This window comes from Castanea sativa, chromosome 3, assembly GCF_040712315.1.
Source record: "Castanea sativa cultivar Marrone di Chiusa Pesio chromosome 3, ASM4071231v1".
Classification (NCBI taxonomy): domain Eukaryota; kingdom Viridiplantae; phylum Streptophyta; class Magnoliopsida; order Fagales; family Fagaceae; genus Castanea; species Castanea sativa.
In genome coordinates, this window is record NC_134015.1 from 53,228,699 (window position 1) to 53,300,300 (window position 71,602).

Below are 71,602 nucleotides of genomic sequence, written 5' to 3' on the forward strand. Positions count from 1 at the left end.
TTGAAGTTGTGGGGCAGGAAGGATCGAGGAGGCCTTTTCAGCTACTCCTATCCACCCATGGATCCAAAAGTGCCTACAAAGTTAGCCCTAGATCTAACTATGGGTAACATTGCCGATGTTTGTGTTTGGGCATCTGTAGATGGGGTGATGAAATCTCTAAAGAGATGTGACTACGCCAGCAGTGCGGAGCCTGGGTTCGGCTAAAAAAGGGTGTATATGTCATGCAATCCTTAATGAAGGGGAAAGACTTTTTCCAAACACAATATATATATATATATATATATATATATATATATATGTGTGTGTGTGTGTGTGTGTGTGTGTGTGTGTGTGTGTGTGTGTGTGTGTGTGTGTGTATATATATGAAAGCAGATAAAGTGTAGCAAAAATTAAATTTTGCTACCCTATGTTTGCATATGAAGGAAAGCAGTAAAGCATGTGAGGAAAGTGGTAAAGCCCCATGTGAAAATACCTCAAAGTCACCCTTCTTCTACTTCTTTTTTTTCCATTTTTTTTTTTTGGAAAAGGATTTTGAAAAAAATATTTTTTGCTCTTTTGAAAAACTCTACTAGGACATAACATAAGCCCTTTTTTCAAAAGGAAAGCCCCAGAGGCCAATGCTAATTTCTGTGTTTTTGGAAGCCAATGTCCAAAGATTATGGTTTTATCAAAAGCTCTAAAGGCTAAACTCTCATCGTTCCCCAGTGGAGTCGCCAGTCTGTCGACGCCTGGGCCTCGAGACGGATAACTGCCGTTGGGCCTTCGTTCGACCACCTGCCGTAGCAATGCTTCCGCGTGCACAAGGCCCGTTGGAGGACCCTCTCGAATGATTGGCATGGTTCGCGCGGAGCTTCAAGTGCGCTCTCTCTCTCTCTCTCTCTCTCTCTCGGTGGAGGAGGGTAGGTGTCTACCTTTGGTAGTGTGGCAAGAATCTTGGCCAAATTTTAAGGGATTACCAAAGGTGAGTGAAGTCGCCACCAATTATTGGGCTTTTCTAAGGTGTGATTAGTCACCTATTTTTAGTTGATTTTATTACCAATCTTAGGCTAAGAAAAACGTCATTTTTCCTAATCTAATATGGATGGCAAAAAATCTTGATTTTTGAGTCCGGAAGTTTGGTTACATGTGGGGAAGGTGTTGGGCACCCCACAATGCCTATCCAAGGATAGTCATTTGTTTTGATAAAACCTTAATTTTTGGAGATTGACAGTAAAAACATGATTTTGGCATTGGCTTTTGAGGCTTTGCATGCATGGGGGCGTTGAGGTTTGGCTTTTGAACGGGTATGGTCCTAATCTATACTTTCCTCAGGCATTTGGGCAAAGTACCAGATTTCCACAGGAAAAATCCGGTGACGTGTCACCTTAATTTCGCGGCGAAAATTAGGCATCACTTTGCCTTAGGTGACATGGACTGTGACAATCACACCGGAAGGGAGGAGCACACACACACACACACACACACACACACACACACACACACACATCGTGCACAATGCTAGCACACAGAGTGGGAAAGTAAATGCCTACATCCCTAGAGCATGGCCCAAAATATCGGTGCAGGAAAGTAAAGAAGAGTTGCCATACTCTAGAGATAAGGACGATGGTATATGGCATGATATACCTAATACAACCCATCTAAGAGAGAAAGGAGGGAGGGAGGAAGGAAGTTAAAAGAGTATATAATCCAAAAGGGAGAGGCTAGAGCCCTAAAACTACTAAACATGGTCGCTTGGCCCATCTCTACATGCTTGCATCCGCACCCTTTTTGCTTGCACCTGGGAGATCATGCCCTAACTCCATGTGTCCTCACTCCATGTGTGTACATGCAAAGGCAAAGACAAGAAACCAGTAGGCAAGCAATAGAAAGAAAAGATGCAAAAAGCATATGAAAGAGGCATAACGCAGATAAGCATGATAGGCATGGCAAGCAACAAAACAAGAAAGCAAGCACGCTAAAAGGCAAACAAACAAGGAAGTGCGCAAACAAGCAAACAAGAAGGAAGGCAAACAATCAAGAAAACAAACAAAAGGTGGTGTCCACGAGGGACAAATGTAGGTTTGGATTGAATGTCCATAACTTCATCGTGTTGAAGCATGGATGACACACTAGCAAGCAATACTCATGCATGGACATGTAAGCAAGCGTGTAAAGATGCATAGAAAGTTAACAGGTGGGGCAAACAAGCATGGCAAGCATATCATCACACAAAGTGCGAAGAGGAAAGGTATGCATGAAGCAACCCGGCATCCAGAGGCGCATCCTAAGTGATTAAACCTGAACTAGGCCTCGAAGGCGTTAGATGTAACCACACAACCGCAAACACGCTAAGGGCGTCAAGCGTGGCAAAGTCTAGAACTAGAGAGGCTAACATGGAAGATATAGCATAGGAATAAGTAAGCATAGATATGCAAATGGGGTGATCCAAACCCTTTGATATGGGCCAAGGTGTACGGATGAGGACCAAGACCATAGGGTTAAGATCGGATCCGAACCAATAGGCCAAAAACACAAGAAAGAGTGACAAAAGCGACAAAAGAGTTACAATAACACATGGCATGACAAGCATATCCTAGGCCTAGGCACACAAACGTGGCATGGAGTGCACAAGCACATGAAAAATGGCATAAATCATGTAGAGAACATAGATCTAAGCATGTAGGCATGTGAGAACATAGGTCAAGACAAGTAGGAATAGAAACATGCATGTAATCATGTAGATCCTAGCACATAAACATGGAAGAACATGAATCCAAGCACATAAGCATGTGAAGACAAGGATCAAACCATGTAGCATGGAAACACACACATAAACACATAGATCCAAACAAGGCATAGCCAAATATACCATACAAGCATGTGAGCATGTAACCTTAACATCAACATAGAACGAAAAGGAGAACCAAAACATGGGAAAACATGGCATGAAGCATAAACATGTAGATCGAGACAAATAACATATAAACAAGCATGGAAGAACATGGATCTAAGCTAAGAACATGCTAGGAGCAAGATAAAGCAAGAAACATGCTAAGGAAAGCAATAAATCATGTTATTAAGGCAAAAAGGGCAAGATAAATGCTATGAAAAGATTTAAAGGGTTAGGGGTGTGGATAGTAGCTAAAAAGCTACATCCACACCCCTAAACCCCAAATCCAAAGTGTAGAGGCAAGGAGAAGAAGATTGGGCTTAAGAACAATACATTGTGTTTTTGGTGAAGAAGGAAGAATCAAAAGGCTTTGATGTGTTTTTTTTGTTTGGAAGAGAAGAAAAAAAGTGCAAACAACGACCAAGAAAAGAACAAAACTCAGAAAATCTCTTATCTTTTGGTCTGGGGGGTGCCGAGGGCTATTTATGTCCCTGAGTGCGCTTTTCGAGGTGGTGGCCCTTGTAGGGCCACCAATTGCCCTTCAGGGGCCACCACCTTGAAAGTCCCTATAATCAGATTAATCTTGACACCCTTGGAAAGATCTTGACTTCTTGATTCTGAAAAGGTATGGAACTTGAAAATCCAACGGTCAAATAAAAAGTTATGGCTCTGAGAAGTTAGCGGTGCATCGATCGGTGCATTATCTCAGTTTTTATGATATCTTGGCCGCTCTAACTCTGATTTTGACCCGTGAATAGTCATTGGAATGAAAATTTAATTATCTTCAAAATGGTGTCCGTTTCAACTTGTTCTGACGGCCGGATCGAAATTAGGGTTTCTAGGCCCACTAGGGGTGTTTGGTCATTTCGGCTGGAAAAGGCACTTTGGGTGCTCCAGTGTTCGAACGGGTTGCACCACGTCATTCTGGATGTTCTCATGGCTCCATGGAAAGAAAATAATATTTTTGGATTTTTAGGGGTCCGGCACGCAAATTAAAGGCAGACGAAATACGATATCAACATTTTGGAAATACATGTTTGGGTGTTATAGACATGTGTCAGAAGTGTTATTGTTGTTTAAACAACAGTGACAAACAACCCCTAAGTGGTTGGTTGCTTTTGTACGTTACTTTTCATGAGAATAGATTTGAATTTCAATTTGAATAATGGTTTGAAATAAATATTTTCTTTACTAATATGTTAGCATGCTTGCCTTGATAAAGTGTGAGTATGATAGAGACCAAAGGTAATAAAATTCAAACAAATTTGAATAATTAGAAAAAGACTAATCCAATAATTGGGTGTCTAATTAATGACAAATTCTTAGGTACTCTCAAAGTATAGAGATTGTTGCTCCCTCTTCTCACATTCATAGTGAAATCCACTAATTAAATTCATACTAGGGTCTATCACGAATGTGAAAGGAGGGAGCATAATTTTTCCATACTTTGAGAATACTTAAGGGTGTGTTTAGTTGGAGTGAAATTAGGGAGGATGGAAAATAGGGTGAGGAAAATAGGGTAGAAAATGTTGTTTTCCACTGTTTGGTTAAGGAATGAAAATAGGAGAGACAGAAAATAGGGGAGAAAGTTTTCCCACCTGGGCCCACTTTTTTAATTCTCCCAAATTAGGAGGAAAATGAGGAGGACAAAATGATGAGAAATCAATTTTACACAAATACCCTCTCACCTACCTCTTACATATTATGTAACAAGGGTATAATAGTCAATTTATATAAATTAAATTTTCCATCCTTCCATTTTTCTCTCCAACCAAACAAAAGAGTTTTCCACCCTTCCATTTTTCTACCCCTCCAACCAAACACACAAGAGGGAAAAACCAAATATTTTCTATCCTCCCACAATTTTTCATCCTCCCACTTTTCCACTCCTCCAACCAAACAGACCCTAAGAATTTTCCATAACTATGACCCCGAATCAAGGAATTTGGTTTGGAACATAAAATGGGCATTGTAAAACCAAGAATCCACTCCTTTAACTTTTACAAAATCTTGTGAAATTTTCAGAGTACTCACAGTGCCAACACCACTGGGGACTAATGGATAGACTTCAAATATGTATATGCCATTTAAAAAAAAAATTGTTATTTCTGTTCACTTCACATGCAGACACCTATGAATGCACATACACAACAATTTGCCTATAAATACCTCACTGAAAAACCCCAAAGGGTTCACTAAATGGTTTTTGAGGCCTCATGATATCTATGAGATCCTAGGTTTGAAATCTCTTGCCAACATCTTGAGGTCACCTTCAAAAGATTCCTCTTCGTAACAAGCTGGTGTGTGTGGAATGGAGGTACTGCATACACCCAATAGGATAGTTGAAAATTCGAAGAGATTTAGATACTCTCATTTGTTAAAAAAAAAATACCTCGCTAAATATCAATTGAGGCATTGGGCTCCAACTTAGGGTGGCATTAGTTATGGTTGTTATCACTTATCAATGACCTGATCAATTTCCTATGATGGGCTTTCAATGCCATTTGCCTTTGGGCTTATGAGCTATTAACGAGTCCACCAACCAACTTGGGTCCATACTAAGCCTTGTTGGAATGGTCTAAGGGCCACCCTAACTAATGGACAACCCATTTCAACCAATAAGGAACCATAGTAAACTCACCCCTATGTAGTAAAGCTCACAACAAAAAACAAAGTTTTAGTCCCAAAAAAGAAAACAAAAATAGTCCCAAAATTTAGGGGTTAGTTATGGATCCATGACATATATTTAAAGTCAGCTATATGTATTCTTTTCTCCATTTTACTCTATCTAACTTCTAAAGTCATACTCTCTAGTTTCCATTACACCCATAATTTGACATATCATTATTTTCTATTACTTCTACTAATATTATTTTTTATCTTTCTTTATATTTTTGTACTCTTAACTTGGATAAACTCATTATTTCTTACTAGTGTATTTGTCACTCTCCTCTAAACATAATTGAACCATCTTAAGTCGCTCTTATTTTCATCAACAAGGGCTAATCCCTATCTTAGGCAAATTTCCTTATATCAAATCCTATTATTTCTAGTATTTCACTTTATCCATCTTAACAACCTCATTTAAGCTACACTGATTTCATGATATGTTGCTTCTTAACAACCTAACATTTAGTTCCATAATGTATAGTCGGTAGTATAACAGTCTTATAAAATTTTTCCGTAATTTAATAGGTATTTTACAGTCGCATAGCACTCCTGATGCACTTTTCCACTTTATTCACCTTATTCTTATCTTATGATTCACGTACTCTGTAATTTCCCCTTCGTTATGAAATATTGACCAAAGATATCAAAAGTTATCACTCTTTCATATCTCTTGACCATTACTTATCGCCCTTTTGTGTGAACTTGAATTGATCATATATTTTAGGTTGGCCCAATTGTTTGTATACATTGTTTAAAATAATAGAAAAAAGAAAAAGAAAAAAACATTCCCATGAAAACTTTAAGTTAAAAAAAAAAATCACTTTTTCTCATGGTTTATTTGTTATCTCAAGTCTAGAAATTTCTAGGGGCGTTAGACACACTGTCCTTTTTATGGTTTTTTTTTGTGTGTTCATTCTTGTTTGGGCACTTGGCCCATCCTTTCTTCGAGTCTAGAGGCACTTGTCCAATCATTTTTTTAGTGTCTAGAGGCACTTGGCCCAACTTAATTTGCTCTAGGTGCACTAGGTCCACTTATGTTAGTCTCGTGGACCTTAGGTTCATAGTCACCCATTCCTTTATAGTTTAGGTCTGTTAGGACATATGTGTTTCACCTGTTTATAACATATGTCATTCTTTTATGTAATTGACTAATCATTTGACAAAACGTACTTTACTTGTAATTGGGTAGAATTAGAATGTGTTTAATGCTTCAAGAAACTGAGTTTCAAGATTAAGTGTTGAAGTCATCAAGTGTGTCCAAGAATCAATTTGAATAGTGCAAGTTCATTAAAGCTCGACAGCTAGCATGTGTTGAGGTTCAAAGAGCTGTTCCAGCCTCATGGCTCGATAGCTGCTCGACAGCATCTCGATACCTCTATCTGTTGAGGTTTAAGAAAAATAGATTCTGAGTTCTGTTTTGATTCCAATCCGTGGATGTGTTTTTGGGCCTTCTTTTCTCCTAACCCTAGACATATAAAAGGATTTTTTTAAGGGCCGTCAAAGTGTAGCAAGTTGCACAAGCATTGAGAAACTCTTGTTCATGCAAATTGTGACGTGAGACAAAGTTCTTGCCCTAGTTCATATCCCTTATGAAGAAGTTGATGTGTCTTTGCACTGTAGGCTTTTGTAATCAAGCATCTTCTTGATCTTCATTGTGTGGATGAATTGAAGAACTCTGCAGCCAACAATCTTCTCTAGTTTGTGATTGAAGTCGCGTACTGGGATCCGCGTAATTGGTTAGTCAAGTACTTGGGAGTCATGCATTGAAAGGAGAAATTGTCACTACAGAACAAGTCCAATTGGGTATTGGGGTAAGGGTTCAATTGTAGGTTGGTAAGGTATTTGTGATTCCTTTACTTGTAACCGCTTGTTGTGATAATAGTGGAATTTCGGAAGTGGTGACCATAAAATCACCCGGTGGAGTTTTTGCCATGTAGGTTTTCCCTATTCATAAACAAATCACCGTGTTATTTAATTTCCGCTACATACTTTAGTTTATTGGTGATTTATTTGTGCTATCACGCGTTTGCATGCTAATTTGATTAATTAATAAACTTGGCTAATTAATCAACTTAATCCATCACAAGGGGGTCAATACATTTTTAGCCTATCAAGTGGTATCAAAGTAGGCATACTCTGATTAGGGTTTAATCTTTGTTGTGTGATCTATTGACCCCTGTTGTCATGGAAACTCTTGATTGTTTTGATTTGCATGATCTTGTGTTGAATGATAATGATGATATTCAAGATACCTATTGCAAGCTTTATAATTTTTGTATGAAATCTCTTGAATGTTCTACAAAATTAAAAGCTAAATTTAAAAAGGTCAAGCTTGAAAAAGATGATTTGATTGCAAAATTGGATGAAGCCAATAATTTGAATGAGAATTTTAAAAATCAAATTTCATCTCAGGTGGACAAAATTAAGAGTTTGGAAGAGCAACTAGTTGAATTTAAAAACTGAAGCTGAAAAATTAACTAGTGCCAAACTTATTGTTGAGCCTAACTCAAAAGATTTTTTTTTTTATTTTATATTCCCCCATTTAAAAAGAATAATGAAGAGTTGAAGGCTAATATTGCTAGAATAGACAGAGGTAATCAATCTGATGTTAACGCTGAAGTTTTTAAACCTATGTCTAAAACTCCTCCTAGGTTGAATAAAAATTCTGAATTTATTACCACTTGTCATCATTGTCATATTGTTGGTCATATTAGGCTAAAATGTCTTAAGTTGAGGTCTCTGTCAACCTCTAAGGTTAAACCTGCTTCTAGGAAAACGAGTAGCTCTAACACTGCTCATGTTTGTCACCATTGTGGTGCTTCCGGTCACACTCATCGTAATTGTTTCAAGTTGTTTCCTCATAAGCGAGTGTCCAATAGGTCTCATCCTTTTTCTAAAGGCTTTGTACCTATTCTTGGTGAGTTATTAAAAGTCTTGAGCTTTTTAACTCAATTTCAGAAGAATTCTAAGTCTTCTATGTCATTTAGTAGTCATACTAGGACATGTGCATTTTCATCTTCACGGCCAAAGACTCATGCTGCGTGGGTGAGGAAGGATCCTAAGACTTAATTTTCTTTTAAGTTTGTCCTCTGCTTTAATTCTTTCTATTTAAAGTAGGACTCTCTTTGCTTGATTTCTTATCTTCTTTTGAAATCATGCTTTCATGCATCTGTATTTTTTTCCTTTCTTACTTTCATGCATATGCATCTTTCTTTTATGCATTGCTTTTCTTTTTTTAACATATTTTTATTTGTTTGTTTTCAGTTTTGCTTTATTTTGTTTTCAAAATTTTAAAAAAAAATGAAAAATTGAAAAATACAAAAACGGTGTGTGTATATGTACATCGGTTCTTGTGAACCTTAAAATGGCCTTTGAAACAGAGTTTTCTAAACTTTGTATCTCTTGTAACTGAGATGAGCATCTCTATGCACAACTAAGTAAGTGAGTTTTGTGACTCTTTGTATGCGATGAGTAAGGTTAAGTGATTTCTTGAACTTAACACTCGTATCACTCTTTTTAACGGGTAGGACTAGAAAATCCTAAGAGAAAGACATAAATAACCATCTCATCACTGTTACCCACCAATTATGATATGACATATGTATGCTTCAGCATAGCAAAAGTGCAATGTCAATGACATCTGTATGCTTTGGCATAGCAAAAGGGCAATGTCAAAAGCTTAACATAATTGGATATTTCTTTTCTCTCTTTTATATACCCATGCATGATTTGCTTAATAAAAAAAAAATATGCAAAGAAAATAAAAGCAAAAAGATCAAAAATGCTTTAAATATGATTGCAAGCGTGTTTTCTAGGAGATGTGAGAGTTATAGGATGTACCTCAAAGGTGATAGTCCCCATCAAACAGTTATGATTGTATGTGAGTTAAAATGATTTTCTCATATCTTAAATCGTCATATCTTAAATCGTCATATCTTAGAGACACTTATGCAATCTTGCGATGTTTTCACACACAACACGCAATATTCTTTACTATTTTTGATACATGTGCAGGTACAATGTGATTTGGCCATCACAAGGTTTACATGTGTTGATGTATGCTCACTAAACTGTCTTGACTTATTTTTGAAATATAAATCGATTAGACTTGTTTAGTGTGTGAGTGTGTATTTTGAGATCCCTGTGCTTAAAATTGTTGTTGAGAGATGATTTTGAGAGTCTAATATGTTGATTGGATCATTGGTTGAGTTGCATGCGTGATTGCATTCATGTTTGTGTTTTTCCCTTCTCGAAAAATTGTTTTGAAAAGTTGGCTCGACACCTCCTCGATAGTTGTATCTATCGGTGTTGTATTTCTTGACACCTACCTCGACAGATGTCTCAACACCTCTCGATACCTGTATCTATCGGGATTTACTGAACCTCTATTTAAAGGTTCTGTGCGATCCGTTTCTCATTTCTCTCAATCTCTCTCTCGATAGATTTGGCTTTTCATCTTCCAAACCTCTCTCTCTCACTCCAAATCATTATCTCAAGGTTTCTTCAAGCTTCTTCAAGTTTTTCTTCACTTGGTAAGCTTCTTTTCCCTCATTCTCATGCATTTCATGTTTTAAGACCTAGGTTTTGGGGTTTTTGAAAAATTTTGGAGTTTTTCAAAATTGATAAGTTTTTGTTGAAATTTTTGGGATGGGTTTTGTAGATTTGATCTTAAAAACTCCATGCATTGCATCACATTAGCATTCTATCTGTCTTCTCATGCATTTAGATGTGTGCAATATGTTTGTGTGCTGGTAGGATTGGATTGGGCTGAGCCCATGATGTTTTTCATATTGCATGTCCCATGTTCATGCATTCCCCATGCATACGTTCTCTTTTCAATATACTTGTTATATTTGAATTGTTTTTGGGACTTTTTTGAGTATTTCTTTCTCCCCCCTCTCTGTCTGTTTACGTTAGTAGTGTCTATGGCACCAAACGTAAGTCTATTCCAACCCAGAACCCTCTTCATTCTAAGGCCTCCTCATCTTTTGATCCTACTCTTCTTTCTGTTTGGTTCCGTGATGAGAAAGCCCATCAGGACTTCTCGGAGAACTTCTCTAAAACGAGGTGTTCATTTGGAACGCCAATTGTTCTAGCGGACTTCGCCGACACCGATCTTCCCGATGTCTTTCACAAACGGGAATAGGAGTCACTGTGTGACGTCGTGGTCACTTATCCTTCCGTGCTGATCTAGAAGTTCTACTCCAACATGCATGGATTTGATTCTCCAGTACCTCTCTTTCACACTTACGTTCGAGGTACGCGCATTATTGTCACACCGGAGTTGGTATCCAATTTGCTCTAGGTGCCGAGGGTTACACATCCTGACTACCCCGGTTGTGAGCGTCTACGGATTGTATCCAAAGACGAGATGATTTCTGCTTTTTGTGAGCGCCCTTCTAATTAGGGTGAGCACCAGTTTACGTCATGTCAACCTTTTGCTAAAGGTCCTCGTTTCTTAAACATGGTGATGACTTTTGTGTTGTATCCTCTCTCTCTCACTACAACTCTATCACAGAGCCTCGTGCTCGTTTTCTGTTGTCTCTTTTTGAGGATCTCACCATTGACTTTCTTTCACATTTTATCTTTTCTATTATAGATGTGTATAAGGATACGGCTACCCGTGATAAGCTCATCTTTCCTTCCGCTATCACGAGGATTTTACGCCATTTTTCCATTCCTTTTCCTGTCTCCGACCCTTTTCATGTCATGGTTGCCATAGACGCCGCTACTGTAAAACGTAGTGAGGCGCAATTTAGGTTGCGACAGACAGGTTCAGCAGCTCCTTCCTCCCGTTCTGCTCCATCTAGATCTGCTCGGGTCTCATCCGCTCCCTCCTCTTCGACGAGCGATGTGTCACTAGGAGACATCATGGCGCAATTTCAGCGCATAGATGCTTGCCTAGATACACTATCTACAGAGTTGTATCAGGTGAATGTTCATGTTGGTCGCATTACTCGGCGACAGGCGATCATGGGTGGTTTTGCTCCTGAGGTTTCTCCTCCACCACCTCCTGTGGCTTCTGTGTTTGAGGATGATGATGGTAATGATGATGATGCTTCGAATGATGATGATGGAGATGCTAGCTCTACCGATAAGATGTCTACTTGACACTCTACTCTTTGTCACTCGTGACAAAAAGGGGGAGTAGTGTTAGGTTATGAGAATAGTCATACTTAGGGGGAGAGCTTGTATAGGGACATTTTTGATAGGGGGAGTGTTGAGGGATGTAGTAAGGATTACTTGTATCTTTTTCTTTTCTCTATTTTAAATACATTTTCTTCTTGTACCTAGGTCTTGTGACCATTATTACATATATTGTGCTTATCTTTGTTATATATTTGATGATGTATGTTTCTTTCATCTATTTCTACATGTGTTGTTTCTTTTCTCTTTTTATACACATGATTCTCTATTTGTATGCAATTTATTATTTCTATTTCACACTAAGATGCCTTGATGAGTTTTGTTTAAAGTGTTTCAGAAATACAAGTTGTCAAAGTCTACTTGTCATAAACTCTCTTCTTGCAAAGTTTTTCAAGAGTTTGTGTTAGGATAGATTTTATTGTATTCAACAAGTGAGTATGAGTTGAGTGATTTATGACTTCTCTCATATGTTTATTTGTTTGTTGTGGTTTTGTCACGGATTGTCAAAGGGGGAGATTGTTAGGACATATGTGTTTCACCTGTTTAGAACATATGTCATTCTTTTATGTAATTGACTAATCCTTTGACAAAACGCATTTTACTTGTAATTGGGTAGAATTAGGATGTGTTTAATGCTTCAAGAAATTGAGTTTCAAGATTAAGTGTTGAAATCATCAAGTCTGTCCAAGAATCAAGTTGAATAATGCAAGTTCATTAAAGCTCGATAGCTAGCTTGATCACAGCTAGCATGTGTCAAGGTTTAAAGAGTTGTTCCAGCCCCATGGCTCGACAGCTGCTCAACAGCATCTCGATACCTCTATCTGTCGAGGTTTAAGAAAAACAAATTCTAAGTTCTATTTTGATTCCAATCCGTGGATGTGTCTTTGGGCCTTCTTTTCTCCTAACCCTAGACATATAAAAGGATTTTTTTTAAGGACCTTCAAAGTGTGGCAAGTTGCACAAGCATTGAGAGATCCTTGTTCATGCAAATTGTGACTTGAGACAAAGTTCTTGCCCTAGTTCATATCTCTTGTGAAGAAGTTGCTGTATCTTTGCACCGTAAGCTTTTGTAACCAAGCATCTTCTTGATCTTCATCGTGTGAATGAATTGAAGAACTTTGCAGCTAACAATCTTCTCTAGTTTGTGATTGAAGTCACGTACTGGGATCCGTGCAATTGGTTAGTCACGTACTTGGGAGCCGTGCATTGAAAGGAGAAATTGTCACTGCAAAACAAGTCCAATTGGGTATTGGGGTAAGGGTTCAACTGTAGGTTGGTAAGGTACTTAGGATTCCTTTACTTGTAACCGCTTGTTGTGATAATAGTGGAATTTCGGAAATGGTGACCTTAAAATCACCCGGTGGGGTTTTTGCCATGTAGGTTTTTCCCATTCATAAACAAATCACCGTGTCATTTAATTTCCACTGCATACTTTAGTTTATTAGTGATTTGTTTGTGCTATCACGCATTTGCATGCTAATTTAATTAATTCATAAACTTGGCTAATTAATCAACTTAATCCATCACAAGGGGTCAATACGTTTTAGGCCTATCAAGGTCCACTCTCTTTTCCAAGGAGAATTAATGCCATTCATGCCATTCACTTGTGTACGTCTTGTGGGCTTGAAAAACTTGTTGTTGCTTCATCTTTCTCCACCTCGGTGATGATGAGCTGGTTGTCTACGAGTTAAAATAGGCTAGGCCTTAGTTTCATTGAATACGAAGCCGCTCGTTGGACTCATTCAAGTTCAAGGAATTGTGTTTTACTGCCACTTTTAATTAATCAACCCATTAATTTAGTTGGGTTTTAAAGCTTCATGGATATTTGTGTGCTTCTTCTATTAGCCCATTTTATGTAACAATAAGTTTAATAAATTTAGATACACAAAAAATTTCACAAAAATAATTTACAACTAAGAAGATGGGAAGCTGTTAATAACGGGCTCAAATAAAAAAAACTAAAAAAATTGTCAACTCAAGTAAGAGGATGTGTTATGGCTATGAGTTATAATCATGGTTCCTTTCAAAAGAAAAAAGAGAGCTTCAAGGATCTAAGATTGGATCAGGGTTCAAACTAGAGTTCAGAATAACATTACAATTAATTTATAATAACATTAAATATAAATAAATATTACAAATTTGTAAATAAAGAAAAAAGATAATTTTGATTACAAAAATCTAGAAAAATTAAATAAAATGTTTTCAACCACATTCACACGACTTATATAAAAAAGTTACAAAATATAATAAAGCAATAATGTATATGATTTTAATTATATTTTTTTGAACAATTTTGTTTTTCCTTTTAGAGATGGCTAATTATAACAAAATGAAATAATGGAAAATTATAAGTATATTAGTTATGATTAACGGTAATGAAATTTATGCATTTTATTGGTATATGCCACATATTTAATCCTTTTAAATTCAATTTGAATAAATTAGTTTTCCATATATGAGCATCAAGAAACTTTATAATTTGTTCCCAGTTTATGCTTAGATTTTCAAGTTGTGGACCATAGAGTCTAGCCCGCATTAGATTTGCGAGTTGTTTAGCCTAACTTGGGTTTTGATTATTTATTAGCCCATTAATTTCATGGTGCTATTGTAGACGCTCGATTTTGTACCCATAATTTAATCACGGAAGATGATTATAGTGATCATTCATATACCCAAAATATAGAGTTGAATTACATGCATTAATTCATTTATTGCATATCATAAAAATGATATTGAAGTTATAACGGTTGCGGCGGTATGTCTGATTTCCAAATCGGACAGTGAAATTAAAGATATCACATGATCAAGTTTGCACAGTCTGCATGCATTTTGTTTGGGTGAAACCAACCATGCATGATTAATTTAAATTAATTCTGATGGGCTAGACAATTAAAATTAATTGAATAATTTGTGATTGGTTGTTAGTTAGTGTCAAAAATAGACTTGCTTGCATGGGAATAAAGTAGATAATCAGATAACAAATAAGTTGTGGATAATCAAGACTTTTTGGAATATTTATCTACAAGATAATTATCACTTTAAAGACCTGAATATCCAGAAAAGAGGATTAATTTTTAGAATACGGATTAAGAACGCATCTAAGTGCAATTCCCAGCTAAAAAAACCTCAAAAAAGGAATCCAAATTAGACTAAAATTCAAATATGGGTTCGGCACTCAAGAGGATCATTCGGCACTTCTCAAGTGCCAATTAGCACAAACTCAAGGCTCAGCCCGAGGACTCTTGGATTGAGATAAGACCTATCTTTTTCAATTTTTTAGAGATAAGGACATGTCTCAATTTGTATCTGGTCATTCAACTAATTTTTCGAAGCATTCTAACCTCTATAAATAGGGGACGCCTCTCAAAATTCAGCACACTTTCTGACCCCCCCCCCCCCCCCCCCTTTTCTGGCTCTTCTCTTCTTTTCAAATCCCCTTATGTTAAAGACATTTTGGAGACTTTTGCTTTAGGAACTTCTTTTTTGTAAGTAAAGTATTTTAGGCTTCAAAGAGTTGAATACATTTCTTTGAATCCTAAAATATTCTTACACTAGAAGAGCACGCTCATGCAAGAGGTATCTTTTTTTTTCTTTTTTTTCTCTGTTCTTCTCCATTAATTTTTGGTTGATGATGCATGAATATGTTTAACATGTTTTACTATTTCTTATTCTTGATATATAATGACCATGTTTTGCTTGAATTTTTTGTTAACATGTTCAAATGATTGTTTATTGTGATTTCTTTCTTAAATCTCAAAATCTGCTGACTATCAAAGATTTCTTTAAATTCAAAAACTGATCTGAATTTTTCAGATCAGACTCTTTTTTTTTTTTTTCTAATTCAAAAACAGATCTAAATTTTTCAGATCTGATTTTTTCTAATTCAAAAAACTGATCTGAATGTTTCAAATTGGATTTTTTTAACACAAATTTGACCTGTATCTTCATTAAATACAGATCTAATTTTTTTCTAATGTGCAAAACTTCTGTATTTTCATTAAATACAGATATGATTTTTTTTAACTCCAAAACTGATCTGTATTTTCATTAAATATAAATAAGCATTTTTAGAAAAAGTTTTTCTTTGTTACAAAATGGCAGATTTTGAAATTTAAAAGAAAGGATTAGAAAGTTAGGTTGATTTTTTTTATGTGATGCATGTGTATAGTAAATTTATCTCATGAATGTGAATTCTCTTTCAAAAGTATTTTTTATTTGTTTCCAACATCAAATCTTATTTTTTTATAAACCAATTTTTTTTTATAACTTTTCAAAACAGATTTGATTCTTTTTAACAATTTTTTTTTATTACAAAAAACAGATCTGATTTTTACAAATCAAATCTTATTTTTTTAACTTTACACAAAATAGATTTGAATTTTTTTGATAAAATCTTTCTTTTTACCCCGTATAAAAATAGATTTGATTTTTTTAACAAACCAAGTCTTATTTTTTGTCCTCAAAACAGATCTGAATTTTCTTTGAAAAAAAGGACACTTCCATAAGGTAAATTTATGTGAATTAATTTTGGTCAAGTGTCTGTCATGTATGTTCAACATATCATTCAATATCATGCAAAAAATGGTATATTGGTCATTAGAATCTAGAAGACCAGACTCTGTTTGGGCGAAATGGGTGCCTAACACCTTCCCATTCCGTAACCTAGCCCCCAAGCTTAGGATTTTTGGATAGGCAAATTAGTATTTTGTCTTTCTTTAATTTTGGGTAGATTGTAACTAGGACCAAAAGTTTTGTATTCTTTTGCATAGATTATAACTAGGACCCAAAGCTTTGTAAGGTTTGATTTACCGAAGTTGTACTTGTCTTTATTTAATCAATGACAGTCGAAATATTATGATCATGTAATTTGTATTTTTTTTTGTATAAAAAAATAAGTGGCGACTCCACACTACTTACCCAAAAAAAGAAGTGCTCTTCAAAGCACCCAAATCTCTTTTTTGAGAGCGCCTGAGTTTTACGGCCTCTCATAGCTATAACTTCAAAAGTGAGCTTTGCCGTTTGAGGAAATTATTAGAATCGGCCTGCACTTGTTCAACGCATATGGATTTGGATTGGGTGCAATTCACCCTTCCATAGTCCTTACACACAAATATTTTTACCATTTTTACATTATTTTACTCTTCATTCATTTTTTTATTCAATGGTTGAGATTAAAAGCTGCTTTTTTCAACTCTCAATTTCAACCCCTTAATAGCTATTATCATGCAAGTATTGTATTTGATATCAATCCTGCAAATGGAGATGTTTTGCCATAGAACAGGCAAGAACAAACTATACTTGGATAGAGAAATTGTTGAAAGTCAACTCAGAAGAATTTTGTAGTATAGAAAAATGCTAATAAAATCATTAGAGCCAAAGATAAAATCGTGTGAAATTTGGTGATTTGAAGGGAATCATTACGAACATCAAAACTTATTGCCTATGGTCATGACTTACACTCTTTTTAGGAATCATTTGGTATGTTTCTTTTTCTTTTTATTTTCTCAATTTATTTTTCCTTTTATATTGCTATAAAGGGCTTGGCGGTTGGCTGGATACACATGCTATAATTTCATCGTATATCCAAAAGGGCAAAGCCATATATCGGAAATGACAAAGTTTGGTGAGCCTAGAGATCCAACCATTAGTAGTAAGTTCATGTGTCTTACACATAACAAATCAACGAAGCATGTGCGTTACACATAACAAGATATATCTCATCTTCTTATTGATGGTTGGAGCCAAACATTTTCCTATTCGAAAAAGATTTTAAACTTTAAATTCAATAAAGAGCTAGTGTCTAAAACCATTGTTTACATCCTTCAATACCAACATGCTATATCATCACATCATAGATTAATGAAAAAGGCCTACCACTGTACCACACAATCATTCTTCAATAATACCAAGAGTATGAATGATCATTAATTCATTCCAAGTTCACAAAACTTTCTGCTCGATATGTTGCCTCTTTCTTTAAATAAACAAGCAACTTGGAAGAAATTCCGAAGTTTCCTAGCATCAAACTTGAACAGTGAACTAAATAATGCAATTTACATTATTTGCATTGCATCAATTCTACCAAGTTTAATTTTGAGAACGCAAGATATTGAATTCCCAAATGTTCTTCCGATTACATTAATAAAAAACAAGACTTTATTCAAAAACATGCCTCCAAGCAAGAATATAAGTAACTTAATATTTCTTAGTTTCAACGACCAATTAGATTGGATAGCGAGCAAAAAACCTATCAACCATAGCAAGGGTTTCCTTGTGCTTGTACTCTGGCGCCGTGTGACCTGCACCCTATGTTTATTATAGGACATGGATTAATTGTTATTTCATTTTAATCTTTCAAACATTATAAACATAAAAAGATCAAATTAAAATGTTTTGTGTTTTCAATTTATATATTTTTAATTTGTTACCTTTACAGTTACGTAAGTCAAGCGGTACTTATCATTCATGAACTTCACTTGGTATCTGCAACGAACATAACAATGTGAGATAAAATTTGAGAAAAACCTTGGCTCCTATCCATGATATGGCAATTGAAATGCTCATTTATTTGTAATTTTAGTCATATAGTTTTTCTTATTAAGTCATGCGACTTGTTTAATCAATACATATGGATAATCTTATAAATCGTAATTTAATCAGTTAAAAAAAGATAATTCTAAACCAATTTGGAACCTAAAATTTTTGTCACTAATATTCTAGAAGTAATGCAAATCCTAAAAGTGCTCACCCAGCAATTTGACCATCAAGGTACCATGGACGCCATTCATCAAAAACGTCCACACCAAGAGCTTTTATCCATGCATATGTAGCAACCCATGGAACAGAAATGTCATGATCCCCACTGCAAATGAGAAAAATTTCAGGACAATTGTTACTCCGAAGTCCGGGAAAATCAATGAAGGAAAACAATTTGTTTTTAATAGGACAGAAATCCACCTGTATATTAGAGCCCGGAGACCGGTCTCAGTGAGATTTTTTTGATATGCTACACTACTTGTGACATCTTCTGTGTAAGTCGACAAAGCTTTGGGGCACCTTACCCATGAATCTACGGTTCCCTGACAAGTTTCATTAAATCATCATTAGTATTTTTTTTTTTTCATTTATTCATTCAAGGTGAAGTCTTTCTTACAATGCATAATTTAATAATTATGTGGTTAAATGATTAAATTTACATCTCCTAAAAAGCTAAACTTTTGGGAGAATCTTTAATTTAATACATACCTCTCGAACATGAAGAGCTTTTCGGACTGTATCATCATTCAACCACTTGTAAGCAAGCACATATGTAAAGCCCTATAGAAAACGAGTCAATCAAATTCATAAATTCATGTACATTTGAAGAATATACATCAATGATGTAGCAAAACCTCCACAACCACATTTATGAGAGAGGTAAGTTTACCCGACACTGAAGTTCAGGAAGTTTAGTTTCTGAGAGGAGGTAGTTCATGGTTTTTAACTCCTGAACTCTCAAATCCCATTCAACCTCCTTTGGTTTTCCGGATGCAAAAGCACATTGAGGTTCCAAAATTTGTTCTAGGTTTATTTGTAGAAGGCACTGCAAATTCAAATGGAATTTCATTCTCAATTCCCTTAAAAGTCAAGAGACACAATTCATTAGCGAGATCATGAAAAGTAGTTATATTTAATTTACCTCTTTGATTGCTTGAAGAGTTGTCACACATAATGTATTGTTAATACTATAATTGATATAATCCTCGTGGCAATTATATTTGGCCGCCTAAAAAAGAAAAATCATTCAAAGTTAGCCACACAAAAAAAAAAAAAAAGAGTGTATGGATGGTGACTAAAAATGGATGACACCAAGCAAAGCAAACACATGAGTAAGTTACCATAATTCGCAAGCTTATAGTAACTAAGGCCCCTGTTTGCAAGTAAACTATTTTCCAAAAATGTTTTGTCTCATGTTTTGTTAGTTTTGAGTAGCAGTAAAACTTCAAATCAAAATCATTTTTTGTTGGTTAGGAAAAACACACTCTTAATTTAATGTTGAACACATTTTTTACGAAAGAACCTAAACAATTTTTTACTTCAAGATAACAGAACCCTCCCTCTCTCTTCCCCAAAATGACATACACACACTTACATACATTCGTATATGTGACAATGTATATATTTATGAATTTATGCATGTGTTGATGTGAGTGTACAAATTGCTTTTCAGGCTTACAAACTTATCATGTGTATTAGAAGCATACAAGTGATCCTGAGTTTGAGATTATTGATAGGGTTTCATGAGGAGAGGTCATCAAAATGAAGGCAAATACAAATTATTATCATTTTTTTGTACCTCATAGAGTTCATCTGATATAAGGTTCACCCTGTGCACATAAGGGATCCTAAAATTGACATCAGTATAAGAATCTGTCAATGGATTCCCGAGCAAGTATCCCTGTTACAATTCAAAGGAACCATCTATGTCAGTGATTGCCCAAAAACACAAATTGATTAATGATTGAAAAAAATGTAAATTTCCAAATCTAAGATCCTTTCTCTTCATCTTCTTATTAAAAGAGTAATACTAGTGATGCTCTATGTTCAAGAGAAATGATATGTTTATAATATTTTTACAACAAATCTTAAGTGGCAAGTTGTTACTGGTTATTATTGTTGAGGCAAAAAAGTAACTTAGTGTTAGGTTCAAATTTGAACCAATAACAACTAACCACCTATGATTTGTTGTAAAAATGTTATGGACGTAGCACCTCTCATATGTTTAATACATAAAACTTTCAAATATCAGCAAAGAGTAATTTAGAAATTCAAAATTTATTACCACATCAATTTGTAAGCATCTATATTTTATATATTACTAAAAACTAAAACGTAGCATTTAATGTTGCTATGCTCACTTTAAGCCACGTTAGAAACCATGTCATTATCATTTTTTTTTTCCAAATTTTTATACAATTTTTAAACATTTAAAGTGAATTAAAAACTCTATTATATTACAATCAAAATATCATATTTAATTTATCTTATTATTAACTATTCTTATTTATTATTAAATTTTCAATTCCATTTTAACTTTTCATATCCTCACTACTCTCTACCTTAACTTTCTTCAACCTTTCTCATTCCATTTTAACTTTTCATTTCCCCACTACTCTCAATATTACTATTATTCTATCTTTTTATCTTCCTTTATTTTTTACTCTTCTTATTATTATCCTCATACTATAAAATTGTCATTCCCTCTCTAATTCGATGCATAATTTCTATTTTTCCACACACAAAGCCTCTCTCTCTCTCTCTCTCTCTCTCTCTCTCTCTCTCTCTCTCTCTATATATATATATATAGATTTTTTTTTTCTTCAGTTTTTGGTATATATATTTTTTATTTTAGTGTAACGGGTTGACCATCAAAACATTTTGATACAATATTGAAAGCTCCACCAAATGCATCGCAGAAATCAATTTTAGTCAATTTGCTAAAAGTGGAATTGACTGGTAATCCAATTTGATACAATTTAGTTTTGTGTTTTATGTTTTTTTTTTTTTATTCTCATTGGTTTTTAAATGTTATATTATTGCATTATAAAGATAGTATATAAAAATATAATATTATTTTTTTACATAGTATAACTAAAATAATATGGTGTTTATTGCTATACACTTCATTTTTACTATTTTTCTTCTTATCTTATTTTATTCAACATTTAACTTTAGCAACATCCTCCATATCATAATTATTTATATTTTGTCTCATTTTTTTAACTAAAAATATAATATTTTTTTTAAATTCAATAAATAAAAATTGCTCTTATAAAGTCTTCCCATGAAATGTTACAATGCATCAATGGAAAAATGGAATACAAAACAAATATCAATTTAGAAACACTCAATTAAAAAAATAGAATACAAATTTTTCTTATAACATAGTCCCATAAAACGTTACAATGCATCAATAGAAAAAGAGAATACAAAACGCATGCTATTTTAGAAACACTAAATTTACAATAACAACAACAATAATAATAATAATAATCTATTTATCTATATATTACTAAAAGCCAAAGCGTAGCATTTAATATTGTTACACTCACGTTAAGCCACGTTAGCAACCATGTCATTATCATTTTTTTTCCAATTTTTAAACATTTAAAGTGAATTAAAAACTCTATTATATTACAATCAAAATATCATATTTAATTTATCTTATTATTAACTACTCTTATTTATTATTGAATTTTCAATTCCCTTTTAACTTTTCATATCCCCACTACTCTTTCTACCTTAACTTTCTTCAACCTTTCTCATTCCATTTTAACTTTTCATTTCCCCACTGCTCTCAATATTACTATTATTCTATCTTTTTATTTTCCTTTATTTTTTACTCTTCTTATTCTTATCTTCATACTATAAAATTGTCATTCCCTCTCTAATTTCATGCATAATTTCTATTTTTCCACACACAAAAGCCTCTCTCTCTCTCTCTCTCTCTCTCTCTCTCTCTCTCTCTCTCTCTCTCTCTCTCTCTCTCTCTATATATATATATATATTTATTTTTTTTTATTTTTTTTTATTTTAGTGTAACAGGTTGACCATAAAAACATTTTGATACAGTATTGAAAGCTACACCAAATGCATCGCAAAAATCAATTTTAGACTACTAGAAGTCAGTCAATTTGCTAAAATTGGAATTGACTGGTAATCCAACTTGACACGATTTAGTTTTGTGTTTTATGTTGTTATTTTTTTTTTTCTCATTGGTTTTTAAATGTTATATTATTGCATTATAAAGATAGTATATAAAAATATAATATTATTTTTTTACATAGTATAACTAAAATAATATGGTGTTTATTGTTATATATTTCATTTTTACTATTTTTCTTCTTATCTTATTTTATTCAACATTTAACTTTAGCAACATCCTCCATATCATAATTATTTATATTCTGTCTCATTTTAAAATAAAAAAAATTAAACATATAATATTTTTTTAAATTCAATAAATAAAAATTGTTCTTATAAAGTCTTCCCATGAAATGTTACAATGCATCAATGGAAAAATGAAATACAAAACAAATATCAATTTAGAAACACTCAATTAAAAAGAATAGAATACAAATTTTTCTTATAACATAGTCCCATAAAAGGTTACAATGCATCAATAGAAAAAGAGAATCCAAAACACATGCTATTTTAGAAACACTAAATTTACAATAATAATAATAATAATAATAATAATAATAATATCAACCGTCGCTACTCTATAAATCACACACAACACTATATTTAATTACATAAACTGTAGAGTTAGGCCCTTTTAGATATACACTACCATATTCAACTTATAAATTACAACCCAAATCAATCATACAATTGCACAATTAAAGCCTGAACATGTAACATGAATTACCTTCTGAATTATTGCTTGGAATTTTCACAATTATTGAAAGAAAATCGCCAAATTTAATTTTTATAAAACATCAAGACAAGGTGAATTTTAATTTTTTTTTTTTTTAACTTCCATAGAAAAAAATATTACCCACATTATTTCAACCCTTATGGAAAAGAAGGTTTACATGTAGCATGGAAAATGTGTTTAATTGATTTAGAGATGTAAAAATTAGTCAATCGACTATGGTAGAATTAAGGTTTTAAATTTTAAATAAAACAATTCTAGAATAATAAAAAATTATCTTGTAATAAATATGATTATGAAATGCATTACTTTTCATTAAATTAGTTCAAATTACAAAATAATAATAATAATGAGACCACCTTAAAAAATAATCACGCACAACGCGCACGCGCGGGTCCGCGACTAGTTTTATAATAAAATTGATAACAGTTTTAACAATTTTCCTTATGAAAATTAATGGAGTTACATAATTAAGTCACGTACTTGAAGTTGCATCCTTGGCCTGAGTCCGGCTTCCAAACCTATTTTTCATAGTATAAACTAAACATTAGCTTGTATCCATTGTTTACCAAATTTTTGGTAATTGATAAACAGAGAAAGATTCCAATTAAATTTGTTCTAATACCTTCAAGTACATGTTTGACGAGCATAGGAACAATGAGACCAGAATAGGCATCACCACCAATGTAGAGTTGATTTCCAAGAAATTGTGGGTGATCAAGCAACCACTGTCACAATTACATTGCAAGATAAATTAGTATTTTGTTTAAACACTTGACAAAAAAAATACACATTTAAAGAGATAAATTGGTTACCTTCCTCAAAAAAGTATAGCTTTGTTGTGCTGATTTTGTGTCTGAGGTGTAATAACCTTCTGAGGTTGTTGCATATGAAAATCCAGCTCCAACTGGTGCATCAATAAATATAATATTGGCCACCTGAATAAATTAATTATAATAATGAGTTTCCAATAGAAAATATTAGCAAAAAAATTGAAGAAAAATTTTGATTAAAGAGCAAAGCAGGGGTTAGTGATATATGAAATTATGCACCTGAGTCCATGCGTATGGGTTCACTGTGACTGCTGGTAAAGTCCCATTGAAAGATGCATAATCAAATGTCAATGGACCTGCACCCACAACTTCAAAATCATTCACCGTCTATAAAATAACTAGCAACATACAATTACTATTGAAAGAACTTTTACCCTTTTTTTAAAAAATAAAAATAAAATAAAATGTAGGCGAAACCCTTATAAGAACAAGAGCCTTGCGATTCAATTCAATTGCATTGTCTGCTCTAAAAGAACCTGAGTACGATCCTACTCCCCCATTGTTGTGGAAAAAAAAAATGTCGTAGTTTTCCCCTAGCTTGCATCAATCTCAAAAGAGATAATTTCATTTTATAAACTCAAATCCTAACCTATCCATGCCCTCCCACCAAACTAGAGTAAAAAAAAACATTAAGGCCATTTGTTGTTTAAAATTTTGCCAGAGCTGAAAAAACAAACCAATTTCATAGGCAAGTGCTGAGAACCCAGAACAAGCAGGGCCTCCAGTTAGCCAGAAGATAAGGGGATCGTTGGCTGGGCTCCTCTCAGACTCAATGAAGTAGTAGAATAGTTGCACTTCATCTGTGTCTCCTACTCCAATGTATCTAATTACACCAACCCAAAATTTTGTAGATGTTAATTATCTCAGAATGAAGCCACATATAAATTGTGTATACTAATAAATTTGCTTACCCAGTTTCAAGTTTGAAAGGAAGCTTGCCAGGATATCCTGGTACATATTCAATGACTGATTGAGAAGAGGCAATGGAAGAGAAAACCAGTAAGAGAAGTATACTCAAGCACATTTTAACAATTCTAGTGCTTGAATTAAACATAAGTGTTTGCTTTGTACACATGTTATTGATGGAACTGTGTCCAATATGCCAAGCTAAAGTTCTTGTAAAGCAAAGCTCAACATCTACTTGTAAAAATGGATATATGATTTGGTCACCAAATAGGCTTTTATACCAATGGATTCGTGAATCAAGCTCTCAACTAGGCACGTGCAATGATTAATTGATGTATGAGAATTAGGTACGCTAGGTGGGTATAACTTATCTTCAATTTTTGTACTAGGCTTTTTGTTACTAAAGGTCAAAGAATTCGAAGTCTGTAAGTACATTTATTATTCAACAAACTTTCTTTACCAGCCAATAACAATAGAAGAAAGGAAGCAGAGATAACCAAAAAAATATATCTATGTTTTTTTTTTTTTTTTAAATCTTCAACGTGGATTGTGTGCTTAGAAATATTATTCAAATCATTCATATCAAAGAAATGTTCAAATAGTTCCGTGGAGCTACCACCAAAGCAGGTCACTAGCAAGTCAAACTTTTCTCTATTCAATTGTAAAGATAGAAAACAAAGTATTGAAATATTTCTACATCAATTCTATCTTATTATTTTCTTGAAATAAGGATACCCAATATCCAAATATCACTTTTAAACTCTTCAAGCTGTGGCAAGTTTTCAAAATTTTAAGGCAAAAATGCAAAACTGACCCTCTAACTTTTATCGTTTTTCATTTCAGTCCTCTAATTTTCAATTTTTTATCAATTCAAGGTTCCGTTACTGTTCTATTACTACTACCGTCAGACCCACTAAAACGACGCCGTTTTGGTTGTGTTTTTTTTTTTTTTAATTCGGAATTAAAATAAGAAAAATCAGGAAAAAAAAAAACATTGAGCGACGTCGTTCCCCTTCCCCTGAAATCAAAAAAAAAAAAAACCCAAGTACCCAAATAATCACTAACCCGTGAAACTTTGAGAAAGAGAGAAAGTGAGCCGGTTTGAGAGAGAGAGAGACTGAGTTCACCGCCACCACCCACTGTAAAATTCACCGTGTAAACCATTACCACCCTCGCTGCTCTGCCTTGACTGAATCGGTGATGGAGTTCTAAATCGGTGATGGGTGTGCTCTGCCTTGCCTTATCGTAGCTCCTCCTCGCCTGTCCTCCGCTTCTTTCCCATCTACTTTGCAAGTATATTTTTGCAGTTTAATGACTAAACTAAACTAATCTGTACATAAGTGGGTCATTTCATAAATACCTTCACCCAGCAAAGAATAAGCACAAGAATAATTTTAGTGTGTTTTTTTTGGGTATATGTAGTAGCAGAACAATGAGTTGTGTGTTATATAAAGCTGGTGATTTTTTCTGTTGAATTTTTTTTTTTTTTTGCATTTTGCATTTTGCATTTTGTTTGTTTGTGTTAGACTTTGTTAATTGTTAGGTGAGAATAGGATTTTCTACTTTATATGGTTTATTTTTTCTTTTTTTTGAGTGGATAATATATATTTTTTTGTCTGTTTGCTGAACATCTTCACATGCAATTTTATTAATTCGAAACAATTTGTTCCCCACTTGGAGGAATTGTTTGCTATGTGGGGTATTTAGATGTCAGCACTTTATTTTTCTATTGGGCTAGTGGTGTGTGTGGGGTTACTTAACATTGTCTTTGTCGGCTAAAATACTTATGTTGTGTGCTAACTTTTTTCATTTTAAACTTTCAAAGGGAAGATGATTGGTCAAAATTTTACATTAGTTCTTCACTACAATGGAGTATTGCACAACTCGGTTAAGAAGAGGAAGTATATAGGTAGCAAGGTGAAAGTTTATGATAATATGGATTCGGATTGCTTTTTTGTACCAAAGGTTAAGAATTATTGTGCGGAGGTAGGGGTATTGGAATATGTCCAATTTTATTATCTTGTGCCTGGGTTGGATCTTGACAATGGCCTAAGATATTTGTCTACTGATGGTGATACTCATGAATTATTTAAGTGTCTTGACCCCATTGATCCTAAAATAGACATTTATGTAGAACACGGAACCCCTGTTCAGAAACAATTGTTAGTTAGGGATGTTAGTGTTGTTGATGCTGCAAATTTGGTTGGTTGTGGTGTTGATGAAGCTGATGTTGAGGATGGGGATGAGGCTCTTGCGGATGATGAGTTTGAGGAGGGTGGTATTGTAGTCGATGAAGGGAATGGTGTTAAGGCCAAGGATGGGAATGGTGCCGTGGGAGATGTGGATTATGAATGGTATGACTCTAACTATGATGACCCAGCCTATGAACAATTATATGAAATTACTGCGGATGACTACACAATTCAGCCCACCATAACCCATAACAATCAGCCCTCACAAGAACTCACAAATGTCATCCATCCATCCATTGTCACACCCACCTAATTTCGGATTAGTGCGTTGTATGATACTCATACATGCATTAGATCTTTCCATAGCAGGCAAGTTTTTGCACATTGGGTGGCAGAAAAGTATGTTGATCAATTTCGGACTAATATTGAATTTAAAGCTAAAGATTTGGTAGCTGCAATGGGGCAGGATGTTACTGTGGAGCTTGCCTTGTCAAAGGCATATAGAGCTAGAGACATTGCTAGAGGCATGGTAAGATAGGACTTTTGTGAGCAATACACCAAGGTCAAACGCTATTGTGCGGAGTTGAGAAGATCTAACCCGGGTACCACAGCTAGAGTCACAGTTGTCGTCCCTAGTCATAATTTTAAAAGGGTCTATGTGTGCTTAGCTGCATGTAAAGAGGGATTTGTTAGACATTGTAGACCATTGATAAGCTTAGATGCTTGTCATTTGAAGGGTGTAGTTGCTGGCCAACTTGTAGCAGCTGTGGGTATAGATGGAAATGATGGTATGTACCCAATTGCTTATGCTGTTGCTGAGACAGAAAATAAGGAGACTTGGACATAGTTTTTGGAGAATTTAATAGGTGATATAGGGACTGTGAGAGACCATGGATGGTGCTTTATTTTAGACCAACAAAAAGGTTTACTTCTTGCCTTAGCTAATGTGATCCCAGAAGCATACAATAGATTTTGTGTGAGGCATCTGTTTGCTAACTTCAAGAAGAACCATCAAGGAAAGGAGTTAAAGGACTTGTCGTGGGGGGCAGCTAAGGCATCAATAAGACTATAGCCAATATGGCAAATGATTTGCTAACGAACCGTTTATGGTTTAACATAATGTTTTTTTTGTAACTTAAACTATATTTTTCTCCCTGAATGGTATCAAAAAAAGTTTGAATTGGAGACATAAAATCATTTCATATTTGGAAACTATCAATTTTACTATGTAATCATCGATTAAATGTTTTTTTTTTTAAAGTTACTTATGTAACCATCAATGAAATGTTTTTTTTCAAAAGTATTTATGATAGTTGTTATCAGTTATAACCCCACTCCAAATAATATTAAATTTTTTTTTTTTTTTTAAATTCATATAATTGACAGTACTAGACCTAATAAACTTGAACATGGATTCATTAAAACGCTCAAAACCCAAGAAAAAAAATATAGGTATGGGTGGGTTTTTTTTTGACCCGTGAAAAACAACTTGACCCGAACTTAAACCGTCGAAGTTGATGTTTTTGTTTTGCATTTTTTCTCAATTCTTACAAAAAATTATATATATTATTATAAAAACTATACAAATAAACTAAAAGAAATTGGAGGGTAGCAAATAGAACTCTAGAACTCCAATTCTTGGATGTCTCTATCAGTACTTGCGGACAAATTTCTCATCAACAATAATAACATTTCCCAATGAACTCTCGGGCTAAAATAGTTTTTTTTTTTTTTTTTGTCTAGTTAATGTATGTTCTAAGTGTATATATTAATAATTTAATTTTGAAAATATTTTGTGGAGAATTGAAAATGTTGTAAAAAGAAGTTAATAATTTTTTTATAAAAAATTTTCTAAAATTATTTAATAACGTAAACCAATTTTTTTTTAAAAAAAATTAGTTTTAATTTTTACATTTAAAAAAAATATATGGTGGGTCAATTGGTGGGTTAATTTTTACACTTAAAAAAATTGTAAGATTATTATGATACGTTTGATAATAGTTTTTATTTTCTATTTTCAAAAACTTGTTTTAGGGAATATAAAATAAATAAATAAAAACAATTTTTCCTATATTTTTGAAATCAAAAACATGTTTGGTTAATTGAAATTAAAAAAATATACATTTCTTTAAGAAAAAAAATAGAAAATACTAAAATATATTGTTACTAGAATTTGAACTCAAATGCTATCTCATTAAATGAGACAGGTTGATTAAATTGAATACATGTTTTTATTGACTTTTGAAAATTAAAAACTAAAAACAGCATTTTGCATGTTTTCAGTTTCCTTCATAAACTGAGTTTTAAGAATAATTTTTATTTTCTATCTATTTTAAGTTGTCAAATAAATTTTGTAGTCTCAAAAATTAAAATAAAAATTATTTTTAAAACTTAAAAATAAAGGTAAAAATCAGTTACCAAACATACCACGGTCCTCCCATGTAAGTTTTATTTTAAGCTTTGCCACCAAAGAGGCCAGAGAGCCTGCCTGGCTCATATGGCCTCATTATTCAAACTCCCATGCCTGAGGCAAACATTGAATATTTGGTCCAAACTTGATAACCGAAAACAACACCACTCCATCTCCTCACAGGACCAAAAGCTACTTTATTTATTGAAATCTTGCAAGCAAGCCTCAGAAATCTCTCAAGCCCATGGCTTTATGGTCAAGACTGGACTTGACCATGTCCCTTTCACTCTCAGCAAGCTTCTTGATTCCTCCACTCAAGACATGGAATATGCTGCCTCAATTTTCAAATATATACAAAACCCAAATTTGTTCATGTTCAATACCATGCTCAGAGGCTATTCCATTAGTGATGACCCAGTACAAGCTTTTGGTGTTTTCAATCATTTGAGGGATCAAAGTCTTGTGCTTGACGAGTTCTCTTTTGCTAGTATGCTTAAAGCTTGTGCTCGTGTATTGGGCATTGTGAGTGGGCAAGGGATTCATGGGCTGGTTTTGAGGTCTGGGCTTGGGCTATTTATCAATGTAAAGAATACACTTTTGCATTTGTATTGTGTTTGCGGGAGAATTGGTGATGCCCGTAAGTTGTTTGATGAGTTTCCTCAAAGAAATGATTTGGTTTCATATAACAGTTTGATGGTTGGCTATGTTCAAGTGTCTCAGCCTATTATGGTATTAGATTTGTATTGGGAAATGTGTAGGAGTGGTTTGAGAGCCAGTATTACCACAGTTTTGAGTGTTCTGTCTGCTACTGGTGATTGTGGAAATTTACTTGAAGGGAAGTCTCTTCATGGGCATTGCATTAAAGTTGGGTTTTGTTCTTATTTAAATGTGGTTACCACTTTGATTGATATGTATGCAAAAGCTGGGAATGTTGAATTAGGGCGTAGGGTTTTTGATGAAGTTGCTGAAAAGGATGTTGTTTTATGGAATTGTCTAATAGATAAGTATGCAAGAAATGGCATGGTTGAAAATGCAGTAGCTCTATTACGTCAAATGAAACTTCAACGAGTGATGCCCAATTCATCTACATTAGCTGGATTGCTTTCGGCTTGTGCTGCCTCTGGAGCCATAAATGTAGGCCGATGCGTCAATGATTATGTGGAAGAAGAAAAAATGGTGTTGGATGTGGTTCTTGGGACAGCTCTAGTTGATATGTATGCTAAATGTGGGTTCTTAGAGAAGGCTATAGAAATTTTTGATAGGATGGTGAGCAAAGATGTGAAATCTTGGACAGCCATGATCTCAGGTTACGGGGTTCATGGGCAGGCGAGAAATGCCATTATGCTATTTTACAGGATGGAAGAGGAGGGGTTTAGACCTAATGAAATCACTTTCTTGGCAATTTTAAGTGCTTGTAGTCATGGGGGGCTTGTGACAGAGGGCATGAGATGTTTTGAGAGAATGGTTTGTGAGTATGGCCTTTCACCAAAGGTCGAGCACTACGGATGTTTGATTGATCTTTTAGGCCGTGCTGGGTTGCTGGAGGAAGCGCATAAATTAATCCAGAGCTTGCCCATTAAGGGGGATGCTACTGCATGGCGCTCATTGCTTGCAGCTTGCAGAGTCTATGGAAATGTTGAATTGGGGGAATGTGTGAAGAGGGTGTTAGTCAAAATATTTGATGAACATCCCACAGATTCGATCCTTCTCTCTAGCACTTATGCCATTGCTGGAAGGTTGCCAGAAGAAAGAAGAATGCAGGAAATGAAGGAAGAAAGCACAATGAAAGAAGTGAAATGTCATTCAGTTGGGACGGAGAAAGAAAAGTTGTTAAAGGAAGCTGGATGTAGCATAATTGAGATGGATTCTCAGTGGTGGGAACCTAGTTGGGAAAACAAGAGCAACTGAGTGATTGAATGCTATTCATTGCCTGGATAACTGACCCAATAAGAGGTGCAATCTATTTTCTATTCAGGTCCTTGCAAACTCAAAGTTCTCTCAGACTGCTGACTCTGTCCTAAGATTGTGGTAGAAATCAAGGGATGACAAAGGATTTGAATATTCAATTCTTGAAATTGATTAAAAGAAATCAAGGAATAGAAATCTTTCATGCTTCTATTCAGCTTACTTTGTCTGACCTTTTCCTATAACCATAGCTTTATGTTGAATTCTACTCCAAAAATGCTTTTAGATTATGCAGGTGTAATGAAAATGGAGGGATTAATAATAAATTAGGTTTAGGTACACTAGTGTGGCATTTAGTACGGAGAAATCCACATTATTCTTGGCATCCAGAATCCTAGGAATCACATTCCTAAGAATGTGAGATGATAATATTTGGTTTACTCCCAAGAATTTTAAATGAATTATTTATTTTTCTCATTCTATCCTTAAATTTGAATGTGAACTACCAAGTTCTTAAAAAAAATCTTCCTCTAAATAAATAATGAAAAACCAAATATAAACTATTAATTATGAAAAATTCATTAAAATTATAGTCTAACATTTCAAAATGACAAGTACAATACAAAAATAACTATTTAAATTCTCAAATACTTTTATTCTTAATAATAATTTTAAAAGAGTTTAATCCATAATAATTTGTTTTCTATTTTATCTTAATTGTTTAAATGATAATGAAAATGGGTTAAAATTGTCAATTTATAAAAAATATAATTTCCTTTAAGCTTAGGAATCTAGATTCCCACTTGTTTTAAAGGGAATCCATATTCTTACTAAGAGGGGTTTAAGGGGGGAATCCAGATTCCCCTGGCATTTAATTCCTTAGCGTGATTTGCAACCAAACATGGGAATCCTAAAACATTCTTGGGAATCCTAAAACATTACCTTATACCAAACACCACATAGAAGTTTCTAAAAATTTTATGCCTTTTTAGACGTTTGATCAAACAACATTGAGAAACCATTACTATTCATCATTATTCCTCTCTCTCTCTCTCTCTCTCTCTCTCTCTCTCTCTCTCTCTCTCTCTCTCTCTCTCTCTCTCTCTCTCTCTCTCTCTCTCTCTCTCTCTCTCTCTCTCTCTCTCTGTGAGAGTTTGAATTCATAAGGAAAAGATTAAAGAGGAAAGAACCTGGACAAAGCACAGTTAGAGTTTCGGAACATGAGACTACCACAGAAGCTGGTGTACAGAATTTTGTGATAAAATTTCTTTCAAGACTTCTAAACTCTTGCTGGAAATAAAGGAGAGATAATACCTGAATTTTCCTTGGAAATTACAGAATTTGATTTTACCAAAAAGAGGTGGCGGAGATGAGGCGTGGACCAAGTCACTGTCTTGAGACAAATCGTGTCGTCTACGGTATATCCGATGTAGTTAGACAAATAGTTTTTGCACGTTGTCCTCGGGATACAACAGTCCAGCCACCTTTGCTGATTATCCTTGTGAGCCCACACTGCTCGTAAGATATAAGTTCTCTATAGTACTTTCTTTTCCCAGAAAAATTTTGTAAAAGATAAAATGTTTTTTGTGAGTAATAAGAAGCAAAAGATGGTAAGTGTTTAAGAAAAAAAATTGTTTCTGAAAAGTTTTCAGCTTTGTAATTCAAAAATAAAAGTGTGTATATATCTCAATCCTTATTTTTTTCCAAATACACACACACACACACATATATATATATATAGCCGGACCCATAACTTGCCCTTAGCCAAAGTTTATACGTTGAGAACAAAAAGAAACTATCATAATGCCATGCAATTAATGGCCCATTATTACCATGCCTTTTCAAAAGTTTTCTTCCTAAATATATGTTATAGAAAATGCTAGCTGTTGTTTCCGTTTACTCTCAAAAAAAAAAAAAAATTGTTAGCTGTTTGATCACTTTCCATTAAACCAAATAGTAAACATTTGTGTATATATGGTAACTTATTATAACATAAAATAATTTAGCAATAGTTGTACATTTAAGTGCTGAAGATTCTTGCATATATAACGTTATTATGTCATATTTAAATAAGAACGTTTGAATACAAAACATTTAAAATGGAAAGTACACTAAAAGCTGACAATATATGGTATTAAAATTCACATTAATTTTCAGAGATTTCCTAATTAAAACCATTGACAATAATTATTCAAATTTTGAATTATATTTGAATTTTCAAAATTTAGCAATTAACGTATCTGACATTAAGAGATAATTGATTTCCTCAATTCACATAAATGAGTATTAAAATAAATATGATATTTTTTATAAAAATATCCAACAATCCCCCACTTATTTTTATAAAAAATAAATAGGTAAATATATATATATATAAAAGAACAATTTTTTCTGGGTTAAGTAGAACATTATGCATAATGAGAGTGTCAATGGCTTGAACCCTCATTTAGTGTTTCAGCAACATTGTTTCAAAGTTAATAGTGATCTAAGTCTTGAACTATAACTTTTTCAATGGATACAAAACATTACATCACACACATAATATTCCAGTACTCTACTACGAGTTTTTAAGCCAGCACATTACGACCTTGTGCTTTATCCCAGCATCCATGAGCTATTTAGAGAACTAGCCCCATTCTCAAAGGAAGCGGCCTCACTTCCATGCTCACTTAGGTGTGGCTATCAAGGATGTTCTTGTAACTCTAACATCCCACTCATAAGAGCTATAGTCCACATTAAGAGTTTTTAACCAATAAAAATAAAAACTCATCCTATATAACGTTACAAGATACATGCACGCACACCATAGGGAGGGACATGAGTATTATTACTCATACATATATTTAGTGCATGTTAATCAAACTACTCTATGATTAGTTTTTCCCTTTGAACCTAGTTCTTGGGATCTCCAGTCCCTAGGTAGGGTATCCTCATAGGTAGTTTATTCTTCTTTGGGCTTAAGTCCCATCCCCCTCGATGCTATCCAGATCTTTTCTCTAGCTAGAGCTTTAGTTAATGAATCCATAATATTATCATTTGTACTAATATAATCAACATTTATGGTACCATTGTTTATGTATGATTTCACAGTACTATGTTTTCTTCTAATAGATCTGGATTTACCATTATAGTATTTGTTGCGCACTCTACCAATAGTGGCAGTATTATCACAATGAATTAAGACAGGTGAAATAGGTTTCTCCCACATGGGAATTGGGAATTTTAGATAATAAATCTCGTAACCAACCTGCTTCTTCACTAGCTGAAGATAAGGCAATTAATTCTGCCTCCATGGTGGATTTAGCAATAATCTGTTGTTTTTTAGATTTCCAACTTATTGCTCCACCACCTATAGTAAATACATAGCCAGTGGTAGACAAAGAATCACCTGATAAGGTGTTCCAACTAGCATCACTATATCCTTCAAGAACAGCAGGATATCTTTGATATAGCAAACCATAGTGCGCAGTTCTTTTTAAATATCTCATTAATTGAGTCATGGCATTCCAATGCTCAAAATTAGGTTTGCTAGTAAATCTTGCTAGAACTCCTACGGCATAAGCAATATCAAGTCTAGTACAATCAGTAGCATATCTAAGACTTCTAATAATACTAGCATATTCTTTTTGATTGTAAATATCATTTTCATCTTTAGTAGGAAAAAGATGCACACTAAAGTCAAAAGGAATACTTGCAGGTTTACAATCAAAGTAATTATATTTTTTCAAAAAAATTTCTATATAATGAGATTGATCTATAAATATGCCATTTGAAGTTCTATAAATTTTCATGCCAAAAATCTCATTAGCTTCTCCTAAATCTTTCATATCAAAGTTATTTTTAAGAAGCATTTTGGCAGCATTTATAATATTCATATTAGGACCAAAAATTAGAAGATCATCAACATATAAACAAATTATAACATGAGCATCATCAAAAGTTTTATAATATATACATTTGTCACTTTCATTTGTTTTAAAACCATTAGAAAGCAAACATTGATCAAATTTCTCATGCCACTGTCTAGGTGCTTGTTTTAAACCATATAGAGATTTTAATAATTTACATACCTTATGCTCATTACTAGGCATTGTAAAACCTTCTGGTTGGTCCATGTAGATTTCTTCTTCTAAATCTCCATTTAGAAATGCCGTCTTTACATCCATTTGATGTATCATCAAATTATGAATAGCTGCTATAGCAATCAATAATCTAATAGACGTAACTTTAGTAACAGGAGAAAAAGTATCGAAAAAATCAATATCTTCTTTTTGTTTAGAACTTTTAGCTACAAGCCTTGCTTTGAATTTTTCAATAGATCCATCAGGTTTTAATTTTCTTCTAAGTATCCATTTACATCCAATTGTTTTACAACCTGGAGGTAAATTTACAAGTTTCCAAGTATTATTAGAGATAATATAATCCATCTCATCATTGATGGCTTCTTTCCAAAAACCTGAATCAGGAGAAGATAAGACTTCCTCTAAGGAAGTAGGGTCACCTTGTAAATTATACACATAATATTCAGGACCAAAAACCTTTTCAACTTTAGGTTTTTTACTCCTCCTAGGTTCAAACTCATATTCATTAACATCTTTTGACTTAGATGTTGAACATTCAAAATTCTCTTGTTGTTCAAAACCCCCACTATTTTTATATTTAAATGGAAATTTATTTTCATGAAAAATTGCATTTCTAGATTCAATTATTATATTATTATCAATTTCAAAAAATTTATAAGTTGTGCTATTTAAATAATAACCTAAAAATACACATGTAGAAGCCTTTACCCCAAGTTTAGGTCTTTTAGGGTCAAGTAGCCTCATATATGCTAAGCAACCCCAAACTTTGAAAAAATTCAGATTTGGTTTATATTTTTTCCATAATTCAAAAGGAATTAAAAAAGTCTTTTTATGAGGTACTCTATTCAAAACAAAATTTGCAGTTAAAACAGCTTCACCCCAAAAATATTTAGGAGCCCCAGAACTAACAAGCATAGCATTAGTTAAATTTATAAGAGTCCTATTTTTACGTTCAGCTACTCCATTTGAACATGGAGAATAAGGGGCAGTAGTCTCATGAACAACACCAAGAGATTGAATATAATTATTAAGACCAAGAGTATCATATTCTTTTCCTCTATCAGTTCTAAACCTTTTAACTTTTTTATCAAAAGTATTCTCAACTTCTTTTAAGAAAATTGATAATTTTTCAAAAGCATCACTTTTATTTTTCATAAGATAAACATATGAATATTTTGAAAAATCATCTATAAAGGTTATAAAATACCGATTACCTCCACGTGTCAAGTGTCCTTCAAATTCACAAATATCACTATGGATAAGCTCTAGTAATTCAGTATTTCTTTCAATTGATTTATGAGACTTTTGAGTAATTTTAGTCATGCTACAAATTTCACATTTTTCAAGTTCATTTTCAAGTTTAGGAATCAAACCTAAACCACTCATATTTTTCATATATTTATTATTGATATGACATAATCTACCATGCCAAACATTCACACAAGAAACAATATAAGCAAAACTTGAATTTTCATTCATCTCAACATTAAGTTTAAACATGTCATCACAAGCATAGCCTTTGCCAACAAACATTCCCTTTTTAGAGAGTACATATTGATCAGCCTCAAAGATTTGTTTGAAACCAGCCTTATTCAACAAAAACTAGAAACTAGATTCTTTCTAATGTTAGGAACATGAAAGACATCTTTGAGAGTGACTTCTCTCCCAGAAGTAAATTTGAGAAGCACCTCTCCAATACCCATAACATCAATGGTATGAGAATCACCAAGCATAATTTTCTTTTTCTCATCCAAGATGGTGTAGGTCTTGAACCAGTTTTTATCATAACAAACATGTCTGGTTGCCCCAGAATCAATCCACCACCCTCCTAAGCCTTCGAGAATATTAATCTCAGTAACCATAGCCACAAGAGGCTCTTCAATGACATTGGCTTGAGCCATAGGCCCATGTTTTCGAAAACAACAATTTTTAGCCGAATGTCCAGGCTTTCCACATACAAAACATATATAATTGCTATTATTAGTGTGGTTGCCATTATTTGGAGCATGCTTAGGATGGTGTGCTTGGTTCTTTCTTTGATTACAGTGGGTCTTATGTTGAGGCTGATTTCCATTTGGCCTACGTTTGAAGTTCCTTTTCTTAAGCCCTACATAGTCATTATTTTTTGCATTGGCTTTTGGCATGTTTTCATTTGAAGAGATAAAATTTACCTTAGGACCATTTGCTCCATGAAGTTCAACAGTTTTGTCTTGGTTTATTGCCTCTTCCTCCACTCTCAAATGGGTGATAAGGGATTCAATGGAGAGTTCCTTTTGCTTGTGTCTCAGAACTTTGGCAAACTCCTTCCAAGATTCAGGCAGCTTGTCAATGATTGCTGAAACTTGCATTTGTTCATCTACACGAATGCCTTCAGATCGAACATCTTGTGCAATCATTTGGAGTTCATAGGATTATTCCACCACGGACTTGCCTTCAACCATCTGAAATCTGAAAAATCGGCTACATGCATATTTCTTGGATCCAGCTTCCTTTGTATCATATTTTTGATTCAATGCCTTCCATATCTTTTTGGCTGATTTGTAAGCTTGATCATAATAATCATACAAATCATCAGAAAGACAATTAAGTAAACAATTTCTACAGTAAAGATGATCCTTATCCCATTTCTTAACATCTTTTTCATGTTGAGAAAGATCTTCTTCAGTCAATTGTTCAGATTTCTTTTTCTTTGGTTTTTTCTCAGTTAACACATAAGCCACATTCAAGAGAGTAAGATAAAATAAAGTCTTTTGTCTCCACCTCTTAAAGTTAACACCACGGAAGCAGAATGGCTTATTAAGATCACTCGCTCCAGAGGAATTAGACATAACATTACCATTTTCCAAGGATGATTTTGTGTTCTCCATATCGATTTGTCTCAAATTGTTGGAAATAAAGGAGAGATAATACCTAAATTTTCCTTAGAAATTACACAATTTGATTTTACCAAAAAGAGGTGGCGGAGATGAGGTGTGGACCAAGTCACTGTCTTGAGACAAATCGTGCCGTCTACGGTATATTCGATGTAGTTAGACAAATAGTTTCTGCACGTTGTCCTCATGATACAACAGCCCAGCCACATTTGCTGATTATCCTTGCGAGCCTACACTGCTTGTAGGATATAAGCTCTCTATAGTACTTTCTTTTCCCAAAAAAATTTTGTAAAAGATAAAATGTTTTTTGTGAGTAATAAGAAGCAAAAGATGGTAAGTGTTTAAGAAAAAAAATTGTTTCTGAAAAGTTTGCAGCTTTGTAATTCAAAAATAAAAGTGTGTATATATCTCAATCCTTATTTTTTTCCAAATACACACACATATATGGATTCAGATCCTCTAGAGTTCTTAGAGTACTCTACCAGTAGAGTTCATTAAATCCTAACCACTCTTTAATGATTTAATGGTTTAGATTCTGTCATGTCAGCATTTCATTAATAATATTCTTGAAATAATAAAATAATGTTGTAAACAAAACAATTAAGATGATTGTTAATGAAATGCTGACATGGCAAAATCTAGACCATTAAATCATTAAAGAGTGGTTAGGATTTAATGATCTCTACTTGGTAGAGTACCCTAGGAACTCTAGAGGATCTGAATCCCACATATATATATATAGCCGGACCTATAACTTGCCCTTAGCCAAAGTTTATACGTTGAGAACAAAAAGAAACTATCATAATGCCATGCAATTAATGGCCCATTATTACCATGCCTTTTCAAAAGTTTTCTTCCTAAATATATGTTATAGAAAATGCTAGCTGTTGTTTCCGTTTACTCTCAAAAAAAAAAAAAAATTGCTAGCTGTTTGATCACTTTCCATTAAACCAAATAGTAAACATTTGTGTATATATGGTAACTTATTATAACATAAAATAATTTAGTAATAGCTGTACATTTAAGTACTGAAGATTCTTGCATATATAACGTTATTATGTCATATTTAAATAAGAACGTTAGAATACAAAATGTTTAGAATGGAAAGTACACTAAAAGTTGACAATATATGGTATTAAAATTCACATTAATTTTCAGAGATTTCCTAATTAAAATCATTGACAATAATTATTCAAATTTTGAATTATATTTGAATTTTCAAAATTTAGCAATTAACGTATCTAACATTAAGGGATAATTGATTTCCTCAATTCACATAAATGAGTACTAAAATAAATATGATATTTTTTATAAAAATATCCAACAACTCTAAACCTATCTTTCAACTGTGGTAGAGCCGGAGAAGTTATTGCGGGCAGAGGCTTGCATGAGTTCAAGTTTACCTTCAATAAGAAGAAATCAAAGAATAAAATTTTATGAGAGGTGCTACGTCCACAACATTTTTACAACATTTTTACAACATTTTTACAACAAATCATAGGTGGTTAGTTGTTATTGGTTCAAATTTGAACATAACACTAAGATTACTTTTTTGCCCCAACAATAACAACCAGTAACATCCTGCCACTTAGGATTTGTTGTAAAAATGTTGTGGACATATCATTTCTCAAATTTTATTGTGCTAGGATTTTACTTTCATAAAATTTCTCTATTTGTGCCACATTTTGAGAATTATGATTCCGGGTGAATATCATAAGATGAAATTGCTTTTGGTAATTCCAGGTGTCAAAAATTTTGGTGATTAAAAACTCTTTTTTTCTTTTTCTTTTTCTTTTTTCGCCCAATAAGTACTTCATTACATAAAAACCAAGGGAGCCTTCCACATCTACCCAGCTGCATACTCAAAAATCGAGCTGGGGATAGAGAAGAGATGGAATTAATCCCATGCAGGTGGTTCGCTGAGTCATTGTAGTTTAGAATGTTCCTCGTGAATCATGGGAAGCTGTTTCAAACAACTAGAGGCTGTATAATGCTCGGTCTTCTCCGCCATTATCCTTTGTTAAAATCAACTTCTCGATGCTGGTACAAGGATAAAACCTATGATGCACGGACACGGACACTCCGATACGGCAATTTTTGAAAAATAAGGACACGACACGGCATGGACACGGCAATTAAATAATTAATTAAAATTTATATTTAGGCTTTTTTTAAAATATTTTTAGACATAAAATACATTTATGTCTAAAAATTAAATTATGTAACAACTACAAATAAGCAAATTAATACCCAAAGTAATACAATAATATACATAAAGTGTTTAGAGTACAAACCAAACTACAAAAGTTTAAATAAGCTACATTCAAGTATTCAACATCAAATATCAAACTACAAACATAAAAGGAAACCAAACTTTAAACTGTCAAGATTACCTTAGAACAAGAAGTTCAATATCAAACTAAAAACATAAAAGGATAACTAAAAACATAAAAGGATCACAGAACAACAACATCATCATCGTCATTAATATAGTCATCATTCTCAACAAGACTTATCTTCATCTCTGGCTCATCTAGTGTGAGATAAGCAATCTCAAGCAACCCCGGGTCCTCCAAAGGGCTCATTCCAAGTATCTCCACTAATGTCCCACTTCTTAGAGTTTCCTTTAGTGTACTCTTCTCTCCTCCTTGAAAGAAGCCGAAGATTAGAATGAACAAATACTAAATCTTCAGCACGTTTAGGAGTAATTCTATTCCTCCTCATACAATGGATGAAGCCATATGTACTCCAATTCCTCTCAGCACATGATGATGAGCAAGGCTGTCCAAGAAGCTTTAGAGCTAAAGTTTGAAGCATTGGCAACTTTGGACCCGTAATTTAACCACCAAAGTATTGGATCCAAGACCCACCTATCATCCATGTTATCATCATCATAAGCTCCAATTCACGAAAACAAACCAAACTCCATAGTGACATTCTTCCTATCATCGATATCGGGAAAGAATCTTTTGAGGCACTTGTTTCTCTCGTAGAAAGTTCAGCATCCTTGTGTGGCGCAACACGACCTCTGCCTTCCTCAATCCATTGATTAGTATAATACCTAGTTAAAAGCAAATTAGAAATGCCTAAAGAATATTTAAAAAAAGAAAGAAAGATTGAAGAGATAGAAAAATTACTTCGGATTCAAGGAATGGGCTAAGCAATGAAGTGGTGTGCAATTTTTAGTCCACCGTTCAATAAGTATAGCATGTACCACATCATAGAATGGAGACTCCTCATATTCTTCCTTGCCTTCTTGCTTGTATATTTCTTTCTTCACATTTTCTATCATGGAATCCCACATTTCATACACCTTATGGAGAATGGGTGCATCCGTGTCAGCCACTCGAAGCATCTCATAAATAGGTCCTGTGAATCTCAGAATATATGCAACCTTGTCCCACCACAAATCATTCAAAACATAATCCCTCACAGTTTGAGCTTTTCCTACATCATCTTCTCTATATGACATCCATTCCTCACAAATGACCATACGTCGAAGATCTTTGCTTTACTTGAAACAATCTTTTAAGCATGATGATTATTGAAGCAAATCGTGTTTCGGCAACGACAAGTAACTTCAAAGGGGAAAATGAATTAAAAATTGCTAATCTCATAGAATGATTTGTGATAAAAATACGAATGAAAGTTGCCTCATACGAAACTTGTGCAATCCATTACATTCATTATATGCAACCTCATTCTGCAAAGAATTCTTAGGTGCACATATATTCTTCAAGGCCAAATTGAGGGTATGCACAACACAAGGTGACCAAAATATATGAGGATATTCGGCTTGACAAGAGATCCTGCAGCTTTCATAACAGATGCATTATCAGTAATAATTTGAACAACATTAGTATGCCCAACCTCACCAATGACCTTTAGAAACAAATCAGAAATGAAGTGCTTGTCTTTGTACTCTTTGGTACCATCAATGGATTTGATAAAAAGTGGCCTTTTCTCTGATGTAGCCATAAAATTGATAAGTGGCCTCTTTTGTGGATCTGTCCACCCATCACTTACTATGCTTAAACCCCTTTCTTTCCAAGTGTCTTTAATTGACTTCAACAACTTCTCAATATGTACCTTCTCTTTATGCAACAAAGTTGTTCTCAATTTATTGTAACCCGGAGGAATATAGCCCGCCAAATTATTATTACATGCAAATTTGATCATCTCAATCCAATAAGGGTTCTTAGCAAAGTGAAAGGGTAAACCAGCAGAATAAAATGTCCTAGCAATAAGAGAATCTAATTGCTCTCGACATTGATTGTTAAAACACATCTCCAAAGTAGGATTCCCAACCCCTTTTTTTTCTGAAAAAAAGGATGACTTGTAGCTGTACTACTGAGATTAGGACCCAAATGAGGACTACTAGGAGAATCAGACGGTAAAGACACTAGCTTAGGCTTCTTCAATCTACGCGTAGATTCCTCATATGCATCTTCTAATTTTTGCATTTCATTTAGATACTCATCTCCAACCTTTCCACATGGTTGTATTCCACAATTAGACAATTTTAACAAATGTGCCTTCACCCTTGAATAAGACCCCTTAAAAGTTTTTTCACAATAGTTACATTTGAAAGTAACATTCCCACCACCAGCAGCAGCTTTTTCTAACTTAGTAACATATTTCCATAAAGGAGCAACTGCCTCAGTTGATTTTTCACTTTCAATATTCATTTTAGTAAATCACCTACAATATTTAAGTAATTCAACTTTAATAAATAAATTAAACTTATGACAGTAACGTAACATAATCACAATATGGCAAATAAATATTACAGTCACAATATCACAGTAACATTTATTTTATGTAGTTTATGGAAAGCTACAAATAAATATCACACACGGTCAGGTTTGCAAATAAATGCTAACGACCGAGTGCAAATAAATAGTACATAAATGCTAACGGAATTCGGTACCAAATAAATATCACACACGGTCACTGTGTGACCGTGAGACTGTGAGAGTGGGTTTAAAAAAAAAAAAACAAAAACAAAAACGTAATAAGTTAAGTTAAATAAACTACCCATCTCATATTCTCATTCACCCAACCAGCCAAACAACTCAAATATCTGAAAGAGCACAACAACAACAACAAAAAAAAAAAAAAGAGAGAAGCGTCGGACCTGGAGCTCGCCGAGAGAGAGAGAGATCGGAAGGGACAGGCGGACAGGGACGGCGTCGACGTATGGAGCTCGCCGATCGGCCCGATTTAGCTCCGGCGAGAGACAGGTCAGCGGCGGAGATCAGAGGAAGGGTCGGTGGTTCTTAACTGAGAAGTGAGAGGTGAGAGCTTGTGGGTTTCGGGGCAAATGACTGAATGAAGATGTGGGTTTCAACATTTTGTTTTAGGTATATCATGAGATCAACGGTGGGGGTAAGTCCATATGTCAAAAATGCGCGGATTTTTCTTTTTTTTTTTTTTTCCTTTGTGGCGTGTCGGACCCATCGGAGCGCGTCGGCGCGCCGTGTCGGAGCCGCGTCGGCGCCGTGTCGGAGCCGCGTCGGCGCCGTGTCGGAAGCCGCGTCGGCGCGCCGTGTCGGAGCCGCGTCGGCGCCGTGTCGGAGCCGCGTCGGCGCCGTGTCGGCTCCGTGTCGGAAAAACGAAAAAAAAAAAAAAAAAAAAAAAGAGGACACTTCTCGGACACCGGAGTCCGGCGAATCGCGGCGGTTCTGGTGTCCGACACGTGTCGGACACCGACACGTCGCCAAAAACGGCGTGTCGGTGCAACCCAGGATAAAACAGGTGAGTACAGTGGCTGTTTATTGAATCACGAGGCAGAAATAATCCATGCTAGGACTGATTTGGTCTTCAGCACTAATCCTCGTGTGACTTATGCAAAGGCAACTCACATGGTAGTTTCTAATGGTCCTTTCGGTTGGAGGAGTGGAAAAGTGGGATGATAGAAAATTAGTAAGAGAATGGAAAAATGGGAGGATAGAAAAGATTTGGTTTTCCATCATGTGTGTTTGGTTGGAAATGTAGAAAAGTGAGAGGGTGGAAAACTTTTTTGTTTGGTTGGAGAGAAAAATTGGAGGATGAAAAATGTAGTTTATATAAATTGACTATTATGTCATTGGAAAAGTGAGAGAGAGTAGGTGAATACAATAAAATTAGGATATTTGTGTAAATTACATCATTTATCATCTTTTCCTCCCCATTTTCCTTCCAAATTGGGAGAATAAAAAAATGTGAACCCGGAGAGATTATTTTCCTCCCCATTTTCTGTCTCTCTTGTTTTCTCTCCTGAACCAAACGGTAAAAAATGTCATTTTTCACCTTATTTTTCTCTTTTTATTTTTCATCCTTCCTGTTTTCAACCCAAACAAACGTACCGCAAGCCTGCAAAAAGGTCTGAGGAATATTGTATTGGGATCTCTCCATTGGAAAGAAATCTAACCGTGTATCTAAGACCTCACACTGCAGAGGCCGATATTCCTTAGCATCCTCATTCCTCTCCATTTAGAATGAATTCACTTTATGATGTAATGCACTAAGCATAACTCTCAACTTTTGGAGTCCATTCCTTGGCTCTTTTTATAAATGAACTGTTTGAACGAATTCCTCGAACCTTGACCTGGTGATTGGTCCTATTGGTAAGTACATTGATATAATTTAGGACTGACAGTCACAAGGAAAACTCTCTCTCTCTCTCTCTCAATCTACACCGATTCGAAATCACAGTAAATTACAAGCACACATTGCACTGTAGCTTTGATCTGCCTTTACATCCAAAAAGATGGGGTACCACTTCATTCAAAAAAATGGATTTATCTTGGCCTTTTGTCAAGAAGAGTACCTATACAAAATGTTAAGCTACTAATATTGGGTAAACGAAAAAATAATATTAAAAAAAAGGGGTAAAGGGAAGCACAACAAGAGCCTATTAGCCTAAAGAAAAGCGTGAGACCCAGCTGCAACCGTGTGGAACTTGTTTAACTAGCATTAGAGGCCAAGTATCCAAATTCCTCAAAATCAAATTTTCGTCTTTCCATTTGTTTTTTCTCTTTAAAAGCTTTCCTTTCTACATTCTGAATTTTCTAATGTCTCAGTCTACCTTTCTGATTTCTGACCCTGGATCCATGATGAAACTCCACTGAATGATTGACCAAAAAAAAATTTACAGTTTCCAGAGGAGAGGAAGAGGGTCATGGAAAATAGTTGTATGAGGCTTGATTTCTTCCAGCAAATGCTAGACTGCCAACTGTATTTTACTATGAAGTAAGTATATTGTGTCGCTCACATACTGTGGCCCCGTTTTCAGCCCACCATTTCTCCGCTTGTTCTTCCGTGAAATGCTTCCGGCTGTAGAAAAGCAAATTGAGTTCAGTACACATGGTAAATTCAATTACCAGTTCACAAGACGTAATTGAACATGCTGCACTGAATTCACTAGATTTATTCAGTCATATATTGTATTGTCTAAAAAAATTTGGTCTGCTTCCTTTCATTGGTAGCAAGTTATTGTTTCACTATTTTATGTAAAGGGGAGGTTGTAAGTAATCATAAAGTTGCTGGTGCTTTTCATAAGTATAGGGAACATACAAGCCTTGCTCTGCAGTTTTTCCAAAAAAAAAAAATTCAGGCTATGAGAGAGGGCCATTGGAACGAAGATATAGATATTGGGCGCTATTAATTTGCTTAATGCAGTGTGATTAGTGCATCGGCCAAGAGCCTTGTAGCTCAACTGGTTGGCACTCCTAATGTTTCTAACAGGGACATCTAGGGTTCAAATTTCCCCTCTTCCAACAATCAAATTATCAAATCAGTGTAATTAGTGCATTGGTTATTCTCCAACATTGTGGGCACATAGTCCACTTTAATTGGGTATGACATGGTATCAGGTGCGTCAAAAGTTGGACCAATATGTGGTCCCACATATCTTGATCCATTGATCTTATTCTTTCACTCATCTAAACTACTTTTGGAAAACATAGCTTAAATCAAAGAGGAAGAGATGGTATAAAATGTCCTCTATCCAGAGCTAAAACTTTGCCAGGATAAGAGGCATGCAAGTTGAGTCTGAGATAGATGGTTGAAGGCCTAACCAATTTGCCAAAGGTCTGAACAAAATTAGATAATATAGCATAAAGCAACATTAAGGCATCAATGTTTTCCCATTAAATTGATTCAAATCTTTGGCTTTTATACAGAGAAGTATCTTCAGTTTCCAAAAAAGATTCTTTTGGTGAAAAAAGAAATTTTAGATTTATCCAGATTGGAAGCAAAAAGGATGCTATCTAATTAAAAGGCACATATGCATAAATTTCACTCATTATATTTATATTACACACCCAGAGCATTGGGCTACATAATCTGTGGGAACAGGATAGGAGTACAACGTAGAAAAACTATAATGAATTGAATTCAAGTATCTAATCTAGAATTTATTTTTATGTAGCAGAATTGAGAAGAGAAGGATGAAAAGCAAGATCAGAAAAATCAGAAGAGGTAGACATAGCACCAATAACATGATCAGAGACAGATGGCTAGGATGGTTTAAGTATGCATATTGAATGCCAATTAACAATATGATTCAAATTGAAAGTTTAAACCAGCACAAAAACAATGACAAGGCTAAAATACTTCAGTTAATTGAAAAAAAATGCTTGTTATTGAATCCTACTAGGAAAAGATATGCCTTAATTCTTTGTTGAGTAGATTATCAATAAACTCCTAATTAAAAAGGTCATACTCGGAACATCGAGAGAGATGGTTGATAGACAACTTTATCCTGATTTTGGAAAGACTGATTTCCTAATTTTGTCAAGTAGATCATAAATGTTCCTACTGACAAAGGCAAGTGTAAATACCTGAAGCGAACACGTTTCAGTTCATTACCACCACCTGGCAAGGAGAACAAAGTTATATAGACGCCTGGTTGATCATGCACCACCCACTCTCCCTTTCCAGTTGGTTGCTTGGTTCCATTACATAAGGTTTTGTCTTTTAAATTGCTATTTGACTGAGCCTCTGAAATGGTTCCGTTTGCTGCATGGCTCTCATTGGAGAACTGGTTTAGAATATTGGAGGTGTTTTCAGCAATGGTGCCTTCATTATATCCGGTAGTATGTCCTGGCAGTCTTTCAGCCATTTCCTTCAGCTGTGGACAATTAAATCATTTAAAACATCAGACTATTAACTAGTTAACAACAGAGTTGCAAAGATAAGAAGTAACCCCACCCCCCCAACCCTCCCCCCCTGCCCCCCAAAAAATAAAAGAAAATAAAAAATATATATAGTTACACCACTTAATGATTTTATTTGATTAATATTTTGAAAATCTCATTGTTGAATTACATGTTTTTCGATTTGTAAATTAGTGATTGAGAAGGTCCTCTACCATCATGTTAGGTTATTCAAACCATGAAAAAATTTCTGTTACTATCCAGTCTTTCATCATATTAGTACTTAGGTTTGGTTTGTTTCAACAGAATATTTTCCGAATAATGTTTCTCATTTTCAAGTGTTTGGGGCAACTAAAAAACTTGGTGAAACCAAAATAATTTTTATGAAGAAGGAAGGTTTAGTTTTTGTGCCCATTCTACTCACCCTTTCCATCCAGAAAAGATGGATTACAAAAAATTTCCCAGGTTAGAGAACTTTCCCTGCTGTCCTTCTTTCAGTCAGTCCTAAGTCCTAACTTCTTTTTTAGTTAATCCTACGAAATGGTAATCCGAATGGCAACAGGCAACAGACTTTATCTGGGTTTAATTCCTTGACTCCTACCCAATCCTGCATTGGATTAATTCCTAGGAAGCACAGATACGGACAAGGGTACGGCACCCTAAATGAAGTATCTGTGCTTCCTAGATTAATTCCTTAATATTGAGTCAACCCAGTTCAACTGTTCAAGCAGGCATCAAAGGAATTAAATGAATCCAATGCAATAAATATCTGAAGTGGCATTTCAGCCTCAAAAGAACAGAAACCTCCAAAATGACAGAAATATCCCCAATATATCCAAAATAATTGAATACCCCTTAATACCTCAAAAATGCTACTGAAACCTCAAAAATCAAAATGACCAACTTGTTCATGACAAAAATATCCCTAAAAGCCTCTAAAATGACTAAAATATATTGAAAATCTATAGAATGACATATATACCCCTATAATCTCCAAAATGATCAAAATTCCCTAAAAACCTCTAAAATACCATCAAAACATTCAAAATGACCAAAGTACCCTCAAAATCTCCAAACTAATCAAAATACCACCAAACATACAAAATGACAAAAATAACCTTGAAACCTTTAAAATGACCAAAATTCCTTCAAAACCTCTAATATGACCAAAATATCCCTAAAACACCAAAAAGACAAAAATGTCCCCCAAATCCATTGAAATGATGCAAACCCCTTTTGAAACCCCTAAAATGACCATGATATGTGTCAAAGTTTCGGGAATTGCCCCCAAACTTTTAAAAGGACACAAATTTTAAATTTCACTTTGGAGGTTTTAAGTGTGTAATTATGCAAGTAAATGTGCAAGTTTAGTTCATAGTTTTTGTTAATTGTTTGATATTTTTTGTGGATGTTGCACTCTTATTTTGATTGTGCTCATTAGTGTAGTTTTCAATAATTTTATTTTGATGATACTTATTTTTTAGGTTGATTTTAGTTGTTCAACAGGCACCCTCACCTGGCGCCATTCCTAGATCTAGAAGCAAATGTGCAGGCCAGGCTTGAATTCAGAAAAAACCAGACTCTTTTTTGTTTGAGCTATTCCCATGCACATAGACCGAAAGATCTCAGCTTTCCTGGATTGGACAAGTACATAGAGATCTTTGTGGGACTGAGGAGAGTCTCAATAGATCTTTTCTAGGATTCCTTTGTATTTTAAAGTGGTGAATAAAATTTTCTATTTAATATCTAAATAAAAATACAGTAAATTGTGAGTTTTTGTATGAGCCAAATGCCAGAAAATGTTTTCCAGAACAACCTCAAGAACACAACCAAACAACAGAAAACAGTAGTTTTTACTAAATTTTCTCAGCTGAAAACATTCTCCAATAGCAAACATTTTACACTGAAACAAATGAAGCCTTAGTGTGAGAGTGTTCACATATAATCAGGTGACAACTTTACTTGCATTATACACCACATACGGAATCTCAACAAGATTGACCACTGAAAGTATGACTTATTATTTAAATCTTAAAAAAGGCATATTATAATTGCAATGCCCATGTAACATTTAACTCCATTGATATCAATAATACTTGAAGAGCTAACTTTTCAGTAACTATTGGATCTCAACCTTATATATGTGTGTGTATATATATATGTGTGTGTGTGTGCATGTACTTTTTCATGACATTTGTCATTACTTAAGTCTTCCTAGGTATGACATCATTCAGAGATTCACTAGGTGATATTGGAAAAGTTACAAAGAGAATTCTAATGGGAAGGAGTGCAACGCTCCTAAGTTTCATTTGGTCAATTATGGAGTGGTATGCTCCCTCTTGAAGGAGGGTGGTTTGGGGATTCACAGGGGGTGGGAGGAAAGAAGGTGGCTCAAGTTTCTCATGGTGTTGAACGTTTGGAAAAGTATTAGAGGTATGTGGGACTCTTATATAGGCATTTCCATTTTGTTGTTGGAAATGGATCAGAAATCTGGTTTTGGCATGATATATGGTGTGGAAATTCTTCCATCAAAAAACTGTTTTCCTGATTTTTAAGTCTCGGCTACAAATAAGAACGCCTCAGTTGCAACAATTAGATGAGTGAACAATATAATAATCTGCTCTAAGTATTGCTTCTAAACGTCATCTTTTATTTAATTAAATCTTCCAAGAGCTTCAACAGCAAGATTTAGCATAAATGGTATCTTTTCAATGAGGTAGTCCTCCTCAAATGTTCATTGTGTAGTTATCACATGTTGGGCTAGTCTCAAACTCAAGATAGCCCCCACATATATGGCATTGGTGGAGTTTCACTTATTCCCACCATATGCAAGAAACACAGTTATCCAGACCAAGCACCCTAAACTTGTTTGTGGTGGAAGTTTTGCAACTTGGATAGCTTCAATTAGCTTATGGAGAAACAGAATATATTCACAATATGATGTTTATGCAAAAGGTCAATTATGTATACAAGTTGACTCACCAAGCCATTTCACTATTAAAACTTCTCTGCTCCTAAGTTGAATGTTTAAAAGTCAAAACCTACCATAACTAAATCTTGAAACTCCGATCATTACAGAATTTACAGGGACTAGTTCTTTCAAATCCAAATAATAGAGTGAGTGAAATCAAACTTATTGACGATACTGAGAAAAATAACCACAAAACTTGAACATACAAATATCTTACTTGAGCAGTTAGAGACTTGATAACTTCCTTTGCGGATTTGCATTTTTCAGCTTCATCTTCTGCAATGGCAGTGACCTCCTTCAACTGCTTTGATGTTCTTTCTAGTTCAGCTTCAAGATGTTGGGATTTTCTAGTAAGATCTTCCACCTATAAAGTATTATCATTCAATTTTTACTTAGCATAAAGTAAAAAATAAAAATAAAAAAGTAAATAAATTGTTAATCATAAATTTGATGCAATAAAACTGTTGGAAACCAAGTCATTAGAGTCTCTGTGTGATAGATGCAGACAAAATTCAGTTGTTTCTCAGATAATATATAACAGGAAAAAGATTCAAATATCATTGCAATATTTATAGTGTTGATGAGAGTATATTGATTTGCCATATACTTCAAATTGTAGCTTTCATGGACAGGAGTAAACTATTTAAACATAGCTATTCTTGTCCAGTTAATACCACATTATTTCTTTTCTTGTTTCAGCTGTTGCAGAGACTTATCAAGCTCCAAACTCCTGTATATCTCGGTACTTCATTTTACATAAGCTATGCTTTTTTTTGTTCCTAGATCCATTCTTATTCGCTGATCTCTCTCTGTTTCTCTCTAATTTTTTTTAGAAGTACAGAAATATTCTATTGCAAACAGACTACTTCATGTACAATTGACATAAAGAAGTCTAAAGAATTACAGATAAGCAATATCATGTATAAAAAGATGATGACTTTCTGTTTATCTCTAATAAGAGAAAATTGGACCAACCATTTTTATCTTCAAGCTGGAAATAAAGGTAACATCTTGCCTACACCTAAAAAAAATTATTTGTAGTTTGACAGGTTAACCGTGAACATTCTCTCAGCTTCTTGGTAGTTTTATTTATCACACTCTATTGCAACTTCAGACTACCTGCTTAGTTTACACGTTTATTGTGCTTTTCAGAAAATGCAGCCTTCTTACAAAGCATCAGGTACCCTCATTATGCAACATTGCATACATTAGTTTTACACTTTATATTGGCAATTATAGACGCACATTTTGGTTCTTGAACATAAAACCTCACCCTCTGTCTTGATCTAACAAGGAGAGGAGGTGCCATCTGAGCTAGCATGCATTCACAGTTGTGAATAACTTCATCATATAAAAATTCATTTTCAGGAAGACTATAACTACGCATTCTAATTAAATACTGAATTGTGTACAATGCAACTTCAGATATTTCCATGTTGCATTACATATTTACAATTTTGAAACTACTTCTCACCACGGATATTGAGTGCCATTCATATCACTACTAGTTTGTTGTTCCTGAGGAAAACATACATAAATGGGTTGATTTTAGTGATATTCACCATCACTGATTTGTTTGGAAAATCTAGTACTCCCCAGACCCTTCAAAACATTAACTTGCTGACTTCACTAAGTTTCAAAAGCTTCAACTTCACCATTGTGCATCACACATTGTGGGTGCCTGTACATCATTAGCACTGTAAATGGTCCTATCTTTTTGTGAATTTACATTTTAAAAATGTCTTTTCTTGAAGTTGAGTTACTATAAATGGTCCAATCCCTTTCCTGCTCTGCATAACCCGCCCTGCCCTACTCTGCCCAGTGCAGGTTTTCCCTGCCTCAAAGACGTGATGGGGCAGGATAGATTTTACTCTTCCTGCTGCGTCTCACCCCACCCTGAATGAGGTAATAGAATACGTTAAAAAAAATCAAATTATAAATACGATGTGTGGAAGGGATTTAATTTTATATATACATATATAAAATTCAATCTCTTTTACACATCGTATGTATAATTTTATTTTATTTTAACATATTCTATTACCTCATTAATGTCAAAGCCACCTTATTAGTGATGGAAATACCTACAACCCACATCGTATCCAACTTTCCCTGCATAGGTTTTCCCTACCCCAAAGATGGGACAGGAGCACCCCTAATCTGACCCCAACCTGCCCCACTGCCATCCCTAGCAGAAATATGTGACAAGAAGATCTTCAGGCTTCAGGTAGCAGTAAGATATCTAGGTCTCTCAGTGCTTTTAACATGGCTTGAAGATTGCCCCATACATAATTTTCTTTGGTGAACAAACTAGTCATGAGGTGACTATACCTTTCAGCTGTTTTCAACAGATTATTTTACAACTGAACGTACTTCCATACCTCCCACAACTAGGTCATGTTTCCCCATAAGAAAAATGAGAATGCTGAATGTGCCAAAGGGAAGTACAAGGGAATGAAGTCACGATATTATAATTTATTCTTTCCAAAAAAAAGGGGTTGGGGGGTGGGGGGGATTGGGGAAGAAGACTCTCTAGAGCATTGACAAATACGTTTATCACATTCCTAAAATTTGAAGTAAATAAGAATTAAATCTATGCATATGCATGCAGTCGCTAAAGCATTTTCAATATGCTTACCTGAGCCCTTAAATTTATGATTTCTTGACTTAAACTGCCATTTCTATTCTTCGAATAATCAAAAATTTCTTCAGAAAACCGAGCTGGGCTTGACTTTTCTGAAACAGGAGACGTTGATCGAGAACCTATTCTGGAACCAGGAAGGGAAACTGATGAAACTTTCTTTGATGTTGCAACAAGAGAGTCTGATGCTTTTATGGAATAAATTCCCCCAAACTGAAAATTTTCATTCAGAGTGTGAAAGACACGGCTATCATGCAATTCCGTTTTCATGTCAGGCTTTGAACGCCTGGTTTCAAATTGATTGGCCGAGCCAAAAGATGACAATCTGGAGAGTGTTGTCTGTAGTTTATTACCTCGAGTCTCTTTATCCATGGCCTCATTGGATTTATGATACATATTTCCATTTTTGGATTTAGGAGGTCGCAGAATAGAACCAGATTCCAGGGCCTTCTTCAGTTTCATATAACAATCATCACAGACCCGATATGGCCTGTTCATATTTGGAGCTAAAGAAGCTTTCAGAGATTTTCTGTTACTGCAAGCTTTGCAAAAAACCAGCCCACAATTATAACAATTGTGACGTTTTCTTCTGAAACCAAAAGGATTGTGACAACCAGTACATATAGAGTGGTCAGCACTAGATACAGATTTATGAAGACATATAACAGATGTAAAGTTTGAACCACAGGCCACACTCTTTACTTGCTTATCCTTTAAAAAATTGACAAGTGTAGGTGTGTTTCTATGAATATTGTCTCCATGGCCTAATTGCCCATTTGAACCCTTTCCCCAAGTATAAACCTCTGCTGTGGAAGTCAGAACTGCAACATGATATGAGCCACAGGCAATCTCCCCTACAAAACTTCTTGAAATTTTACCTTCTACGCGACCAGGAAGTTTTCCATCAGCTTCAGGACTGCCCAATTGTCCATACGCAGTACTCCCCATTGTATATACTTGTCCTGAGGTCGTCAGAGCAACTGTGAGATTATAGCCACAGGCTACTTGACAAATATTTTGATTAACCAATGCAGTGACGCACTCCGGAATTAGTCTAGATTCTTTATCACCATGACCAAGTCGGCATTTATCTCCATCCCCCCAGGTAAACAGCTTTCCAGAACAAGAGTAACCAGAAGGTTCAGAATTAGATAATTCATTTGTCACTTCAACAACTGCGGCAGTGTGCCAAACACCACATGCAACCCTTGTAGTTCTCTGTCCTTTCAAAGTTTCCACTTCCCGGGGGATACTTGTGCTACTACACTCACCATGGCCAAGGACACCAAAGGATCCATCCCCAAATGTAAACAACTGGCCAGCTGCTGTCGCAACAGCTGTATGCCAAGGTCCACAAGAGATAGATACTACCTGAATACCCTCCATGATACCACTTACCTTTTTAGGAATCCAATGACTAACTTCACTTCCATGCCCAAGCAGACCAAAGTTGTGAGTACCATCCCCCCATGTATAAAGATCTCCAGAACGTGTAACAGCACAAGTGTGATACTCCCCACATGCTACTAATTCAATGTTCATACCACTAAGAGTGTCAATGAGCTTTGGGTGGGAAACATCCACTTCAACACCATGCCCAAGCCTGCCTCCAGACTCCTCTCCCCAGCTAAAGATCTCCCCTTGTCTTGTGGCAAGCACAGCATGTCTGCCACCACAAGCAATATTATGAACATCTAGAACTACTTTTGATTCCAATGCCTTAGGGAGAAGGGCATCCATCTTGGAACCATATGAATTCCCAAGCCCAACTCTACACATGCCAGCACCCAGTATTCCATTCCCAATACCTTCTCCCCAAATGAAAACATCATTTATGGCATCAAAATCATCTTGACCAGATCCATGGCTTGATGAGCTCACAGCACTAGATAAACTAACTCGAAATGTCTCTGTTCCTGAATTTTGACCATTTGAGTTGTCTACAGGTGACGAAGTTAATGTGGAATTGGGAACAGATTCAGCTTGATAGGAACTTTTATCGGCTGCAGTATATGATATTATGTCGCTGAATGCCTTCCCCAGTCTAGTCTGTGGTATATTCTCGTGAGAAACCTCTTCTGTATCTCCTGGATCCTGTTGTAATTTAAAAAATATTAACCCAAGTGAACTGTAAATGGTTAATAGTTACCAGAACTTTATTAAACTAAATACAAAATAAATAAATAAAGTTTTAAAAAAAGTTCACTGCTACTGACAAATGGAGCAATAGATGGAGAACTTCTTCGTGTACGAGAATGTGGACTCTCTGATGATACACTGCCACATCTTGGTTCACTTTTCCACTTGTAGTTAGCTCGACTAATCAATGCCTTGAGACCAGCAAACCAACCTTCAGCTTCCTCCTTGTCTTTACATATCTGTCCATTGGTTGGTATAGTGGCAAGCAAATACAACAACAACAATCAAGTTTTAGTACCAAAATTTGGGAACGGTTTCAGACAAAACATATAATTTCTAAGATGGCATCCTGCCTTATTTTTCACAAATTAACAAATGAAGCAACTAAGATCATTACAAATAACAGTGACAAAACAATTTTCAATTAGTGATTTCTATGCTTTATTGTCACTGATCAACTAAATGACCTTCTTAAGAAAAAAGAATAGACCACAGAAACACACTCACCAAATCCAAGGACCTATCATTGTATATAAGTGAAAATGACTGATATTCCTTTTCAGGCCGAGGATACCGCTGAAATATTGCCTGAAAGATAAATCCAAAGTCACAAATGTCTAAATTTTGAGAGTTAAGGATAAGCAAATGATAGAATAGAATGAATATATTATCTAAGTAAAAGAGAAACAAAATATTAAAAATTCTGACAATAATAAAAGGGTTCTAATTAAACCAACAGAAGTTTAACTCTCAAATATAAACTTCAACTAAAACATTCTTTTAAACTTGTGCAAAGTTCATTTGAATTTTTTTCTGAGATCTGACAAAATCAGTTCAACAGTAATTTGAGAGGCTATCCCCACACCATTTTCTAAGAAAGAAAGAATGACTATAGAAGCTTACAGTTCGCTGTCCAGGAATAATCCGTGAAACTTGACTTATTTTAAGTTGTTTCTCTTCATTGCCAGAGTACCATATCAATGCAGACTCATCCTGGGAAAAAAAAAAAAAAAAAACCCTCAATCATCTGAGTAAATATAGAGAAACAAAAGAATGTTGTTACTTTCATGATTATATTCATATCGGAAGTTACATACATTAAGGGCCTAAAAATTAAAATTAGGTGGTTGAAATGATGGAGATTTATAACCTGGCTGAACCCAAACCAGAGAGAAGAGTTCAGTCATACTTGGGACATCCGGCAGCAAAACAGGTTTGCCTAGTCATGATTAAACCCCAACAAAGTAATTTGGATAACCTGATTGTGGTCTTAGTTTGATTTGTCCTTTATATAGAAGATACATTTTCACCTAGAATGCCAACAACCTAAACTGAAAGATGTTGTCAGTCTTTTTGCTAGGTCTCAGCAAAACTCAGCTTTGGCTGAAAACCAAGAATGGAATGTCTTTAATATATAAAACACATTTCTTTTTTTTTTTGATAAGTAAGAAAGTAATATTATTAAAAAATAAATAGAAGGAAGAATACAATATATAAAACATATTTCTTTTTAACTCCACAAATAACATGCACAGAATATAACAGTGAAAGAAGATACTTTCGTACTAAATTGGTTATCTGGTTTGGAATTGTTAAGCATAGATTTTTCAAACAATACGTGGCTGTATATCAGTTGATACATTTTCCAATAAGCAGCAAAGAATTCCTTTGAAAAACAAAAATCCTTTTGTGCTTAAAGTTACTCTCTAGGGTAGCTAAGCCTCTAAATTTATTCTATTTAGAAGAAAAATAAAATCAAATAAACTTTGCTCAAATTCCTTTTGCTTCTAGTGGCAGAATTATTAAGACTTGCATGAAAGAATTTACAAACTAAGCCTTATTGAGGTTTAGGGACACCTACTTGTTGTTGGGTGGATAACATAGGAAAAATAACGGAATTTGTCTATGTGTGGTTGTGGTGGGTTTAGCATTAGAAGGATCTGTGGAAATGGAATTTAGAGTTGTTATTGCTTAATAATAAAAAAATAAAAAAATAAAAGAATTTAGAGTTGTTAAAGAAAGGGTTATGGGAATGTTTTAGGATTTTTTTTTTTTTTTTTACAATTTCGTTAACGAGTTAGTGCAGAATTCAGAAAAGGGAACAATTCCAAATTGCCAGAGTAACTCACAGAAGAAAGCCTGAATGGGCAGAACTTTGGCTTCCCTCTGCGTCCATACTTTAGAAGATATGACCCCTTTTTAAGTGATGCAATGGCCTGTAATTTAAAACATAAGATAAAGTCACTACAAGAGCTCCAGGTGTTTTCATACAAGGACATAATTTGTGAAAATAAAACAAAAACACAAAAATGTGATAAAGGGAGACTGAATACTTCATGATTCAACACCTTAATTGAACAGGAATGCTGCTTATCACCTACTCGATTGTTGCTGCATATAACATCACTAATGAACATGCAAAAAAACAACAACAACAAGACAGAGGTTATGATTGACTGCATCATGGGTACTCTTTTTTTTTTAAATCCGAGTACAACCCTACTTAAGCGTGACTATAGTAGCTCCCGAGCATTACAACTCATGACCTACCCTATGGCCTACACTAATACCCTAAACATTGGACCCTTGCTACTGCAAATTAATTCACTCTTTACATTACAACAATAACAACGCCTTAGTTCCAAGATTTCAGGGAGTCAGTTAGGGTCGGCCACATGTATATACAATTCACTCTTCAACAAAAAAAAACACAAAACAATTTTTTCCTATCTAAAATTAACAAAATGCAATTGAATTAAAAGCATCACACATAACATATATATAAAATGCGAAACGAAAGCAAAAGGCAGGTGAGGACGGATTTAAACCTTGTCTACGTCCCTCTCGACGAGACTGGCTCTCTGCAAATCAGCCATTCAAGTTGCAATATCAGTAGAAGCTGCAGCTGCTGAGTCGCAGAACCAACGCCCATTTGAATTATACGATCCAAAACCATACGCCACTTGCTTCATGTAAAACAAGAAATCAATAGCAATGTACTCTCCAACGCAGATTGTGGAAAAACAATCCAATTCCTTCATCTACCCCATAACCACAACAACAACAACAACTAAATTTGATAATGCAGCTCCTGAACTCAAACCAAAAAGCCCTAGAAATCCACAATGCCAGAAACAAAAACAAACAAACAAAAAAACCACAAAATGTAGAAAGCTTTTTACGATCAATCTGAGCTCCGAAAACAGCTCAAATTCACGTAACCGAAACCCTAGAAACTCGAATTTTTCGGAACTTGTCGATTTTTTTTTTCTCACAAAAATCAACAAAAACAAACACTTTTGTGTTTTTTGAATCTGAGATGAGAAATTCGGCAAATGCTAACGGTTTTCGATGAATTTAGGCTCGTTGAACTCCGAAATGAAAACAGAAACAAATCAAAAAAAAAAAAAAAACAAAGAAAACCACGAATTAGAAAGAGAAAGAAAAAAAAAAAAAGAAGAAGAAAAACAAAAAACAAAAGACAACGAATCGTTTCGATTGATTGTGGGGAGAAGGAGAGATTGATAAAAATTGTGAATTACAGAGAGCTTTGAGAATGGTTAACATGCGCCTTAACGTGCGCCTCTCTCTCTCTCTCTCTCTCCCTCTCTCTTTCTCTCTCTCTCTCTCTCTCTTTCTCTCTCTGTGTTTTCTCTGTTTTTTTTTTTTTTTTTTTTGCTTAACTGTTTATTTCTTTTCCTTTTCTTTCTTTCTTTCTCGCTCCTAAATTTTTTTTTTGTTGTTTTTGTTTTGACAAGTCAGCAACTAAAATCTTGGGGATGGAGATGGGTCGTATGGTTGGTTTTTTGTCTTTTTAACTGAAAATAATGAAATCAAGTTTTTTTTTTTTTTTGGTAAGATTTCAAGTGGGCCCAGAACCCCAAAACAAAACGATAAAATTTGTGGGAAAGAATTTTAGAGTCCGTTTGGATATAACTTATTGCTGAAAATTGAAAACTGAAAACTGAAAACACTATAGCAAAATAATTTTTTAATGTGTAAAAAAACACTGTTCACTCTTTTTTTACTGTTTATATGCCTTGGTGCACTGTTCATGTCCTATGAACAGTGCACCAAGCGCTGGTCTTTAAAAAAAAAAAAAAAAAAAAAGCAGACACATGAAGGAAAACGGGGATCCAAACGGGCAATTAGTTTAATAAATAAATTATTTAATTTTTGGATTTTTGTTGGCATTTATTATTGGATAATTTTGTATTTTATTGTGAAAGGATTGGATATAGGGAGTGTTTGGTAGAATAGTTTGAAATGTGATTTTTGTAATTTTTTTGAAATATGTGTGAGTGAAAAAGTGTGTGAAAATATGTGTAATATTGTTTAAAATATAAAAATGTGAGTTTAAACTCTCAAACCAAACAGGCCCTATAATTTTTCTTTTTTTCTTTTTTTTAGGATCATATAATATTTCATTTAAACTACTATCTAACATCGTTCTTTTGCTATATATATGATCTATAATCTAATTGGATTTGGATGTTTTACATCTAATAAATAATAATTCATTTATTATAAAATTTAAAATATTAGATGGGACATATGGCACAAAATTAAACTCTAATTAAAATTTAATTTAGAATCTAATTGAATTTAGATTCCTTAATTTTTACACCTAATAATTCACTTGACACATAAATTTAAAAATTAGATAAGACACTTTGCACAAAATTAGACTCCACTTTAGGATTTAATTGAATTTTTTTCAACGTTGGTTATTAATATATATATATATATAGATGAGTCCATGAGGAGTGAAAGATTGAGATTAATCATGTAGCATGAGTTAAAATACACCCAATCACATTCACATGACATATTAATATTCAAAATTGAGTTAGGTGTCAAGTTAGATCACTCTACAACTATCATGATCAAGCCATTAGAGGATTGTTCGAGTGTTCATAACTTAAAAATAATACAATAAGAGGTATATAGTGTATCATATATATATATATATATATATAACTATTCAATGAGTGATTTTCTTGTGTAAGGATTGTATATAATATTTCTTTTAAATGAGGAGTGAAAGATTGAGGTTAATCATATAGCATGAGTTAAAATATACACAATCACAATCATATTAACATGACATATTAATATTCAAAATTGAGTTGGGTATCAAATTAGACCACTTTACAATTATCATGATCAAGCCATTAGAGGATTATTTGAGTGTTCATAACTTAAAAATAATACAAGAAGAGGTATATAGTGTATCATATATCACTCTACTTGTTTCGATGGAAGTCATGTAAATGTTGTTTTCCGCATTTTCCAGTGCTTGATCATACAAAAAAATAAATAAGTCAAATGAAAACTATTTTTAGTCAACATAAAAAGTATGACTTATTTTTAGAGATCGTTTTCCAATTTTTTTTTTAGAAAACAACTATATCTTACAGCAAACTAAACAAGAGAAATTAGAAGATTATTTTTCATCTCATTTAAGATTACTATTAAAAATAGAAAAATTAGATAATTTTATAGAAAATATTTTATAGAAAATTACTAATTTTCTAGAAAACATTGTCACTAAAAAAGATAGAGCGTTGTGTAACTACTCAATGAGTGATTTTCTATTAGTCTGGCTTAAGTATAAACTACCGTTTAAAAATAAGCATGCACCACCAATTTTGGCACTCTTTCAACAAAATGCAATTCTAATGTCATTTCTTTCGTCATCTAACACCATTTTCCAGTGGAACATTCCAAATTGTCCTCTATAATCAGCTAGGTGTACGGATTGCATGCTTTGAGAACTTTTTAATTTAGGTGGTTTCATTGTTAGAGCATCCACATCTCTTCAGCTAAAATTTTGTAAAATGAAAAAAAGTACAACTTTTACATATTTTTTGTAAAAAATCACCCACATCAGTGGGTGTATAAAAGTGCAAAAACGTGAAAACCCTTAAACGAGCTACAGTACCGTGTAAATATACACGAGTACTGTAGCTTGTGTATAGATTATTTTAATCTTTTCGTTCGCTCCATTTTTCCTCTCTCTCTGCTCCGTTCTCAACGACCTCAACAAACTCAATATCAACACAGAGAAATTAACACAGAACAGCTCCTCAATAACAAACTCAGACATACATTTGCTCCCAAAAAAAAAAAACACACAGATACACAAACTTTGGTCGGCGGAGCTGCGGATCGGAGCTGGGATCGGTGGTGCGTGAATCGGAGATCACGGCTGGGCTAGGCGTGGATCGGAGATCGCGCTGGGCTCGGCGGTGCGAGGATCGGAGATCGCGCTGGGCTCGGCGTGGATCGGAGATCGCCGCTGGGCTCGGCGGTGCGAGGATCGGAGATCGCGCTGGGCTCGGCGTGGATCGGAGATCGCCGCTGGGCTCGGCGTGGATCGGAGATCGCCGCTGGGCTCGGCGGTGCGAGATCGGAGATCGGAGATCGGAGTTGGAAGATTGGTAGAGAGAGAGAGAGAAAGAGAAATGAAGAGAAGGAGAGAGAGAGAGACATGAATCAGAAATGAAGAGAAGAATCACCAAAAAAATAAACAGTTGGCGCGCGCGTGTTAGTTGAGAGATATAATTAAAAAAAGTGAAAAAATTATTATTTAATTAATAGAGGTAGTAGGATAGATGAACTGATGTGGGTGATTTGTAAAAATGAATGTGTAAAATTTTAAAATGAGGTTTTTTGTGTAAAATAGATGAAATTTTTAGCTGATCTGGTGTGGTTGCTCTTATGACGTTAAAATTTTAGACATTTGTTTTATTTTCTCTTTTTCTTTATTTTATGGAGCTGCACACATACAAAATTGGTTTTTTTTTTTTTTTTTATAGATTAAATTTTGTAAGGACGTGATGTAAAACTCGTGTTTTACTTATCTGATTCTAACATGCCACATCATCTTATCATTTATTTAAGAATAAGCACAACCATACCCAATCAATTCTAATACACATACCACTGCGTACCCTTAGTACGGTGGTCACTCCACAAGTATAAATACTTGTGAGGTGTGGGGGTAAAGGTTGGGATTCAAGTCTTCAGGAGGGAACTCCACACACATATACACTTAAATTAGGCTAGAGTATAATTCAATCTTATATATAAAAAAAAATTTAGAATACTCATATATAAATCCAACTAAATTAGGAATTTATTGAGATATTATTATTGGGTTTGGCTTACCTCCAATATTTTTTTAACTGAATATGTTATTTTGTTTAAAATGTACAATGGCATGTGGTAGTGGATTTTAATTTCCACGTTTTATTTAGTTAGTGGATGATAAAACAGTTTTTCATTAAAACAAAATGAGATTTCAGTTAAAAAGTACTGGAAGTAAGTCAAATTCATCATTATTAGGTGTGGTATGAGAGATTAAATTTTATAAGGATGTAGTGTAAAACTCATGTTTATTCTTCCAATCCCAACATGTCACATAATCTTATCACATATTTAAGAATAAGCACAACCACACACAATCAATTCTAATACTCATATATAAATCCAACCAAATTGGAAGTTTATTAATATGTTATTAGGTGTTGTAGGATGTATTGAATTTTAAGTAAAATACTAATGTATCAATCTCTAATTGGATGGTGTAAAACTCACATCCTTACCAAATTCGGAGTTGTGGTAGGATATATTAAATTTTAAATAAAATGTTGATATGATAAGATGATGTAAAACATAGGTTTGACACCTCATCCTTACCAAATTAAGACTTTTTTTTTTTTTTCTCTTCTCATTTTCTACCTTCATTTATGAGAGGAATAATTTCTAGAACACAATTTAACCAAAAAAACAAGAGTCTAGAACAGAATGTTTTTCATAGTCTTTTCTTTTTTAAAAAGAGAATAACATGAAATACCACTAAATTAAGCATAATCAAGTAGTATAGAACTACTAATGAAAATGATGTTAATAATAGATTATGGTTAAATTTATCACCTCAATAATTAAAAAAAAAAATTATAAAAGAAGGATGTGTATGACCATGACATGATGACATTATTTTTATTTCTACATTTGAGATAAGTGTTTTTGGCTAAGGAGCAGTCTCCTGAAATTTCTGCTTCTTTTGACTAAAAATTCCAAAAATTTAGGCGCGAAATGGGCTGGCGGGAAAGGTAAGCGCCTGGGGTCCAAAGTGGAATCTTCCGAGTCAAATTTGAGTGTGTACAAATTAAAATAGTGTTCATGCTTCTGTAAAATAAAGAAATAGACATTATACAGTTGTGATATTTGACAATTTTATAATTTTATATGCCTATGAAAGGTGAGTTCCAGTTAGCTCAATTAAAAAAGTTTCTGATAGTTGTATAAAATATTTGAGATTTAATCTCTACCTACACAAATAATTGATTGGTGTTTTGGTTTGATTATAAAGAGCTTATAAGAAATTTGAAAGTTCAATCATTGCCTACACCAATAATTAATTGGTGTCTTAATTTGATGATAAAGAGCTATCATCACGAGCGGACACCATAAGTTGAAACTTTCAACCAAAAAAAAAATCTTAGAGGCTAAGAAATTAAATTTTTTATTTAAAAAAAAAAAAATTTTAGCAACAAGGGGTCGGCTTCTTTTTTTTGCCCTCATTTTTCTATTTAAAGATCACATAAAAATAATAAAGGTCACTTAACTATTAAGTAGGTCAATTTGTCTTTTAGTTTTCAAAATGTAATTGTCTACTTCATTATTTTATAACTTAAAAACTTAAGTTAATTTTGCAGGGTAATTACAAAAAAACTCACTTGGGGGCACCTTACGTCTTTACCTATATGTGGTTGAGGTCTCCTCTTTTAGAGGCCCAAAACATTAAAATCAAAAGCAAACAAACCCAGTTTCAAGAATCACAAAAACAAAATAATCGTAGTTTCAAAAACTTTAAAATGTTTTGTGTTTTAGTACTGCATGCTTCATTTTTTCTAAATTTTTTTTCTTTCATTTTTTCTCCAAAAAAAAAAAAAAAAACTTTCATTTCTTAATCACAACAACCATAGTTGATATCAAACTCGAAATACAAACCCAATTGGTTTAATTAAGTTAAAATAAGCGGCTTGGAGCCTTAGACAATAAAATAAGATTCTTTGAATATTTTTTTTAATTGAGCATTTTGATGAAAAATATGTGAAAAATGATAAATTTTTCTTGATTTAAAAGTGCAACTTCAAATGTCTTTAAATTAAGCTAAGTTAAGACCATTATTAAGGGTCCGTTTGAGATTCGTCTATTTTGTTGTAACTGAAAACTTTTTGTTAAAAGTACTATAAATAAAGGTAAAAGTTAACTGAAATAGTACAGTGAGATCTATGAATAGTCACAAAAATAAGTTGAATAATAAACTAAGTTGGCAAAAATATTCTTTGCCAAACGGACACTAAAAGTAAGGTTAAAAACAAATTAAGCAAACACACAATAAATGGGATAAAACTAAAGCTCAACTAAAAGAGAACAGTGTATTTTATAATTCAATATCTTAAGTTGAGCAACGCCATTTCATAGTATGGTTATTAAACAAAGTAGTGAAGTGCCATTTTGCTTAATGCTTAATAAGTGGAATCAGTTGCACCGATTGCCGCATGTATGTATTTAGTTGATAATTAGTTTAGCCATTGCTTAGAGTTTGGGGTTAGTTGCAACTTTCCCGCTCTCTCTCTCTCTCTCTTCTTTTTTTCTCTAGTTAGCGTCCCTTTGACATAATTATTTTTGTCAATTTATTTTTCTATTTAGCTTATTTTTGCTATTATTATGGGTCTCACTGTATTTTTTAGTACTATTCATGGGTTTTACCATACTATGTTAGCTAACTTTTACCTTTATCTATCATACTTTTAGCAAAAAAATTTAAGTTTTAACAAAATAAGCGAATCTCAAAAAGATAATTAGATGTATATACATGGAGGAAACTCAATGTACTATTCATTCATAACAATATATTACTAAGAAATAAAGTTTGGTATTTTTATTTAGAGAGATTGTGAATTTCTTCATGGTATCAGAGCTGTGAATGTCCATTTAAGGCTTCCAATACTGAAAATGATCTTTCTATTCCTCCTTCAAACAATTCTGGTTTCAATACCAACTCTAGACATGAAATTCTTCTTCAGTTTTAACAGAGATCACAAATCTGAGAGTCTGAGATAAAGATTAAAGCTCATGAGGGAAAAAAAAAATGCTTCAATCAAATTTTCGAGATAATTGACAGTAGGATGATGTTAAGTATGTAAACTGTGACAACCTTGTATGCTGCATTGCATAGGCAGGATATTAATTACTGCACGTCTCCAACCAATTCACCAGAGAAATAGAAGTAACATGAAATTGGTTATAATGTGAAGGCTATATTTTTACTTACTAGTAGGAACAATTGTATTTATTTTTTGAAGAGGAGTTTTTCAGTTTTTCTGTCTTTCCCCAAAAAAATAGGAAAAACTTTTTATCTGGTTAATAAAGCTCCACACTTCTTCCCCTACAGCTTATTACAGTCCATAATTGTTCGAAATCTTACCTTTTAGTGGGTTAGACAATTGTGAAGCTTTGTTACTGTCGTCATAATTGTCAAAACGGGAATTGTACTGTGAATTATTTTTTAACTTTTATGTATCATGTATTGTAAGATACACAAACCCCTACGAGATTTGTTTCTGTAACTACTTGACGTATGGTAACAGGTCAGAAAATTACACACTTGAGAGAATAGACGGGCGTTAAAGACTTTACATACTTTGTTAGAAAAAAAATATTAATAATACAAAGCATGTGCAATTATTTTTTAGATTGTTAATTTCTTTTATCAAAAGATCTTCAAGAGATCTCTTATGTTAGAATAATGGTTAAATTAATAAATTCATCATTTCTTTATGCAGGGATGGAGGGAGATTTTGACCATGGGGCAGTGGCTCCCCCTAATTTTTATTAAAAAAATAAAAATATATATATATATATATAGGTATAAATTTTATGAATTTTGTTCTATAAAATTTACACTTTGCCCCCCTTAACAATATCATTGATTTTTTTTAGGGTAATATTATAGTCACAAACTTTTTATAACATTTTTACAACTACTACTGAGATAGTAAATTCTTATTGGTTTGCATCTCGGCTCATTTGCAACTCTAGCATTTTCTTCATTTTAAAGGGCATACAAAAAATTTATAAACCTAAAATCTAAAACAAAATATACAAGTCCAAAAAATTAGCCCAACAATAAGAATTACCAATAATAGCTTAAAAACAATTAAGCTCAATAAACCAATTTTATAAAAAACGAACAACTCAACCCTTTAAAAAATTTTAAACAAAATAATTTAGTCCTTACCCAACAGCAAATGCACACATAAAAAACAAAAATTAATTAATTAAAAAAACCCTTAACAGTTAAGCAACAAAGCTTAAAGCTGGAGCAGTCGCATGCAATTAGTAGCAAAGTTGCCCCTCTAACTTAAAGTTCTGACTCTATCCCTGTCTCTAGGGCTTTTAAAATTTTAAGACAAGTAGTATTTTATCATCTTTCTGTCTCAAACACCCTTTGCTTGTTTAGATTAAGTGGTAACTAATGATAGAGAGCAAGGCAGAAAATAGCAAATTATGAAAGACACACAAGGGTTAAGGGAAAAAAAATGCAGACTCAAATAAAGATAAAGACCCATCTTAATTTCTATGGAGAACATAGGAAAATTCATGCATATAACCCCAAGTCAGCCCATATATACTATTAGAAATTAGGAAACAATAGTCAATAGAGGGTAAATTAAATACATAATTGGATTAGGTGATATTATTATATATATTCAGTATCTTTAGTGGCTACAGACCAGAATTAGGAATGAAAGACATCATAACCAAACCATATATAGAGACCACACTTCAATAAATATAATCATCATCGAAGATCATGTAATTGTTGCCCCTCCTGGTTCTTGCTTCCCTTTCAGCCTACAAAATAGAAACATAAATATGATCCGAATGCATCCCAGACAAACTTATATTACAAAAAAAATTATTATGGATGAGTCAAAAATTTTGAATTAAGGGAAAAATAAATAAAATACATATATAAGAAAAAAAAAGTTATAAACTTTTATTGTAGGTCAAAATAGCATTTTCCCTGTACAAATGAGCTAGGAGCAGCCCAAAAAAGATGTTACCCTTTGTGTCTTGAAATTATGCAACCTTAAAGATGGTATAAATGCTAAAATACTATATTTGCAACTAAAACACTAAAAAGTGGGTTACAACAAAGGTGCTATAACTAAAAGAAATAACACTTTAGCTGTAATAAGCTGTTATCTTTGACAGCTTACTGTAACTATATCTTATAAAAAAAAATTTATTTTGAAGCTTTCTCTCTCTTCTTCTCTTTAAAAAAACATATTTTATTTCTATCTTTATTTTTTTTTCCTTTCATTCTTCTCTGTTCAGACCTGCCATTCCTCTCCTCTTCTTTTATTTATTTATTTATTTTAGTGGGTTAGATTAGCCACCGGTGAGTGCTTGGCTGAGATTTTGTTATTGCAATGGCTGGTCGTTTATGTGGTGGTTGGTTGTGATTTTGGTGGATGGTTATGGTTATATTTTGGTTTTTTTTTTCCGCTTTTTTCTTTTCTTCCTATGGGGGGTTGTAGTTGCCATGGTGGTGCTTGTGACTTGTGGTGGTGGTAGCTATGGTGGGTTGTGGTTGTTACAATGGTGGTTATGGGAAGTGGGTGGTGGAGGAGGTGGTTGCTATAAGTTTTTTGTGTAGTTGTTTTATTATTATTTTAATGAGTAGTTATATTATTTAAATGATGTGGTAAAAAAATATAGAAGTTTTGATATTTGATGTATCTTAAAGTGGGGTGGTATAATAAATAAAGTAGGTTTTTAAAATGTTAAAATGCTACAATTTTTAGAATCCTTGATGGCAACGCTCTTACCATTGTTCAAAGTCCAAATTTCTATTTGAAACTAACAAAAATTATAAGGTTTAATTTGTGGCATTCTTAAATTTTAGAGTTTAATTAATAATTATAAAAATTTTATGGGTTTAATATGAAATTAGCCCTAGATTATAGGCTTTAAAGCGCAATTGACTCTAATTTTCCTTGAAGGGTACCCTATTTGTGGCAATAAGATGTCAGTCTCTAAGAGCCAGGTCTCTCATTCTTACACTAAAAGAATCCATGGGCTGGCGATCTTTGCCATCCAATTACCAAAATGCAAAAGGGCGTTATCAGTTATGTACTTGTGTTAACTTTTATTAAAGTCAAATGAAATTTTGGTTTTCATGCTAGTCCCCAAGTCATAATTATAGGAAAACATGTTAGTTCAGGGACTCTAGAGTTAAGAAATCTAATCCAAGTTGATTATTGTCTTTGCCAAAATTCTAATGGATTTATGAAATATCTCATTCTCTCACATAATAATGTTGTAAAATTTATGGTAGAATCAACTGTTCATATAATCATGTAAGAGTAAAGAGTATTAGTCCTAACATATTAAATAAATAATTCCTTGTCTCACATTTTTGAGCAATTACATTTTTATTTTTATTTAAGATAAAAATTATACTCTAACCCAATTTAAGTGTATATGTGTGTGAAGTTCTCTTCTAGAGACTTGAATCCCGGCTTTTAGCCCCACATCCCACAATCACTTAATACTTACGGAGTGATCATTGCGCCAAGGGCAATTACGTTTTAAATCATATACTTTAGTGGTGTTTTCAAATTAAACCCTATAGATTTGCAAGTTTAAAATAGTATCAATTTATACTACCTAAGCAAATCCGAAAACTCCAAAATTTAAATTTAGATGATTTTTTTTTTTTATACAAGATAGAATTCTACTCTAGCCTAATCTAAGTGTATATGTGTGTGAAGCTCCCTTTTGGAGACTTGAACCCCGACCCTTGCCGCCCACACTCCACAAGAGTTTGATTTTTTTTTTTTTTATATGAGAGTTTAGAGTTTGATTTGATATTAGTGAAACTATATATTTAATTTGTAATAATCTTAATCTTCATGATACAATTTGAAACTTTTGACAACTAAATAATGGATTTAAAATGCAATTTACTAAAAAATTAATAATAATACATCGAAACACAACACAACCTAAAAATAAGAATACACCATGCATGGTTATTGATCATACCTTGCTAGTGGCTATAAGCATTTCAAATGCTTCCGTTCCATGTTCTTCAATATAATTCTCTGCAGCTGTGAGAACATCATCGGGCTTTTTGAAGACGTTCTTCTTTCGTGGCACATACCAAATTTGACAAGTTTTTGGGTCCATATAGAATGGCCTAATGAAGTTTCGATAAACATATGCTGCCCCATTGAAGTGCGGTAGGACCAACCAGCATGAAAGAATTAGCTTAGCATAAGGCCAAATGGGGAACCTGAAAATTGAAAATCAATGACAATCAAGAAAATTTTAAAAATCAATTTTAAGAACTTAAAGCATTTAAATATAGTTTCCCTTTGTCACTCTTATAGGTTAATTTTTAGCTCATAACAAGTTGGGGTGGGAGATTTGAATTAACGTAGATTCACACCATGCTGTGAACCGAAAATGTCACAACGTTTATAACCTTAGCATTTGGTGCTAACATCTTGTGAGTCGTCTGTTGTCCCAAAAATTCCTATAAAAAAAATCAATCTTCTCTAGGGACAATAAGGAAGATTCTCCATTTAAATAAAAAAAAATAATTCTTTGTTAAACTCTCCATTTGTAACCTAAAGAAAATAATTATCTTACATTAAAATAGATGCATTTTATAATTATTACAAATTTAAAAGTGTATCAAGTGATTTAAATGAAGTAACACTCTTGCACTTCCATATTCAGGTAATAACATCTTAATATGTACATGTCATCTCTCTGAAATCTTTGAGTCACTAGGTCTTGTTTTGTTCAATTTTAGTGCCTAAATTTCTTTCAACGTTTCACCAAATGTTACAGAAGTATTATAAAGGACATGATGTCAAGATTCGCATGAGCCTTGTAACCAAAGCTTTTTTGAATCACTCTCCCCCACTTATTGCAACAATATAAAGTAAATGGATGTATAAAGTTTCGTTGCTCCAATTATTAGTGTTTCTTCATTTATATTTATATATATATATATTATTATTTTAAAATTTTTTTTTCTTTCATCCTTTAATTTTTATTGGTTGTAGATTTATCTTCCAAATTTCCCAATGTGGGGTTTTTTCTTTTTTGAAAAAAAAAAAATCTAAATGAATAAGCTTTTAAATTTATAACTTATACACAAAAGGTCAATCTGCCATAGGGCTTTTACAACAGATCAGGAAAAGCCCTTGACAAAAAACAACCAAAAGAAAGAAAGATAGCAAAGCCCACTTTTAGATTGCCAAACCCAACTAAAGCCTAAAGGCAAAAAACTCAAAACTCATTAGCAAAGGATGTATGCATATATCATCCATAGTAGCTGAAATTTGCCAGCCCACATATGAATCCCAGTGTTAGAGACTGACACTGCAACTATTTTTTATTTCTGTGCTCTAAGAAACCTTGATGATTTCTAAAAATGCACAGTACACACACAGAGTCTAATGTACAACAACAACAACAACAACAACAAATTAACTAACTGCAAACTTGTGATGATTCCTAGAAATGCACAGTACGTAATACATACACACACAGTCTAATTTAGAAAAGCAACAAATTAACTTACAATTCAAGGACTTTAGCGAATGTGAGCTCAAAGAGTGTGAGCATGGAATAGAGAACCCAATATGTAAGCCATTGCTGATCATCAGTACGAGACTTGGTCTCTATAGCCCTGATTGAAGCATACCTGTAAAAACAACACCATAGAAAAATGTGAATGGACACATATATTCATGCGCATAGCACATGTTGTGTGCACATGCAGAACAAAACACAAATAAAAAACACACTTACAGTGGAAACACAAGAGTGACTAGAGGCCTGAAACATGAAAAAAATTGAATCTAAAAAAGGGAAACAAGCAAAGGAGAAGACAAAGAAATTAAGCACAATGTGAATGTGTACAATATAATGAGACTTGAGAGACATACAAAGCAAGAACATCAAAGTTCTTAGCCACAACTTGGAGAAAATTATTCCCGGATGTACCCATTCCTTGCTATTGCTCTTTAATTTTGTTTCACTACCTTTGGAACTTTTACAAAGAGAGTGTGAATAGTGACTACACATTACACATATAACATCAACCTTATTAAAAAAGCAACTAGAAAAGGTACACAACAAAGAAATTTGGAAAAGGTTTTCTGATGGGAACTGATTTTCCGGGGGAATCTAAAGCTGCACGAGGAAAGAGGCACCGAATTCTTTTTGAAAATATCTGCTGTCAAACACTGCTTGACGTCTATTCAACCTGAACAGTTTTAGTTGAAAATAAAATTTTTTTGTT

The 71,602-nt window shown here is 33.9% G+C and overlaps 6 protein-coding genes across 7 annotated transcripts; 1 reads left to right on the forward strand and 5 right to left on the reverse strand.

Moving 5' to 3' along the window:
* Positions 1-17,578: 17,578 nt before the first annotated feature.
* Positions 17,579-25,086, reverse strand: LOC142629507 (serine carboxypeptidase-like 18). The gene is made up of 14 exons (XM_075803512.1): positions 24,847-25,086; positions 24,613-24,758; positions 24,155-24,231; positions 23,918-24,040; positions 23,728-23,830; positions 23,586-23,623; positions 20,022-20,123; positions 19,365-19,451; positions 19,113-19,268; positions 18,932-19,003; positions 18,644-18,765; positions 18,435-18,548; positions 18,115-18,169; positions 17,579-17,992 (listed from the first exon to the last, which is right to left on the reverse strand). The coding sequence occupies exons 1-14, from the start codon at positions 25,008-25,010 to the stop codon at positions 17,909-17,911; spliced, it is 1,443 nt and encodes a 480-aa protein (XP_075659627.1). The 5' UTR covers positions 25,011-25,086; the 3' UTR covers positions 17,579-17,908.
* A 4,412-nt stretch (positions 25,087-29,498) lies between these two features.
* Positions 29,499-31,561, forward strand: LOC142627508 (pentatricopeptide repeat-containing protein At1g26900, mitochondrial). Its single transcript, XM_075801387.1, has one exon. It carries the CDS (start codon positions 29,531-29,533, stop codon positions 31,349-31,351), a length of 1,821 nt encoding a protein of 606 aa, XP_075657502.1. The 5' UTR covers positions 29,499-29,530; the 3' UTR covers positions 31,352-31,561.
* A 2,954-nt stretch (positions 31,562-34,515) lies between these two features.
* LOC142629157 (uncharacterized) lies at positions 34,516-37,826 on the reverse strand. Its single transcript, XM_075803138.1, has 4 exons — positions 37,065-37,826; positions 36,638-36,966; positions 35,448-35,995; positions 34,516-34,997 (listed from the first exon to the last, which is right to left on the reverse strand). The coding sequence occupies exons 1-4, from the start codon at positions 37,824-37,826 to the stop codon at positions 34,516-34,518; spliced, it is 2,121 nt and encodes a 706-aa protein (XP_075659253.1).
* Positions 37,827-42,038: 4,212 nt separating this feature from the next.
* On the reverse strand, positions 42,039-42,991 carry LOC142629158 (uncharacterized). Its single transcript, XM_075803139.1, has 2 exons — positions 42,640-42,991; positions 42,039-42,556 (listed from the first exon to the last, which is right to left on the reverse strand). The coding sequence occupies exons 1-2, from the start codon at positions 42,989-42,991 to the stop codon at positions 42,039-42,041; spliced, it is 870 nt and encodes a 289-aa protein (XP_075659254.1).
* Positions 42,992-45,039: 2,048 nt separating this feature from the next.
* Positions 45,040-58,850, reverse strand: LOC142628103 (PH, RCC1 and FYVE domains-containing protein 1). 2 transcript variants are annotated; one of them, XM_075802082.1, is made up of 9 exons: positions 58,023-58,850; positions 57,324-57,410; positions 56,098-56,187; positions 55,702-55,782; positions 55,272-55,433; positions 53,053-55,149; positions 50,632-50,778; positions 47,129-47,418; positions 45,040-45,620 (listed from the first exon to the last, which is right to left on the reverse strand). In XM_075802082.1, exons 1-9 carry the CDS (start codon positions 58,068-58,070, stop codon positions 45,530-45,532), a joined length of 3,093 nt encoding a protein of 1,030 aa, XP_075658197.1. In that variant the 5' UTR covers positions 58,071-58,850; the 3' UTR covers positions 45,040-45,529. The 2 variants fall into 2 exon arrangements, with proteins under 2 accessions (XP_075658197.1, XP_075658198.1); XM_075802083.1 differs by lacking the exon at positions 57,324-57,410.
* Positions 58,851-66,932: 8,082 nt separating this feature from the next.
* On the reverse strand, positions 66,933-71,428 carry LOC142627348 (HVA22-like protein c). The gene is made up of 5 exons (XM_075801191.1): positions 71,247-71,428; positions 71,110-71,136; positions 70,880-71,002; positions 69,328-69,577; positions 66,933-67,128 (listed from the first exon to the last, which is right to left on the reverse strand). Exons 1-5 carry the CDS (start codon positions 71,306-71,308, stop codon positions 67,060-67,062), a joined length of 531 nt encoding a protein of 176 aa, XP_075657306.1. The 5' UTR covers positions 71,309-71,428; the 3' UTR covers positions 66,933-67,059.
* Positions 71,429-71,602: the final 174 nt, after the last annotated feature.

Excerpts from the sequence above, each read along its gene's own strand:
- LOC142629507 (XM_075803512.1), bottom strand. The coding sequence starts at position 25,010 with ATGTGTACAAAGCAAACACTTATGTTTAATTCAAGCACTAGAATTGTT. Across the intron at positions 24,232-24,612 it reads AGCACTTGCCTATGAAATTG|GTCCATTGACATTTGATTAT; the intron begins GTTTGTTTTTTC and ends TTGTGGGTGCAG. Across the intron at positions 23,831-23,917 it reads GCTATACTTTTTTGAGGAAG|TGGTTGCTTGATCACCCACA; the intron begins GTAACCAATTTA and ends TAATTGTGACAG.
- LOC142627508 (XM_075801387.1), top strand. The coding sequence starts at position 29,531 with ATGGCCTCATTATTCAAACTCCCATGCCTGAGGCAAACATTGAATATT.
- LOC142629157 (XM_075803138.1), bottom strand. The coding sequence starts at position 37,826 with ATGATTGCACAAGATGTTCGATCTGAAGGCATTCGTGTAGATGAACAA. Across the intron at positions 35,996-36,637 it reads TTGACACGTGGAGGTAATCG|TGGGGGTTTTGAACAACAAG; the intron begins GTATTTTATAAC and ends ATATAAAAATAG. Across the intron at positions 34,998-35,447 it reads CTACATGGACCAACCAGAAG|ATGAAAATGATATTTACAAT; the intron begins GTTTTACAATGC and ends TTCCTACTAAAG.
- LOC142629158 (XM_075803139.1), bottom strand. The coding sequence starts at position 42,991 with ATGAATATTGAAAGTGAAAAATCAACTGAGGCAGTTGCTCCTTTATGG. Across the intron at positions 42,557-42,639 it reads TCTCAGTAGTACAGCTACAA|ATTCTCTTATTGCTAGGACA; the intron begins GTCATCCTTTTT and ends GAGAGCAATTAG.
- LOC142628103 (XM_075802082.1), bottom strand. The coding sequence starts at position 58,070 with ATGGCTGATTTGCAGAGAGCCAGTCTCGTCGAGAGGGACGTAGACAAG. Across the intron at positions 57,411-58,022 it reads TCGAGAGGGACGTAGACAAG|GCCATTGCATCACTTAAAAA; the intron begins GTTTAAATCCGT and ends TTTAAATTACAG. Across the intron at positions 55,434-55,701 it reads ATGATAGGTCCTTGGATTTG|ATATGTAAAGACAAGGAGGA; the intron begins GTGAGTGTGTTT and ends ACCAATGGACAG.
- LOC142627348 (XM_075801191.1), bottom strand. The coding sequence starts at position 71,308 with ATGGGTACATCCGGGAATAATTTTCTCCAAGTTGTGGCTAAGAACTTT. Across the intron at positions 71,003-71,109 it reads GTCACTCTTGTGTTTCCACT|GTATGCTTCAATCAGGGCTA; the intron begins GTAAGTGTGTTT and ends TTGTTTTTACAG. Across the intron at positions 69,578-70,879 it reads TTCGCTAAAGTCCTTGAATT|GTTCCCCATTTGGCCTTATG; the intron begins GTAAGTTAATTT and ends TTCAATTTTCAG.